The sequence below is a fragment of the Loxodonta africana genome, chromosome 1 (assembly GCF_030014295.1).
Source record: "Loxodonta africana isolate mLoxAfr1 chromosome 1, mLoxAfr1.hap2, whole genome shotgun sequence".
Lineage (NCBI taxonomy): Eukaryota > Metazoa > Chordata > Mammalia > Proboscidea > Elephantidae > Loxodonta > Loxodonta africana.
The window spans coordinates 84,830,290-84,902,378 of NC_087342.1; the positions used below are offsets into that span (position 1 = coordinate 84,830,290).

Below are 72,089 nucleotides of genomic sequence, written 5' to 3' on the forward strand. Positions count from 1 at the left end.
AGCATTTTTGGTTTCATTGTACTTTTCTTCTGAATGTTTTTTTCTCAGAGATTTCTTAGTGGTTCCCACATATATAACATTATACAACTTACTATTGCAACAATGTTCAATGTATGAACAACAGTTAACATAAAACCTTAACATAATAAATCTATTCCTGATATACTCCCCTCTCTGCCATTTCTCTTGGTGTGTCTCCAATAACATCAATATACAGCCTGTATTTGTTAAGTTTACTTTGTACTTATTTCTTACAAACTTGATGTACTGTTTGCAGGATTTAGTTTATTCCCTAAAAATATCCCTGGGATTGCCTGTGTAAATAACTCTGTCTTATTTATTTAATTGTTTTTCCCCATGTATAGATACAGGTATTTATTTAGTGCTCTTGCCTTTCCATTTGGAATACCCCATTGGGTAATATTTGCAAAGTTGACCTGGTAATGGAAAATTCCCAGAGCTTCTGTTTGTCTGGGAATGACTGATTTACCCATTGTTTTTGTATGACAACTTTGCTGGGTAAAGAATTATTTGTTGGTAATTGTTTTCAATCATGTATAAGTAGTTCCATTGTCTTCTGGTCTCAAGAGTTTCTGGGGGAGAAATCTACAGTGAGTCTTATGAAATACCCTTGGTATGTTCTCTCCTTGTCTTTGGTTTTCAAGATTTTTATTAGGCTATGTTTCAGAGTTGTTCTTTTTATGTTTCTTCTAATTGAAGTCCATGTGGCTTCCTGTATTTGCAGGCTTGGTTCTTTGTTCAGGTCTTGAAAATTCTCTCTGATTATCTCTTGGAAACTTGTTTCTATGCCTTCATCATTGTCATGGTGCTCTGGGATTTCTTAATTGTTAGATTTGTTAATTCAATCCCATATTTCCATTTGGGTTTGTTCACGTCTCTCTTGTTTCTCTTGAGACTTGATAAAGTTTGTTATTTTGTCTTCTAGTTCATTTATTCTCTTTTCAGTGAGTTCAACTCTATTGTTGAGTGTTTCTCTTACGTTTCCTAATTCAGTTGCTTTATTCTTCAGTTCTAGCAGTTCTTTTTTTGCTTTTTTGATGTTTTCAATTTCCTTGTTGAGTCTCTGGTTTTCCTCCCCCATTTGTTTCCTTATCTTTAATAGTTTGTTTTCTGTGTGCCTTTTCATTTCTTTGAATATATTTAGCACTGTAGTCTGAATATTTCAATTCCTTCCGTTAGTCTAGCCTTCATAGGAGAAATTGCCTCTTCTTCATATTCTGCTTGGTCCTTCTTCTCTTGTGATTTTGTTTGTTTTACTATTTTTTTGTTGAACCTGGGCGATTTTGTTATTATTATTATTATTTACTTTAAGTTTTGCATTCTGGTTTTTGTGGGAAAATTTTCTGATTGGATTCCCTGGTCTAGCAGTGGCCAAGTGTCAGTTGCCAACTGAAAGGCCAGGGCCTATGCACACAAGCCACTCCATGGGAGAAAGAGAAAGATGCTGCAGCAGGCCTCTGCAAATACTCATATGCCTGGAAACCTCACAGAACAGCTCCATTCTGCCACACAATGTCTCTGTGAGTCAGAATTGACCCAGCAGCTGTGGACCTGTTAACTTTTCCTGAGAACCGCTAGAGAACATTCTTATCCTTAGGTTTTTTCAGAGCTGATTGGGAGTTCTGGATGCCTGATCTCTGAAATTCAATATGTATGAGCAGACCAGGGGTGGTTTAGGTGGTTGCAGATGCTGGCGTATGCAGTGGTGCTTGATTTTCCTGTGGTGAAAGTGGGGTACTCTATGTCTTTCCCACACGGGTGCCCTGCACAAGCTCTTCTATGGTGTCTTGCTATGGGCATAATGTTAGCCTTTTCCCTCTGTACTGCTTATTAGTCTGAAGTATTCTTATCACTCTACTGCCCTTGTATTTCCTACTGGTCCTATTGCCCATCCTTCTTGGTCCTTAGCAAGATTCAACAGCACTGTCTTGTGGCTCCAGGATCTTGCTCTGCCCCCTCCCAATTGCACGACCCATGAGCTCCCATGGCCAATTTATGCCACCTTAAAAACTTGGACTACAGCTTCCTCAGATTAGCTCCTTTTCTGTATTCCCTGTTTGGGGGGTTGTCAAGCCCCATCCTAAAATGGCTATGATGAGTGAGTGCTCCAGGTGTTAGTGGATTGGTTTTCCCAGCTTCTGTGCTGTCCCCACTCCTTCTCTCCCATGCTTCAGGGATCACACCAAGTCTCTAATACTTTGGCTGTAGTCCAGAGATCTGAGATCTGTCTGTGCTTGTTTTTATCTGTTATTCAGTGGGTGAGTTGTACCAGGCTGTTTTGACTATTGTGACTGCATAATAGATGCTGAGATAAGGTAGTGTGAGGCCTCCTACTTTGTTCTTTTTCTTCAGTAATGCTTTGCTTATATGGGACCTCTTTACTTTCCATATAAAGTCAGTGATTAGTTTTTCCATCTTGATAAAGAGTACTTTTGGTATTTGGATCAAGATTGCATTATATCTGTAGATCGCTTTGGGTAGAATTGACATTTTCACAATTTTGAGTCTTCCTAGCCATGAACAAGGTATAATTTTCAACTTATGTAGGTCTCTTTTGGTTTCTTGCAGTAGTGTTTGGTAGTTTTCTTTGTATAGGTCTTTTGCATCCCTCGTTAAATTTATTCCTAAGTATTTTATCTTTTTAGGGGCTGTTATAAATGATATTGCTTTCCTGATTTCCTTTTCAAAGTTGTTTGTTGTTGTACAAGAATTCAACTGATTTTTGTATGCTGATCTTGTGTTTTGCTTTTCTGCTGAATCTTTCTATTAGTTTCAGTAGTTTGCCTGTGGAATCTTTGGGTTTCTCTATGTACAGCATCATGTCATCTGCAAACAGGGATAGTTTTACTTTTCGTTTCCAAGTAGGATGCACTATATTTCTTTTTTTCTTGCCTTATCGCTCTAGCTAGGACTCCCAGCAAAATGTTAAGTGGGAGTGGTAATAAATAACATCCTTGTTTTGTTCCCTTTCTCAGGGGGCAATATTTTCAGGCTCTCTCCCTTGGAAATGATATTGGCTCTTGGTTTTGTATAAATGTCCTTATTATCGCAGAGGAATTTGCCTGTGATTCCTATCTTATTGAGAGTTTTAACAGAAAAGGACATTGGACTTTATCAAATGCCTTTTCTGTGTCGATTGAGATGATTATGTTATTCTTTTCTTTTGTTCTATTTATGTGATGGATTGTGTTGATTGATTTTCTAATGATGAACCATCCTTGCATCCTTGAATGAGTCTTACTTGATCATAGTGTATTTTTTTATATGATGCTGAATTTTATTGTCTAGAATTTTGTTGAGAATTTTTGCATTTATATTCATGAAAGACATTGGTTTGTAATTTTTTTTTGTGGTGTCTTTGCCTGGCTCTGGTATCAGGATTACACTGACTTCATAAAATGAATTCAGGATTATTCCTTACTTTTCTATATTCTGAAATAATTTGAGTATCACTTGTGTGAGCTTTTCTCTGAGTGTTTGGTAGAATGCTCCAGTGAAGTTGTCTGTGCCAGGGCTTTTTTTGTGGTGGATTTTTTTTTTTTTACCTCTGCAATCTCTTCCCTTGTTATGAGTCTTTTCAGATTTTCACTCTCAGTTTATATTAGTTTAGGTAGGTATTGTGTTTCTAAAAATTTAGCCATTCCCCTAGTTTCTCACATTTGTAGGAGTTTAATTTTTCGTGTGTTCTGTTATGATCCTTTTTATTCCAGTTGGGTCTGTTGTAATGTCACCTGTCTCATTTCTTATTTGGGTTATTTGCTTCCTCTCTAGTTTTTCTTTTTTCATTTTGGCCAGTGGTTTGTTGATTTTGTTGACCTTTTCACAGAACCAACTTTTGGTCTTGATTCTTTGTATTGTTTTCATTTCTCTATTTCATTTATTTCTGCTATAATCTTTATAATTGCTTTCATCTGATGGCTGTGGGCTTCTTTCTTGTTCTCTTTGTATTTGTTCGAGTTTAGGACTAACATTTTGATTTTTGGCCCATTCTTCTTTTTTTGATGTGTGCATTTTTTTCTCTAAATTGACCTCTGAGCATTGTCTCTGCTGTGTCCCAAAGGCTTTGGTAAGATGTGTTTTCTTTCTCATTTGATTCTAAAAATTTTCTGATTCCCTCTTTAACTTCTATTATCCAGTTGTTTTTAAGCAAGGTGTTATTCAGTTTCCATAATTTTTTTTTCCCCTTGCTTTTCATGTTATTGATTTCTACTTTTATGGTGTGATCACTGAAGATGCTTTGTATTTTTTTAGATGGTTTGTGTTTTACTGAGAGTTGCTTTATGTCCTAAAATGTGGTCTATCCTGGAGAATGTTCTAGGTGTGTTGGAAAAGAACTTATAGTTTACTGTTGTTGGGTGAAGAGTTTCATATATATCTGTGAGGTCAAATTGGTTGATTTTGATCGTTAGATCTTCTGTATCTTTGTTCAATTTCTTTATAGACGTTCTGTATGTTACTGAGAGTGGTGTGTTGAAGTCTCCTACTCTTATTGTGGAACTATCGATTTCTCTTTTAGAGTTTGTTTTATGTATTTTGGAGGCTTGTCATTGAGTGCATAGATATTTATTAAGGTTATGTCTTTTTGGATGATTGTTCCTTTAATCATTATATAATGACCTTCCTTATCTTTTATAATTGATTTTTCCTTAAAGTCTATTTTATCTGAGACTTGTATTGAACTTTTGCCTTTATTTGGTTACTGTTTGCTTGATTTTTTTTTCATCCTTTCTTTTTTAATATATTTATTTCTTTATATAATAGGTGCATCTCTTTTAGACAGCATATTGATGGGTTATTATTTTTTTTCTATTCTACAACTCCTTGTCTCTTTACAGGCACATTTAAGTCATTTACATTCAATGTGATTATCGATAGATATGATGTTATTGCTGTCATACTGTTATGCTTTTTTTGTGGTGTTTACCTTTTCTTTGTTCCTCTTACCCTTCTGTGCTGAGTTTCTTTTGTTAGTGGATTTTCTTTTCTTTAATTTTCATAGATTTTATGCTTACTGAGAATTTATGTTTTTCTTCTTTTTTATTCTGATGAGTAGGTTTGTTAGTTTTTTTGTTGTTATCTTGAAATTTACCTTTACCTTCATAAGTTTGAGCCAGCCTTTTATTACTTGATATTGCTTTGACTTCCTCACCATTTGAAAGTTCTGTACCTCCACCATTTATTCCCCCTTTTATTGTTTCGACATTGTTGTCATTTACAGACAGAAGTCTCTGTTTCCCTGTTTTAAATCTTTTCGTTTTATTTTTTATTGAGAGCTATTTACCTAGGTTGGTATCTGGCTGATACTGTCCTAGGTCCTAGGCTCGGTTTGTTGTCTGATGTTGTGGTTCTCTAAACAAAGGACCCCCTTTAATATTTCTTGAACATTTGGTTTGATTTTTACAAGTTCCCTTAATTTCTGTTTATCTGGAAATGTTCTAATTTCACCATTGTATTTGAGAAAGAGTTTTGTAGGATATATTATTCTTGGGAAACCTCTGGTGATATAGTGGTTAAGTGCTATGGTTGCTAAGTAACAGTAGGCAGTTCAAATCCACCAGGCACTCCTTGGAAACTCTATGGGGTAGTTCTACTCTGCCCTTCAGAGTCACTATGAGTTGGAATCAGGTAATGGGTAATGGGCATTATTCTTAGTTGGCAGTTTTTTTTTCTTTCAATCTTTTGTGTATGTCATCCCATTGCATTCTTACCTGCATAGTTTCTTCTGAGTAATCAGAGTTTAGTTACATTGTTTCTCCTTTGTAAGTGACTGCATTTTTCTTGAGCTGCTGTGAGAATTCTTGGTCTTTGTTTTGGCAAGTGTGATTATGACATGTCTTGGATACTCTTTTTTGGGGGTATCCTATATGGGGTTCATTAAGCTTCTTAGATAGTCAGCTTTTCTTCTTTCATAATACCTGGGAAGTTTTCTGCCAGCAAACCTTCAAAAATCTTCCATGCATTTTTCATTTTCTCCCCCCTTTCTGGAGCTCCAATCACATGCAAATTTTTGCTCTAGATTGTATCACATAATTTTTAGGTTTTCTTCATTCTTTTCTCTGATTTTTCCTCAAACAAAGTTGTTGATAGGTGCCATTGAGTTGGTTCCAACTCAGCAAGCCTATGTAAAACAGAATGAAACAACACTGTCCAGTTCTGTGCCTTTCACTCTATTGTTATGCTTAAGTCCATTGTTGCAGACACTGTGTCAATCCATCGCATTGAGGGTCTTCCTCTTTTTCACTGACCCTCTACTTTACCAAGCATAGAGTCCTTCTCCAGGGACTGGTCCCTCCTGACAACATGTCCAAAGTATGTGAGATGTAGTCTTGCCATCCTTACTCCTAAGGAGCATTCTGGTTGTAATTCTTCCAAGACAGGTTTGTTAGTTCTTTTGGCAGTTCATGGTATTTTCAACATTCTTCCCCAATACCACAATTCAAAGGCATCAATTCTTCCTCAGTCTTCTTTATTCATCATCCAGCTTTCACATACACAGGAAAGTGGTAGAAAATACCATGGCTTGGGTAAGGCACATCTTAGACTCCAAGGTGACATCTTTGTTTCTCAACACTTTAAAAAGGTCTTTTGCAGCAGATGTACCCAATGCAATGCATATTTTAATTTCTTGGCTGCTGTTTCCATAGGTGTTGATTGTGGATCCAAGTAAAATGAAATCCTTGACAACTTCAACCTTTTCCCCATTTATCATGATGTTGCTTATTGGTCCAGTTGTGAGGATTTTTGTTTTCCTCCAATCTTGATGTCCTGTTCTTCATATAGTCAAGATTTTCAGATTATTTGCTCAGCGTATAGATTGAATTAGTGTGGTAAAAGGATACATCCTTGACACACATCTTTCCTGACTTTAAACCATGCAGTATTCTTTGTTCTGTTCAAATAACTGCCTTTGATCTACATACAGACTCCTCATGAGCACAATTAAGTGTTCTGGAATTCCCATTCTTTGCCATGTTATCCATAATTTGTTATGATCCACACAATCAAATGCCTTTGCATAGTCAATAAAACACAAGTTAACATCTTTCTGGTATTCTCTACTATCAGCCAGGACCCATCTGACATCAGCAATGATATTCTGGGTTCCATGCCCTCTTTTAATTCCAGATTGAATTTCTGGCAGTTCCCTATTAATATACTGCTTTGTTGCAACCCCTTTTGAATGCTCTTCAGCAAAATTTTACTTGTGTGTGATATTGTTCCAATAATTCTCACATTAGGTTGGATCACCTTTCTTCGGAATAGGTAAAAATATAGATCTTTTCCAGTCAGTTGGACAGGTAGCTGTCTTCCAAATTTCATGGCATAGACAAGTGAGTACTTCCGGGGTTGCATCCATTTGTTGAAACATCTCAAAAGGTATTTTATCAATGACTGTAGCCAATGCCTTCAGTGCAGCTTGGACTTCTTCCTTCAGTACCATTGGTTCCTGCTCATATGGTACCTCCTGAAATGATGGAATGTCCACCAATTCTTTTCAGTATAGTGACTCTGTGTATTCCCTCCATCTTCTTTTGGTGCTTCCTGTGTCATTTAATATCCTAAATACCACAATAATATGAAATACAGAGAGAAAGCAAACTAATTGCATGGTGAAAATTTTTATATACTTTTATGATTGTATGCTGATAAATTTATGAGTATATTACATATATATTCATGTATTTACAAGTATGCACTAAAACACTATGTAACAGAACTAAGTCAATACTACCAATTGTACCAACAAACAAAAACTGAGCCTAACTTTCCTATTAAAAAAATTTTTTTTTAGATTAGTTAATGAAGCAAAATCCAACTCCATGCTGTATTTCAGGGACACACCTAAAACAAAATGCCTTGTTGGGATTTTATTGTAAATTAAGCAGAGAAATGCTTGTGTTTGCCATGCATAAACTCATGTAGTTTATTTGCAAAGTAGACATGGCAAGGTACACAGATAAGACCCCAAAACATTCATTCAGATGCGGAGAATCAGAGTAGGGTAAAATTAGCCCAATAATTAAAGTCCAAATCTTCAACCTTCAGGCATTTGCCTTTAATGAGAGGTCCATGGAGGATGTGTTGACCAATGGCTAGTCCTCGGAGAAGGACCTTCATAGCTGGGTTTGATGTTGGTGGTAGTGGCAGGCAGAGTCTCCAGAAACATCTGTCTGAGTCTTGAGAGACTTCAGAGACTCCATTTATAGAGTCTTATGCCTCTACCTTTCTCTCATTGGAAGACAAAAGACCCGGGTTTTTATTTGGTTTAGTCCCTCTGGTCTTGCATGATAAGGGTCTATCAGTTTGCATTCCATTAGGACGATTTTTGTTAAAGGTTCATAATCAGAGGTGCACACTCAGCATATCTAATATAGGTGAACTTATCATTATATCACATCATATCACACTAAAGCACTTAAAACAAGATAATTGCTTACAATATTAGAAGTTGTTTAGGATGAAGTTCTTTGTCAATTTCAGGTTTGTTAACAACTTAGCTTAAATATTCAAGTTATACATCACATGTTTCACACATACGAGATTTAGGATCACTGCATTATAAAAAAAAAAAAAAGGCACTACTTAAAACAGTTGATATTTTACTATGGGGCAAATATATTTTAATACATTTTCGTGAACAGAGTGTCCGTGCTGGTGCATACTAGCTGAATATCAGCTTTGCCTATAACTATTATCAAATATAAACACAACATTACTATATGACTCCGCATTCATCTTCCACATAAAAAAAAAAAAAAAACTAGTGCCATCCAGTCGTTTCCGCATATACACCAGAAATAAATGAAGGCAGGAATGCGAACGTATACTTGTATATCAATCTTCGTTGCAGCACTATTCTGAATAGCCAAGGGTGAAAATAACCTAAATGCCCATCAACAGATGAATGGATTAAAAAAAAAAAAGTGTTGCAATTATGCAATGGAATATTACTCAGCCATAGAGAGAAATGAAGCCTTGATACATGATACAAATGGATGAACCTTGAAAAATTATGCTGAGTGAAATCGATCTGTCATAAAAGGACAAATATTGTATGCCAATATGAAATATCTACAATAGACAAATGCATAGAGATCAAAGAGCATTAGTGGTTACCAGGAGCAGGAGAGTGGGGAAAAAGGGGATCAACTACTTAGGAGACACTGAGTTTCTGTTAAGGGTGATGAAAAACTGGAAATGGAGAGTGGTGATGGCCGACAACATGATGAAAGCAATTAATGTCAAGTAAAAAATGTTGAAATGGAAAATGTCTTGCTACATATATTTTTACCACAAATTAAAAAAAAAAAAAAGAATGTCAGACACATGACACATTTTAAAAGAACATCACCTAACATGAAATTTTGGTAATTTTGAGATAAAACCCTGGTGGTGTAGTGGTTAAGTGCTATGGCTGCTAACCAAAGCGTAGGCAGTTCGAATCCCCCAGGTGCTCCTTGGTATCTCTATGAGGCGGTTCTACTCTGTCCTATAGGGTCACTATGAGTAGGAATTGACTCGGTGGAACCGGGTTTGGTGTTTTCATTTTATTTATATATATTTTTTGGTTTATGAGATAAAACTGAATTATTAGGAAAATTTTGTATAAACCTTCTCTAATTGTTAAATACCTTCATTTGATGTCCACCGTCTTTCACTTGGAACTGAAAATCCTTCTAGTCAGGCTACCTAATGCCCCCTTCACATCTTTATTCCTAAGGGTGTAGATGAAGGGGTTGAGTGTAGGTGTCACCACTCCATAGAAGAGAGCCATGAACTTGGGCTGGTCCCTAGTGATGGAAGAGGGGGGCTGAAGGTACATGCTAATGCCTGGGCCATAAAATAATAAAACCACTATGAGATGGGAAGAACATGTCCCAAAGGCCTTTTTCCTTCCCTCAGAAGACTTAATCTTCAGCATAGCACGCCCAATACAAGCATAGGAAGCAAGAATTAGACAGAGTGGAACAGCTAGCATAAAAATACAGATCACGAAGAGTGTGAGCTCATTAACACTCTTTTCACCACAGGCAATCTTTATCAGAACAGGAATCTCACACACCAAGTGATCCAGTTTGTTGAGACCACAGAGTGGCAACTGTAATGTAACAGTTGCTTCTGAGACAGCATAGGTCATTCCACTCAGCCACACAATGGATACTAGGAGGACACAGATTTGCTGATTCATGATGAGGGTGTAGTGAAGAGGCTTGCAGATGGCCACATAGCGATCCAAGGACATGAGAGCCAGGAGTAGACATTCTGTGCTGCCCATCATGTGGAAGAAATAAAGCTGAACTGCACAGCCCAAGTAGCTGATTGTCTTTTTAGAGCTTCCCAGGTTAAATAACATCTGAGGGACAATGCTTGTGGTATAACACATGTCCAAAAAGGAGAGGTTGGTGAGGAAGAAATACATGGGGCTGTGGAGACGGGGATCTAATTTGGACACCAGTATGATAGTGATGTTTCCCATCACGGCCATAGGGTATGTTATCAGAAGAATGACAAAGAGAGGAAGCTCCAGCCAAGGACGGTCAGCAAAGCCTAATAGGATAAATTCTTCAGGGTGGCTTTCATTAGTTAGTGCCATTATCTTCAGTTTATTTAATCTATAACAGGAAAATGGTAAGCAAGACAGAATGAGTTATGAAATAATAAAACGTGATTATGCATTGGTCATATATTCATACAATATGGGGTACAGTAGCTTGAAGACAATATGTAAGGGTAACATTATTTCCCTTCATGACACCACAAATGAAAGGCAGTCACTTTAAGCATTCTTAAACTCAATTTCTTCCTGTGTATACATGATGCCAATAACTATCTCCTTGGGTTGTGGTATCCAAAGAAAAATAGATATGGAAGTATTTTGGAAACTTCAATGTAGTGATTTTCAACACTTGGTTTACATAGTAATTGACTGAGGAGGCTGTTAAAAATGTAGGCTATTGGTTCCTATATCCGGGTGTCTGATAGAGTTGATCTGGTATGGGGTCCAGGAATCACATGGGTCATTTAGAGAAACACTGCTGCAAAGCAGTGTCAGAAAAAGTAAAGATATTGAGGAATCCACTGGATGGTACCCAACAACAACATAGTTGAAGAAGGAGGCAAAACCCTGAAAATGTAAGAATCATCAAGATAGTCTTGCCCAGCCCACGTATTTCGTTGAATAATTAAGCCATCTGTATGTGGAATAGAGCAAGAAAAGAAAGCAGTTTTAGCTTCAATTTCTTTAATTATAAATTGAGTTTGTTTTGTGTGCATTCTTTCTTGTAAAACTATTGAGATTAAACTTCATGTATTTGATCTTTCATGAAAAATTTTAGCTAGTTTGTGCATGTCATAGACATTTTCATTGTGGAGTGGCTTATGAACCTGTTTTATGTAAGAGTTTGGACAGTTGTCAGTGACTCACTGATTGTTCATAGTTACAAAACATATTTGTTACTCCAGTGAACTGCTCTCAGGAGAAAAGTCTACATCCCATTTTAGACTCAGAGACATGTTCCAGTCCAGAAATTATTTTACTTTTTTTTTTAAGTTAAAAGATACGTTGACACAACAAAATTAGCTGAGTGAATTAGTACTTTGATATAAATTAATTTGGTAATGAGTACTTCCTAAAAGTACAGTTTTCATAATCTCTTTTGCATTAAATCTCAAAGCCATCCTGCTAGAAATCACACAAAGCTATTTAGAGCTAAGATGTGAATGATGCCCTTTGCTGACACACTATCCTAGGTTTTAAGTGGTGAAGTGTGTTTCATGAAATCCCTATTTCTTCAAATGAAGTATATTCAGATGGGAAGGAAAGATATTGCATGAGGCAACAAAATTCTGAGTTATTCATTCAGTCAATTAGTGGTTTAGTGTTGCAGATTACCTTCTGTCTTAGTTACCTAGTGCTGCTATAATAAATGCCACAAGTGGATGGTTTTAAGAAAGAGAAATTTATTCTCTCACAGTCTAGTAGGTTACAAGTGAAAATTCAGGGCATCAGCTCCAGGGGAAGGCCTTCTCTGTTGGCTCTGGAAGAAGGTCCTTGTTTGTCATCAATCTCTCCCTGGTGTAGGATATTCTCCTCACAGGAACACTGGGTCCAAAGGACACGATCTGCTCCCGGTGCTGCTTTCATGGTGGTATGAAGTCTCTCTGTCACTCTGCTTGCTCTCTTCTCTCTTTTATATCTCAAAAGAGATTGGCTTAAGACACTATCCAATCTTGAGGATCCCATCAATATAACTGCCACTAATCCATCTCATTAACATCATAGTGATAGGATTTACAACACATAGCAAAATGGCAGAAAATCAAAAAATGCTGGACAATCACACAATACTGGAAATATTTACCTAGCCAAATTAATAAATATATTTTTTGGGGACACAATTCAATCTCTGATACCTTCCTAGACCTACCTTCCTAAAAGTACAGTTTTCATAATCTCTTTTGCATTAAATCTCGAAGCCATCCTGCTAGGAATCATACAGAGCTATTTAGAGCTAAGATGTGATTGATGCCCATTGCTGACACGCTATCCTAGGCTAGGAGTGTACAATAACAGTAACAAAACAAGAACAATAATTCCGTCTAATCCTTAACGATCCTTTATGTGCCAAACATTGCAATACACTTTTTATATGCATCAACTCATTTTTTTCTCCATACTTCAGGATATTGTTAATCATTGATTCCTATAGCTAATAAGTAGGGAAGTTCTAAAGATGAAAAAGCAATCAATGTTCTAAATGAGTAGTGAGGTAATGAGCCTAAATTTAGAATTTCAAGAGTCCAGAGAAAACATCTGTACTCCAGGGATGTTTCATGAATGAATGCTGTTCCTTACATATTAATTTGACCTTGACATTACTAAAAATGTTATATGAACACATTGAATTTAAAAGCATATCTTGGACTAAGTTATTTATTAGGTGAAAATTCTATGTCTTAGGTGGGATATGTAAAAAAAAAAAAACATGAATTTATTTCTTAAAATAATCATTCTAAGAATTCCAATTTACCCACATTATTAAGTAATTGCACTATAAGTCACCTACTGACTACCCCTTTAACAACTTTATATTTTTCTATCTTGAATTGTTCTTCAATGTTTTAAGGGTTAATTTTACATTTGATAGTTCATGAATTCTCTTATAATCAATTCCATCTAACTCTAATGACAATATTCATTCATGTATACTTTTAGAAATTTTATTGTTTGTATTAGTTAGCAATTTGTTCTTATTACTTCGCTTATTAAATATAGTTCTGTGTGTGAATGGTGACTACCTCAAATCCTCCTTTATTTCACTGAACTAGTTCCATAAATGGGGAATTTCTCTGGATATTTCCTTAAAAACAAACACAGCAAGAGATGGACCTAACCAATATAATTTACTCCTGAAGTACATTTAAGCCCTGTAATTCTATCCCTAAATCTCTAATCTTTTCTGTGGTATTCTTATGATGTTTCATTAATTTTAACTTTTGAATCTTTCACTTTCAGTGATTTTCCGTCATAATTTTGCTACGTGGGGAGACATTTACCCACAGCTATTTAAGGTCACATTAATAAATTGCCATGACTGTGTTGCTTTTGACACCTATTTTGCATCTCCACTCACTTTTTTGTTCTAGTATACTTAACACATCTGTTTTTCATCACAAACAGTATTTTATTCATGTTTACAGCATTTTTTAGCTTTGCATATTGCAAAGGGCCATTACAAGAAACAGAAGTTACATCTATCTGACACCAAGAAATCTGAATAAAACACATGGATAATCAAGCCATCAAATTTTGATCATACATAAAAAAAGTTCACATGATAAAATAAGGACTTCATACTTCATTTGGGTATTTGACATCTGTCAGATATACTGTTTATTAATATTGTAGTAATTTTAAGTTTGGTTTATGTCAGAGAGAAAGACGGAGAGAGGCTAATTTATTACAGCAAGAAAGTTGCTTCCTAACCAATGAACTAGGTATTCCCAATGTTGAGGAAAAGGTCACTGAAATGAAATGCTCTCTGCTTTTTATATTTGTGTTGGGCATTAAGACCTACAAATATCCAACCTTCCCTAAGAATACATGACATTGTAAGAAAAGTGTCTTTTTACTCACCTTAATTTTCAGACATAACACTCAATGAAGAGCAATTGTGAAGAAATGTATATGAATTTTTGAAAGTTCATAGAAGGAAAACTGTAGTACACAGATAAACATCTAAGAATTAGTTTCAGAATGTGAGTTTTTCAGTTGATACAAGGGCACCAAGGAAAAAAACATGGTTTAGGAAGATAATAGTGGAAATATCAGTGAAGCCTTCCTGATACGTTATTTGTATTTTATTCTTAGGCCTTTAGGGAATTGTTTTCAAACAAGCCTTTTATTCTTATCCCAGATGGATTAGCAGAGAACGTTCCTTGGGACACGGCTCTCTGAAGAACTGTTTCTTATGTCCAAATAGCTGCCTACTGCATTGAGACTAAGTCCCTTTGAGTGTTATGATTGTTTTGAAATAAACCCAGTCAGTTTTCTAGGACAAATGATCACTAGTCTTAAAAAGGATGGAATTAGAGCAGAGTTTATTTGAACAAATCATCTACGGAACTTAAATAAGAGTTCCTTCAATGTCTTCAGCCATTTTTAGGCTATCTCATAAGATTCAGTTATTTTTATTCATCTCAATAAAGGAGCACAAAGATGAGAAATCTATGTGGTAGAGATTAAGGTTACAGAATATGTACTCTGATAATGTAGATACAACCATCAAAAAATGCAGGAGACCATTTCCGATGGGTGTCATGAATTGAATTGTGTCCCTCAAAAATATCTGTCAACTTGGTAGGTTCTGATTTTCAGTATAGTGTGATAGTCTACTATTTTGTCAACTGATGTGATTTCCCTATGTGTTGTAAATCCTATCACTATGATATTAATGAGATGGATTAACTTAGCAGCAGTTGTATTGATGAGATTTACAAGGTTACATGGTGTATTAAACCCATATCTTTTGAGATATAAAAGAGAGAAACAAGCAGAGAGACAGGGCGACATCACACCACCAAGAAAGCAGCACCGGGAGCAGAGTGCATCCTTTGGATCTGAGGTTCCTGCTTGGAGAAGCTCCTAGTCCAGGGGAAGATTGATGACAATGACCTTCCTCTAGAGATGAGAGGGAAGAGAAAGATTTCCCCTGGAGCCAATGCCTTGAATTTGGACTTGTAGCCTACTAGACTGTTAGAGAATAAATTTCTCTTTGTTAAAGCCATTCACTTGTGATATTTCTCTTATAGCAGCCGTAGATGACCAAGACACTGTGAATGCAGATGGGTACAGCTGTTGTGGAAAACAGAAGAGCATTTCCTCAAAAAACTAAAAGAGAACTACCACCATGACCGAGCAATTCCGCTCTTATATACACAAAAGGCTTAAAAGCAGAGAGGGAAACAGAGACTTTTACACCAACATTCATTGCAGTGCTTTTCACAAAAGCCAAAAAGTGGAAACAACCTAAATGACCATCAACAGATGAATGAATAAACAAAATGTGGTACATACAATGAAATACTACTCCACAATTAGGAGAAATGAAGTCTTGATACATTCTAGACTATGGCTGGAGCTTGAATTATGCCGAGTGAAATAAGTCAACAACAAAACAACCTATATTTTATAAACACATTGTTGTTGAATCAATTCCGACTCATAGTGACCCTATAGGACAAAGTAGAGCTGCCCTGTAGGGTTTCTAAGGAGTACTTGGTGGTTTCAAACTGTTGACCTTTTGGTTAACAGTCAAGCTCTTAACCAGTATGCTACCAGGGCTCCAAATATTGTATGACCCCACCTGTATATATATTAAAAAAACAAACATAAAACAAAAAAAAAAGCAAATGTATAGAGATCAAAGTTTATTAGTGGTTACCGGGGGTGTGAGGGAAAATGAATCCGGGGTGGTCATTGCTTATAGAGTATTCAGCTTCACTTTATGGTAATGGAAAAATCACATTGGTTAAGGGGAGGGTTGTACAGCTGATTATTTTAAGTGCTATCAATAAGCTGTACACCTCTAAAAAGTTGAATTGGCTAAAGTTATGTGAAAGACATATTTGTAACAGTGACAAAAAAAAATAAGTAGCTGCTGAGCCTGCTTATGTACAACTAAACGCCTTATAGGATTTGGTTTTTTGGTTAGGAGGTTTAGGATCATGGTTTCATGGAACATCCTAGTTAATAGGCCTAATAACATGTGTAGTGCTTCTGTTCTACCTCCTGGTTCATTGCATAGTGCCTGGGGCCTTAAAAGCTTGCAAGCAGCCATCCAAGGCACAACAACGGGTCTCTATTCACCTGGAATGACTGGGGAAGAAAGAGAGTCAGGAATAGAAGGAGGGAATGGGATGTGTGATTAATTGCATCCATGTACATGATGGTGCCTGGTTACCATTATGAAACATTTTGATCAAAGAGTCTATAGAAGAATCCTGATCAAATGGGGGAAATACAGAACAGAATTTCAAATTCTCCTGGACTCCAGAATTTTTGGAGCCATGAAAGCTGGATGAACCCCAGAAACAATTGTGCTGATATAATCTTTGAAACTTAAGCTAAAAATATTCCCTGAAATCTTAAAACAAACTATAGATTAGCTTAACTAGTCAAGAATGTCTGCCTTGAGCATTATGCTCTTTTAAGATCTATCTACATGGGATCACAGTGATAATAGCAATTTAAAAGATCTGTTAAGAAACTTAGGGGGCAGTGAGTTTATGTTAATGGAGGAGGAATAATTCAGAAAAGGAGGGTAAGAATGGTTGTATAACTTGAAGAATGAAATTAATGTCACTGAATTGAACATGTAGATATTGTTATATTGGTGTACATTTTGCTGTGCATATTCTCAACAGTGACAACAACGAAATAAATAAAATTTAAAATAACAAAAAGAAGAAAGTTTTATCATAGGAAGAATTGAATAGATATTTCCATGTCTGTAGAGAGTTGCTATGAGAAGTAAATTACATAATACATGTTAATTGTTTTATACATCCTAGTACATAAATAAATATTTGTAAGCACTAAAAAAAAAAAAAAAGAAGAAGAAGAAGGTGAAGAAGCAGGAGAAAGGAGAGGGAATATATGGGAAGAAGAAGAAAATTTCCCTACACGTTAACAAAGTTCAAAAGGAAATCATTTTGAAATGAATGAAGAAGAATGGGATGAAAAGAGATTATTTATTAATTTCAGTAGCTCTCATATTAGAAAACCAATAATAATGTCTATAAAAGGTATTGATATAAAAGTAACCACAAGAGCAGTAAGTTCAAATCTCCTAAATAGTGCAATGATACCAAATATAGAGAGAAAGCAAACTGATCGCATAGTGAAAATTTTAATATACTTTGAAAGTATATACTGATAAATTTATTAATACATTACATATATATTCACACATTTATAAATATGTACTAAAACACCATGTGACAGAACTAAGTCAACACTACCAATTATACCAACAAACAAAAACTAGACCTAAATTACCTATTAAAAAAAGATTTTTAGATTAGTTAATAAAGCAAAATCCATCTCCATGCTGTATTTCAGGGACACATCTAAATCAAATTGTCTTGTTAGGATCTTATTGTAAATTATGTAGAGAAATTCTCACTTTTGCCATGCACAAACTCATGTAGTTTATTTGCAAGGTATTCAAGGCAAAGCACACAAGTAAGACCTGAAGACATTCATTCAGAAGTGGAGAATCAGGGTAGGGTAAAGTTAGCCCATAATTAAAGTCCAAATCTTCAACCTTCAGGCATTTGCCTTTAATGAGACTAGGAAAGTATGACCAACGACTGGTAGTCCCTGGAGGAGGACCCTCTTAGCTGGGGTTTGAGGTTGGTGGCAGTGGCAGGCAGTCTCCAGTGGCATATGTCTCAATCTTGGGACACATCAGAGACTCCATTTATAGAATCGTTATGCATCTACCGTGCTCTCACTTGAAGATAAAGCCTTGGGGTTTTTATGTGGTTTAGTCTCTCTGGTCTTGCATGACAAGGGTCTATGAGAGGATGCCCAGTTCACATTGCATCAGCATGATTTATGTCAAAGGTTCATAATCTGAGGTGCATACTCAGAGTGTCTAACGCAAATAAACTAAGTGTTATATCGCATCATATCACATAGCAAAGCACTTACAACAGGACGGTTTTTTGCTTATAATATTAGAAGTTGTTTATGATGAAGTTGTATGTCAATTTTAAGTTTGTTAACAACTTAGCTTAAATGTTCAAGTTAACTCACTCCATGTTTCACACTTATGAGATTTGAGATCACTACATATTAGCATACATCACACTACTTAAAACAGTTATTTTCCTATGGGCCAAATATATTTTAATATGTTTTCACAAACAGAGTATCTATACTGGTGCATGCTAGCTGAGAATCAGCACGCTTAAATCCATCATCAAAAATACACACAAAATTACCATATGACTCCACAATTCCACTCCTAGATATATATCAAAAAGAAATGAAATCAGAATTGCAAACATAATTCTAACCAATGTTCATTGAAGAACTATTCAGAATAGCCAAAAGGTGAAAACAACCTAAATGCCCATCAACAGATGAATGGATAAAAAGGTATGTGTTGCATTTATACAATGGAATATTACTCAGCCACAGAGAGAAATGAAGCCTTGCTGCATGTTACAAATGGATGAACCTTGAAAATATTATGCTGGGTGAAACCAATCTGTCCCAAAAGGACAAATATTTTATGATCCCACCTATATGAAATACCTAAAATAGACAAATGCATAGAGACCTAAGTACATTGGTGGTTACTAGGGGCAGGAGAGTGGGGAAAAAGAGGAGCAGCTACTTACGGAACACTGAGTTTCTGTTAAGGGCGGTGAAAAATTGGAAATAGAGAGTGGTGATGGCTGACAACATGATGAAAGCAAACAATGTCAAGTAAAAAATGTTGAAATGGGCAGAGCCAAGAAGGCAAAAGAGACAGATGCTTCCAGCGAGCACTGTTTACAACAACGGTCCCAAAAAAACAATGAACTAAGGGGCAGGGGGAGGAAGAGACCATTCAGAAGTGGAGAGGAGTTACCAGACCTGAATCACGGGGAGACCTCACGCACCATTCCCTGAGCAGCGGCGGTGGCGGACTGGTACTAGTGTTTGGCTGCAGTTTCCTCAGGCAGAAGCAGCCAGCTGCACAGCCTACTCGCACCTCTAGAACCTGAGGAGAAGAGCACCCTTGGCAAAAACTAAGCACTTGCATATATTTTACCATGTCCCCGAAAACCTAGCCAGCTTCAGTGACTGAATCCCTGGGTCTGAGATAGGCCCTGTTGAGGACCTAGAGTCATCCTCCTAGCTTTGGGGAAGGAAAAAAAATTGCAATTGAGGGGAAAAGATATCTGCTAGCTCCATTAACCAGGGGAGCTCAGGACAGAAGCAGCTCATGTCCATGGACCTTGAGCACCTTTCCCTTCTTCATGGACCTGTGTGGGTCTATTTCAGGAGAATAGGCCCTTGCTGGCAGACTCCAACCATTTCAACTGTATGGTGGAGAGGTGGGTGTTTCATGTTTTACATTGCTTTGCCTATTAAACAAGGTCCTCACCTACCCATATCAGAGACCTAAGGACTGGGAGCTCCACTCAGGTCTCCCAGCTACCCACGACAGGGGTCCAAGGATAACTGGTACCTCCCAGTCCTTACAAACAAAACCTTTGGGTGCCCATGGTCCATCTGCAGAACCCGCCCACATGCATGCTTAGGGAACAGGGACACATTTTCCTCAGAGACACATGGGGGTTGGTTCTCAGCCCCCTGCCTTGTTCAGAGCATGACCCCCTGCTGCAATCAGATACAGGTATATACGCCAATCACCCCTGCCCCTCTAAGACTGTAGAGCAGAGCCTGTACCACAGACTTGATGATCAGCTACCTGGAAACCTGAGCTGAGTTCATACAAGAAAACTGAATGGACTCCTAAACTGATATACCTTATAACAGCTCTAGCCAGCTAGGGACAGGACATCAGAGCTCCAACGGCAAAAATAATCAAGCTAGCTCACTCAAGCAGCCCAGAGGGGTATACCAAAACAAAACAAAGCAAGCAGCTACAACAAAGTAAGCAAGCATAAGCTGATACAATAACTTATAGATGGCTCAGAGACAACAGTCAATATCAAGTCACATAAGAAACAGACCATGATCACTTCAACAGGCTCTCAAAACAAAGAATCCAGGTATCTTCTAGATGAAAGGGTATTCCTGGAATTAACAGATGCGGAATAGAAAAGTTTAATACACAGAACCCTTCAAGACATCAGGAAGGGAATGAGGCAATACACAGAACAAGCCAAAGAACACACAGATAAAGCAATTGAAGAAATTGGAAAGATTATTCAGGAATATAATGAAAAGTTTAATAAGCTGGAAAAATCCATAGACAGCAATGAGAAATTCAGAAGATTAACAATAAAATTACTGAATTAGACAACTCAGTAGAAAGTCAGAGGAGCAGAATTGAGCAAGTAGAAGCTAGAATTTCTGAACTCAAAGATAAATCACTTGGCACTAATACATTTGAAGAAAAGCCAGATAAAAGAATTAAAAAAAAATGAAGAAACCTTAAGAATCATGCAGGACTCTATCAAGAGAAATAACCTACGAGTGATTGGAGTACCAGAACAGGGAGGAGTAACAGAAAACACAGAGAGAATTGTTAAAGATTTGTTGGCAGAAAACTTCCCTGATATTGTGAAACTGAGAAGATATCTATCAGAGATGCTCATCGAACTCCACATAAGGTAGATGTTAAAAGAAAGTCACCAAGACATATTATAATCAAACTTGCCAAAACCAAAGATAAAGAGAGATTTATAAGTGCAGTGAGGGATAAACAAATAGTCACTTACAAAGGAGCACCAATAAGAATAAGCTCAGACTTACTCGGCAGAAACCATGCAGGCAAGAAGGCAATGGGATGACATATTTAAAAAATTGAAGGAAAAAAATTGCCTGCCAAGAATCATATATCCATCAAAACTGCTGCTTAAATATGAAGTTGAAATTAAGACATTTCCAGATAAACACAAGTTTAGGGAATTTGTAAAAACCAAACCAAAACTGCAAGAAATACTAAAGGGAGTTCTTTGGTTAGAAAATCAATATTATCAGGTATCAACTCAAGACTAGAACACTTGGCAGAGAAACCAGAAGTCAACCCAGACAGGGAAATCCAAAAAAACAAAGCGAGATTATAAAAAAAAAAAAAAAAAAGATCAAAACAGGGTAACAGCAATGTTATTATATAAAAGAAGACAACATTAAAATAATAAAGAGGGACTAAGAAATGTAATCATACACCTTCCATATGGAGAGGAAGATACGGTGATACAAAGAAATAAAAGTTAGCTTTAAATTCAGAAAAGTTGGGGTAAATAATAAGGTAACCACAAAGGAGACAAACAAACCTACTCATCAAAATAAAATACAAGGGAAAAATAGAGACTCGACAGAAGCAAAATCAACAACAACAAATATGCGGAAAGAACAATATATAAAGAAACTCTACTCGGCACATAAAATCAAGTGGGGAAAAGAAACTTTCAACAACACACACAAAAAGGTATCAAAATCATAGGATTAAAATCATACCTATCCATAATTTCCCTGAATGCAAATGGACTAAATGCACCAATAAAGAGACAGAGAGTGGCAGAATGGATTAAAAAACAAGAGCCGTCTATATGCTGCCTACAAGAGACACACCTTAGACTTAGAGACACAAATAAACTAAAACTCAAAGGATGGAAAAAAATATATCAAGCAAATAGAAATCAAAGAAGAGCAGGAGTAGCAATATTAATTTCTGACAAAATAGACTTTAAACTTAAATCCATCAGAAAGGATAAGGAAGGACACTATATAATGACTAAAGGGACCAAGAGGATATAACCATATTAAATATTTATGCACCCAATGACACGGCTGCAAGATACATAAAACAAACTCTATCGGCATTGAAAAGTGAGATAGACAGCTCCACAATAATAGTAGGAGACTTCAACACACCACTTTCCGTGAAGGACAGGACATCCAGAAAGAAGCTCAATAAAGACACGGAAGATCTAAATGCCACAATCAGCCAAACTGACATCATAGACATATACAGAGCACTCCACCCAACAGCAACCAAGTATACTTTCTTTTCTAGTGCACATGGAACGTTCTCTAGAATAGACCACATATTACGTCATAAAGCAAGCCTTAGCAGAATCGAAAACATTGAAAAGTTACAAAGCACCTTTTCTGACCATAAGGCCATAAAAGTGGGAATCAATAAAAGGAAAAGAAATCAAACACTTGGAAACTGAATAATACCCTGCTCAAAAAAGACTGGATTATAGAAGACATTAAGGAGGGAATAAAGAAATTCAGAGAATCCAATGAGAATGAAAACACTTCCTATCAGAACCTTTGGGACACAGCAAGAGCGGTGCTCAGAGGCCAATGTACGTCAATAAATGCACACATCGAAAAAGAAAAAAGGGCCAAAATCAAAGAACTATCCCTACAACTTGAACAAACAGAAAGAGACCAACAAAAGAAAACCTCTGGCACCAGAAGAAAACAAATAATAAAAATTAGAGAAGAACTAAATGAAATAGAAAACAGAAAAACAATGGAAAGAATTAACAAGACCAAAAGCTGATTCTTTGAAAAAATCAACAAAATTCATAAATCATTGGCCAAACTGACAAAAGAAAAACAGGAGAGGAAGCAAATAACCCAAATAGGAAATGACATGGGCGATATTACAACAGACCCAACTGAAATTAAAAGAATCACATCAGATTACTATGAAAAACTCTAGCCAAACAAATTTGAAAACCTAGAAGAAATGGATGAATTCCTAAAAACACACTACCTCCCTAAGCTAACACAAACAGAGGTAGAACAACTAAATAGGCCCATAACAAAAGGAGAGATTGAAAAGGTAATCAAAAAACTCCCAACAAAACAAAGCCCTGGTCCAGACTGCTTCACTGCAGAGTTCTACCAAACTTTCAGAGAAGAGTTAACACCACTACTACTAAAGGTGTTTCAGAGCATACAAAAGGAGGAAATACTACCAAACTCATTCCATGAAGCCACCATATCCCTGACACCAAAACCAGGTAAGGACACCACAAAGAAAATTATAGACCTATATCCCTCATGAACTTAGATGCAAAAATCCTCAACAAAATTCTAGCCAATAGAATTCAACAACATATCAAAAAAATAATTCACCATGACCAAGTGGATTCATACCAGGTATGCAGGGATGGTTCAACATTAGAAAAACCATTAATGTAATCCACCATATAAATAAAACAAAAGACAAGAATCACATGATTTTATCAACTGATGCAGAAAAGGCATTTGACAATGTTCAACACTCATTCATGATAAAACCTCTCAGCAAAATAGGAATAAAAGGAAAATTCCTCAACATAATAAAGGGCATTTATACAAAGCCAATAGCCAACATCACCTTAATGGAGAGAGCCTGAAAGCTTTCCCACTGAGATTGGGAACCAGACAAGGATGCCCTTTATCACCACTCTTATCCAACATTGTGTTGGAGGTCCTAGCCAGAGCAGTTAGGCTAGAAAAAGAAATAAAGGGCATCCAGACTGGCAAGGAAGGAGTAAAAGTATCTCTGTTTGCAGATGACCTGATCTTATACACAGAAAACCCTAAGGAATTCTCAAGAAAACTACTGAAACTAATAGAGGAGTTCAGCAGAGTATCGGGATACAAGATAAACATACAAAAATCAGCTGGATTCTGCTACACCAACAAAAAGAACATCAAACAGGAAATCACCAAATCAATGCCATTTACAGTAGCCCCCAAGAAGATAAAATACTTAGGAATAAATCTTACCAGAGATGTAAAAGACTTATACAAAGAAAACTACAGTACGGTTCTGCAAGAAACCAAAAGAGACATAAGTGGAAAAGCATACCTTGCTTGTGGATAGGAAGACTTAACATTATACAAATGACTATTCTACAAAAAGCTATCTATACATTTAATGCAATTCCGATCCAAGTCCCAACGACATTCTTTAATGAGATGGAGAAGCAAATCACCAACTTCATATGGAAGGGAAAGAGGCCCCAGATAAATAAAGCATTACTGAAAAAGAAGAAGAGAGTGGGAGGCCTTACTTTACCTGATTTTATTGTACCGCCACAGTAGTCAAAACAGCCTGGTACTGGTACAACAATAGATACATGGATCAATGGAACAGAATTGAGAATCCAGACATAAATCCATCCACATATGAGCAGTTGATATTTGACAAAGGCCCTAAAAGAGTTAAATGGGGAAAAGACAGTCTTTTTAACAAATGGTGCTGGCATAACTGGATATCCATCTGCAAAAAAAATGAAACAAGGCCCATACCTCACTCCATGCACAAAAACTAACTCAAAATGGATCAAAGACCTAAATATAAAACCTAAAACGATAAAGATCATGGAAGAGAAAAATAGTGACAACGTTAGGAGCCCTAATACATGGCATAGACAGTATACAAAACATTATTATGAATGCAGAAGAAAAACTAGATAAGTGAGAGTTCCTAAAAATAAAACGCCTATGCTCATCCAAAGACTTCACCAAAAGAGTAAAAAGACTACCTACAGCAGACTGGGAAAAAGTTTTTAGCTATGACATTTCTGATCAGCGCCTGATTTCTAGAATCCAGCAATCCCACTCCTTGGAATATACCCTAGAGAAATAAGGCCCTTTACATGAACAGATATATGCACACCCATGTTTATTGCAGCACTGTTTACAATAGCAAAAAGATGGAAGCAACCAAGGTGTCCATCAACAAAGGAATGGATAAATAAATTATGGTATATTCACACAATGAAATGCAATGCATCGATAAAGAACAATGAGGAATCTGAAACATTTCATAACATTATGCTGAGTGAAATTAGTCTGTTGTAAAAGGACAAATATTGTATAAGACCAGTATTATAAGAACTTGAGAAATAGTTTAAACTAAGAATAAAACATTCTTTTGTGGTTACGAGAGGGGGGAGGAAGGCAGGGTGGGAAAGGAGCATTCACTAATTACATAGCAGATAGAACTTCTTTCGGTGAAGGGAAAGACAGCACACAATAGAGGGATCAGCACAATTGGACTAAACCAAAAGCAAAGAAGTTTCCTGAATAAACTGAATGCTTCGAAGGCCAGCATAGCAGGGGCAGGAGCCTGGGGACCATGGTTTCAGGGGACATCTGAGTCAATTGACATAATAAAATCTATTAAGAAAACATTTTGCATCCCACTTAAAAGAGTGGCAGCTGGGGTCTTAAATGCTAGCAAGCAGCCATCTAAGATGCATCAATTGGACTCAACCAACCTGGATCAAAGGAGAATGAAGAACACCAAGGACACATGGCAATTACGAGCCCAAGAGACATAAAGGGCCACAAGAACCAGAGACTACATCATCCTGAGACCATAAGAACTAGATGGTGCCCAGCTACAACCCACGACTGCCATGACAGGGAACACAACAGAGAACCCCTGAGGGAGCAGAAGAGCAGTGGGATGCAGACCCCAAATTCTCATAAGACCAGGCTTAAAGGTCTGACTGAGACTAAAAGAACCCTGGTGCTCATGGTTCCCAGAACTTCTGTTGGCCCAGGACAAGAACCATTCCCAAAGCCAACTCTTCAGACATGGATTGGACTGGACAATGGGTTGGAGAGGGATGCTGTTAAGGAGTGAGCTTCTTGGATCAGGTGGACACTTGAGGCTATATTGGCATCTCCTGCCTGGAGGAGAGATGAGAGGGTAGAGGGGATTAGAAGCTGGTGAAACGGAGATGAAAAGAGAGAGTGGAAGGAGAGAGCGGGCTGTCTCATTAGGGGGAGAGTAATTGGGAGTGTGTAGCAAGGTGTATATGGGTTTTTGTGTGAGAGACTGACTTGATTTGTAGACTTTCACTTAAAGCACAATAAAAATTACAAAAAAAAATGTTGAGATGGGAATTGTTTTGCTATATGTATTTTCACCAAAATTTAAAAAAAGAATGTCGAAAACATGATACATTTTGCAAAAACATTATCTAACATGAAACTTTTGTAATTATGAGGCAAAACTGAATTATTGGTAAAATTTTATATACACCTTCTCTAATTGTTCATTTCATTTGATGTCCACCAACTTTCACCTGGAAGTGAAAATCTTCCTCACCAGGTTGCCTAATGCCCTCTTCACATCTTTATTCCTAAGCGTGTAGATGAAGGGGTTGAGTGTAGGTGTCACCACTCCATAGAAGAGAGCCATGAACTTGGGCTGGTCCCCTGTGATGGAAGAGGCGGGCTGAAGGTACATGCTAATGCCTGGGCCATAAAATAATAAAACTACTATGAGATGTGAAGAACATGTCCCAAAGGCCTTTTTCCTTCCCTCAGAAGACTTAATCTTCAGCATAGCATGCCCAATACAAGCATAGGAAGCAAAAATTAGGCAGAGTGGAAGAGCTAATATAAAAATGCACACCACAAAGAGTGTGAGCCCATTAGCACTCTTTTCACCACAGGCAATCTTTATCAGAACAGGAATCTCACACAGTAAGTGATCCAGTTTGTTGAGACCACAGAGTGGCAACTGTAATGTAACAGTGCCCTCTGAGACAGCATAGGTCATTCCACTCAGCCACACAATGGATACTAGGAGGACACAGATTTGCTGATTCATGATGAGGGTGTAGTGAAGAGGCTTGCAGATGGCCACATAGCGATCCAAGGACATGAGAGCCAGGAGTAGACATTCTGTGCTGCCCATCATGTGGAAGAAATAAAGCTGAACTGCACAGCCCAAGTAGCTGATTGTCTTTTTAGAGCTTCCCAGGTTAAATAACATCTGAGGGACAATGCTTGTGGTATAACACATGTCCAAAAAGGAGAGGTTGGTGAGGAAGAAGTACATGGGGCTGTGGAGACGGGGATCTAATTTGGACACCAGTATGATAGTGATGTTTCCCATCACGGCCATAGGGTATGTTATCAGAAGAATGACAAAGAGAGGAAGCTCCAGCCAAGGACGGTCAGCAAAGCCTAATAGGATAAATTCTTCAGGGCGGCTTTCATTAGTTAGTGCCATTATCTTCAGTTTATTTACTCTATAACAGGAAAATGGTAAGCAAGACACAATGAGTTATGAAATAATAAAACATGATTATGCATTGGTCATACATTCATACAATATGGGGTACAGTAACTTGAAGACAATATATAAGGGTAACATTATTTCCCTTCATGACAGCACAAATGAAGGGCAGTCACTTTAACCGTTCTTAAACTCAATTTCTTCCTGTGTATACAAGATGCCAATAACTATCTCCTTGGGTTGTGGTATCCAAAGAAAAATAGATATGGAAGTGTTTTTGAAACTTCAATGTAGTGATTTTCAACCTTTGGTTTACACAGTAATTGGCTGAGGAGGGTGTTAGAAATGTAGGTTATTGGTTCCTATATCCGGGTGTCTGATAGAGCTGATCTGGTATGGGGTCCAGGAATCACATGGGTCATTTAGAGAAACACTGCTGCAAAGCAGTGTCAGAAAAAGTAAAGGTATTAAGGAATCCACTGGACGGCGCCAACAACAACGTAGTTAAAGGAGGAGGAAAAATCCTGAAAATGTAAGAATCATCAAGACAGCCTTGTCCAGCCCCATGTATTTAGTTGAGTAATTAAGTCATCTGTATGTGGAATACAGCAAGAAAAGAAAGCAGTTTTAGCTTCAATTTTTTAATTATAAATTGAATTTGTTTTCTATGCATTCTTTCTTGCAAAACTATTGAGATTTAAAGTTCATGTATTTGATCTTCCATGAAAAATTTTAGCTAGTTTATGCATTTCGTAGAGATTTTCATTTGTGGAGTGGCTTATTAACCTGTATTATGTAAGAGTTTGGACTCTTGTCAGTGGCTTACTGATTGTTCATAGGTATAAAACATATTTGTAACTCCAGGAAACTGCTCTAAGGAGAAAAGTCTATATCCCACTTCAGACTCAGAGGTGTATTCCAGTCCAGAAATAATTTTAGTTTTTTTAAATTTTTTAGTTAAAAGACACATTGACAGAACAAAATTAACTAGCTGAGTGAAGTAATGGTTTGATATAGATTCATCTGGTAATGAGTTTTTTTGTTACAATATTCTTCCCTTTAAGTGGTGAAATGTGTTTCATGAAATCTCTATTTCTTCAAATGAAGTATATTTGGATGGGAAGTAAAGATATTGCATGAAGCAACAAAATTCTGAGTTGTCCTGTCAATCAATTAGTGTTTTAGGGTTACAGATTACCTTCTGTCTTTGTAATCTAGTGCTGCTGTAACAGAAGTACAACAAGTGGATGGCTTTAACACAGAGAAATTTATTCTCTCACAGAGTAGTAGGCTACAAGGGGGAAGGCTTTGTCTGTTGGCTCTGGAAGAAGATCCTTGTTTGTCGTCAATTTCTACCCAGGCTAGGAGTTTCTCTTCACAGCAACACTGGTTCCAAAGGACACTCTCTTCTCCTGGTGCTGCTTTCTTCATGGTATGATGTCCCTCTGTCTCTCTGCTTGTTATTTCTCTCTTTTATATCTCAAAAGAGATTAGCTTAAGACACTATCTAATCTTGTAGATCCCATCAATATTACTACCACTAATCCATCTCACTAACATCATAGTGATGGGATTTACAACACATAGCAAAATCTCAGAAAATCAAAAAATGGTGGACAATCACACAATACTGGAAATTGTGAACTAGCCAAATTGGTAAACATATTTTTTGGGGACACAATTCAATCTCTGATACCTTCCTAGACCTACCTTCCTAAAAGTACAGTTTTCATAATCTCTTTTGCATTAAATCTCAAAGCCATTCTGCTAGGAATCACACAAAGCTATTTAGAGCTAAGACGTGAATGATGCCCTTTGCTGACACACCATCCTAGGCTAGGAGTATGCAGTAACAGTAACAAAACAAGAACAATAATTCCGTCTAATCCTTAATGATCCTTTATGTTCCACACATTGCAATACACTTTTTATATGCATGAACTCATTTTTTTGGTATCCATATTTCAGGATATTGTTAATCATTGATTCCTATAGCTAATAAGTAGGGAAGCTCTAAACATGAAAAAACAATCAATGCTCTAAATGAGTAGTCAGGTAATGAGACGAAATTTAGAATTTCAAGAGTCCAGAGAAAACATCTGTACTCCAGGGATGTTTCACGAATGAATGCTGTTCCTTACGTATTAATTTGACCTTGACGTTATTAAAAATGTTATATGAACACATTGAATTTAAAAACGTGACTTGGGCTAAGTTATTTATCAGGTGAAAATTCTGTTTAGGTGGGACATGTAGTAAAACCATGAATTTATTTCATTGTTAAAATAATCAATCATTCTAAAAATTCCAATTTACCCACATTATTAAATAATTACAGTATAAGACATCTATTGCCTATTCCTTTTACAACTTTATATTTTTTCTATCATGGTTGTTCTTCAATGTTTTAGAGATTATTTTACATTTGATAGTCCATGAATTCTCTCATAATTAGTTCCATCTAACTCTAATGACAATATTCTTTCAAGTATGCTTTGTAGCTATTTTATTATTTGCATTAGTTGGCAATTTGTTTTATTACTTACCTTATTAAGTATAGTTTTGTTTGTGAATGGTGACCATCTCAAAGTATCCTTCATTTCACTGAAATATTTCCATAAATGGGAAATTTCTCTGAATGTTTCCTTAGAAACAAACACAGCAATAGGTCGGCTTAAACAATGTGATTTAGTCTTGAAGTACATCTAAGCTCTGCAGTTCTATCCCTAAATCTATAACCTTCTCCATGTTTTTCTTATGATGTTTCATTAATTTTAGCTCTTGGATCCCATGACTTTTGAATCTACCACTTCCCATGATTTTCCATCACTATTTTGCTACATGGGGATACATTTACCCATAGCTATTTAAGGTCATATTCATAAAGTACCATGACTCTGTTGCTTTTGACATCTTCTTTGCATCTCCACTCACTTTTTCATTCTAGTCTGTCTTATACATCTTTTTTCATCACACACAGTATTTTATTCATGTTTACAGCACTTTTTAGTTTTGTGTATTGTAAAGGGTCATTACAAGAAACAAAAGCTATGTCTGTGTGACACTAGAACATCTGTATAAAACACAGGGGTGGGTATCCGATCCATCAAATTTTGACCATACATAAAAAAATTCACATGATTAAATGAGAGCTTCATACTTCATTCACTAAATTTGACATCTGTCAAATATAGTGTTTATTAATAGTTCAATAATTGTAAGGTTGGTTTATATAAGAGGGAGGGACAGAGAAAGACTAATTTATCACAATGAGAAAGGGAGTTGCTTCCCAACCCTTCAACTAGGTATTCTCAAAGTTGAAAAAAAGTTCTCTGAAGTGAAATGCTCTTTGCTTTTTATATTTATATTAGGCATTAAGACCTACAAACATCCAAACTTCTTAATGCATTTTAAGAAAAATGTCTTTTTACTCACCTTATTTTGAGACATATCACTCAACAAAGAGCAATTATGAAGGAATGTATTTCAATTTTTGAAAGTTCATAGAAGGAAAATTGTAGTACACAGATAAACACCTAAGACAGTTTCAGAATGTGAGTTTTTAAGCTGATAAAAGGGCACCAAAGAAAAAACACAGTTTAGGAAGATAATAGCAGGTAACATCAAGGATGTCTTGCTGATTTGTTATTTGTATTTTTTTCCTGAGGCCTTTTGAGCATTGTTTTCAAACAAGCCATTTGTCCCTATCCCGGATGGATTAGCAGAGAAAGTTCCTTGGGACAGGGTCCTCTGAAGAAATGCTTCTTGTGTCCAATTAGCTGCCTACTCTCTTGAGGCTGGGAGTAAGTTCTTTTGAGTGTTAGGATTGTTTTGAAATAAACTCAGTCACTTTTCTAAAAAAAAATGATCACTAATTTTAAAAAAGATATAATTAGAGCAGAACGTATTTGAATGAATCATCCAGGGAACTTAAATACAAGCTTCTTCAATATCTTCAGTCATTCTTAGAATATCTCATATAAGATTCAGTTATTTTTATTCATCTTAATAAAATTGCACAAAGATGAGTTGAAAAGGGGAAGAAAAAAATCAGTCAAAGTTAGATCTCTAGAATGAGAGGGTAAGTGGTAGAGATAAGGGATACAGAATAAGTACTTGGTATATACTCTGATGTAGATACAACCACCAAAAAAAGGCAGGAGACTATTGCTGGTGGGAATGCAAATTGGTACAGCCGTTGTAGAAAATAGTGCGGCAGTCCCTCAAAAAACTGAAAATAGAACTACCACATGACCTAGCAAATACACTCCTATATACCCAAAAGACTTGAAAGCAGAGACTCACAGACTTGAACACCAAAGATCATTGCAGCACTTTTCACAAAAGCCAAAAGGTGGAAACAGCCTAAATGACCATCAACAAATGAATGAATAAACAAAATGTGGTACATACATACAATGGAATACTAATCAGCAAGTAGGAGAAACGAAGTCTCGATACATTCTAGAATATGGTTGGAGCTTGAATTAGTCTGAGATAAGTCAACCACAAAAGGACAAATATTGTATAAACCCATTCCTGTCAAATTGATTCAGACTCATAGCAACCCTATGGGACAAAGCAGAATTGCTTCATAGGGTTTCCAAAGAGCAACTGGTGGATTAGAACTGCTGACCTTCTGGTTAGCAGCCAAGCTCTTAACCAATGCACTACCAGGGTTCCAAATATTGTATGACCATACAAGAAAAGGCAAACATATAGAAATCAAAGTTTATTAATGGTTACAAGGGGTGTTTATAGAAAACTGAGTTTCAGTTTACAGTGATGGAAAAATCACAGCCAATTATTGTTAAGTGATGTCGGTAAGTTGTACACCTGTAAAAAGTTGAAATGGCAAAAGTTGTGTGGAAGACATATTTGTAACAATGACAAAAAATGTAGATGGTGAGGCTGCTTACGTGCAACCAAACACTTCATGGGATTTGGTTTCTTGTTTAGGGTCATGGTTTCATGGGACATCCTGTTAATTGTCTTAATAACATGTTTAGTGCTTCTGTTTTACCTCCCAGTTGTTTGCATAATGCCTGGGGTCTTAAAAGCATGAAAGCACTCATCCAAGGCACAACGATGGGTCTGTATTCACCTGGAACAACTGAGGAAGAAGGAGAGTCAGGAATAGAAGGAGGGAATGGACATGTGACTAATTGCCACCGTGTACACCTGCCTTCTTTGCCATGAGACCAGAAGAACTGCAACCATTACTGAACATCTTGATCAAAGATTCTATAGAAAAACCTTGATCAGAAGAGAAAAATACGGGACAGAATTTCAAATTCTAATGGACTCCAGACTTTCTGAAACCTTGGAGGCTGGATGAACCCCTGAAACTATTGCGCTGATATAGTCTTTGAAATGTAAGACAAAAATATTCCATGAAGTCTTAAAACCAAACTATAAAAAAAAATAGCTTAGCTTAACTAGTCAATAATGTCTGCCTTGAGCTTTATGCTCTTTTAAGATCTATCTATATGGGATCAAAGTGACCATAGGAATTCAAAAGATTTGATAGGCAACTTAGGGGGCAGTGAGCTTATGTTAATGGAGGAGGAAAAACTCAGAAAAGGCAGGTGAGAATGGTTGCATAACTTGAAGAATGAAATCAATGTCACTAAATAACACATGTAGAAAATGTTGACTTGGTGTATGTTTTGTTGTGTATATTCTCAATAACACCACCCAAATAAATAAAATTTAATATAAGAAAAAAGGTTTATCATAGGAGGAGTTGAACAGATATTTCCACGTCTTAGGGGAGTTGTTATAAGGAAAAAAATTAGATAATACTTGTGAAATGCTTTACACATCCTAGTACATAAATAAATATTTGTAAGTACTAAAAAAAAAATGAAGAAGAAGCAGGAGAAAGGAAAGGAAGTATATGGGAAGAAGAAAAATCTTTCCCTGAGTAAGTATTAACAAAGCTTAAAATGAAATTATTTTGAAATGAATGCAAGAGAGTGGGGGGGAAGATATTATTCATTAATTTCAATAGTGCTCATATTAGAAAACCAATAATAATGCCCATAAAAGGTACTGGTATAAAAGTAACCACAAGAGCAATAAGTTCAAATCTCCAAATACCACAATGATACCAAATACAGAGAAAAAGCAAACTGACTGCATAATGTAAATTTTTAGATACATTTATGAGTATATACTAAATTTATGAATATATTACACCTATATTCACATATTTATAAATATGTACTAAAATACCACGTGAAAGAACTAAGTCAAAAGTATCTACTGTGTCAACAAACAAAAACTGGACCTAACTTATCTATCTAAAAAAAAAATTTTTTTAGATTATTTAATGAAGCAAAATCCAACTCCATGCTATATCCCAGGTACACACCTAAAACAAAATGTCTTGTTGGGATCTTATTATAAATTAAGTAGAGAAATGCTCAGGTTTGCGGAGCATAAACTCATGTAGTTTATTTCCAAAGTAATCATGGCAAGGCACACAGATAAGACCCACAGACATTCATTCAGATGTGGAGAATCAGGGTAGGGTAAAGTCAGTCCAAAAATTGAAGTCCAAATCTTCAGCCTTCAAGCATTTGTCTTTAATGAGAGGTCCCTGGAAGAACACTTTACCAATGACTTGTCCTTGGAGGAGGTTTCTCATAACTGGGGTTTGAGGTTGGTGGCAGTGGCACTGGCAGGCAGAGTCTCCAGTAGCATCTGTCTCAGTCTTGCGAGATGTCAAAGACTCGATTTATAGAGTCGTTATGCCTATACCTTGCTCTCAGGAGATAAAAGCCTGGGGCTTTTAGTGGGTTAGTTCCTCTGGTCATGCATGATAAGGATCTATCAGAGGATGGCCAGTTCACATTGCATCAGCTTGATTTATGACAAAGGTTCATAATCAGAGGTGCGCACTCTAGGTGTCTAAAATAGATAAACTAAGAGTTATATCACATCATATCACAGTAATGCAGTTTACAACAAGGTAGTTGCTATAATATTAGAAGTTGTTTATGATGAAATTGTCAATGTTAGATTTGTTAACAACTTAGCTTAAATGTTCAAGTTACACATCCCATGTTTCACACATAAGAGATTTGGGATCACTACATTATAAGCATACATCACACTACTTAAAAAAAAAAAAAAGCAGTTGATATTTTACTGTGGGCCAAATATATTTTAATTTATTTTGACAGAGCATCCATGCTGGTGCATACTAGCTGAGTATCAGCCTTGCCTCTAACCATCATCAAAAATAAACACAAAATTACCATATGACTCTACAATTCCACTTCTAGATATATACACACCAAAAAGAAATGAAACCAGGAATGCAAACGGATATTTGTACAACAATGCAATAACGCATTGCAGCATTATTCACAATAGCCAAAGGGCAAAAATAACTCAAATGCCCATCAACAGATGAATGGATTAAAAAAAATTGTGTTGCATTTGTACAATGGAATATTACTCAGACATAGAGAGAAATAAAGTCTTGATACATGTTACAAATGGATGAACCTTGAAAAAATTATGCTGAGTGAAATCAATCGGTCACAAAAAGACAAATATTATGTGATCCTACTTATATGAAACATCTACAACAGACAAATGCATAGAACCAAAGCACATTAGTGGTTACTGGGGGCAGGAGGGCAACAAAAATGGTAGCAACTACTTAGGGGACACTGAGTTTCTGTTAAGGGTGATGAAAATTGGAAATGGAGAGCACTGATGGCTGACAACATGATGAAAACAAATAATGCCAAGTAAAATTTCTTGAAATGGAAAATGTTTTGCTATATATATTTTTACCACAATTAAAAAAAGAAAAAGAATATCACAAATAGGACACATTTTGCAAGAACATCATCTAACATGAAATTTTGGGAATTATGAGACAAAACTGAATTATTAAAGAAAATTTTATATAAACCTACTGTAGTTGTTAAACAATTTCATTTGAAGCCCACCATCTTTCACTTGGACTGAAAATCCTTCTCCTCAGGTTACCTAATGCCCCCTTCACATCCTTATTCCTAAGGGTGTAGATGAAGGGGTTGAGTGCAGGTGTCACCACTCCATAGAAGAGAGCCATGAACTTGGGCTGGTCCCTAGTGATGGAAGAGGAGGGCTGAAGGTACATGCTAATGGCTGGACCATAAAACAAGAAAACTACAATGAGGTGGGAAGAACATGTCCCAAAGGCCTTTCTCCTTCCCTCAGAAGACTTAATCTTCAGCATAGCATGTCCAATACAAGCATAGGAAGCAAGAATTAAGCAGAGTGGAACAGCTAACATAAAAATGCATACAACAGAGAGTGTAAGCTCATTAGCACTCTTTTCACCACAGGCAATCTTTATCAGAACAGGAATCTCACACAGTAAGTGATCCAGTTGGTTGAGACCACAGAGTGGCAACTGTAATGTAACAGTGGCCTCTGAGACAGCATAGGTCATTCCACTCAACCACACAATGGATACTAGGAGGACACAGATTTGCTGATTCATGATGAGGGTGTAGTGAAGAGGCTTGCAGATGGCCACATAACGATCCAAGGACATGAGAGCCAAGAGCAGACATTCTGTGCCACCCATCATGTGGAAGAAATAAAGCTGAACTGCACAGCCCAAGTAGCTGATTGTCTTTTTAGAGCTTCCCAGGTTAAACAACATCTGAGGGACAATGCTTGTGGTATAACACATGTCCAAAAAGGAGAGGTTGGTGAGGAAGAAATACATGGGGCTGTGGAGACGGGGATCTAACTTTGACACCAGAATGATGGCGATGTTTCCCATCATGGCCATAGGGTATGTTATCAGAAGCATAACAAAGAGAGGAAGCTCCATCCAAGGGCGGTCAGTGAACCCTAGTAGAATAAATTCTTCAGAGTGGCTTCCGTTAATTAGTGCCATTATCATCAATTTATTTCATCTGCAGTAGGAAGTGGTAGGGAAGATAAAAAGAGTCATGACCAATGAGCAAACATAATTATGCATTGGTCGTCCATTCATAGAAGATGGTGTACTGTAACTTAGGTGGAAATATCATAAAGCATCTGGTACCAGTTGACTAATTTCTTTTCCTGACCCTGTAAAGGCAGCCACTTTAAACACACAGCCTAAACATTCTCAAAAGAAATTTCTGCCTTTGTAATAAGATGCCAATAACTATCTCCTTAGGTTGTGTTGAGGATTAAAGGAAAAACATACATAAATGTGTTTTGGAATTTCTAAAGCAATGGTTTTCAACTTTGCTTACATAAAATCAACCAAGAAGGGCTGGTCAAATACAGATTATTGTTTCCTCTTTCAGGTGTCTGATAGAGTAGATGTGGCATGAGGCAAAGGAAACAGATGGCTCATTTTCAGAAACTGCTGCAAAGCAGTTTCAAGAAGAGTATAAAGATATTGAGGTAGCAATAGTAGAGGGAGGAGGAGAAATTCTGGAACTATAAAATCATCAAAATAGACTTGTCCAGCCCTACCTACTTTGGAAACCCTGGTGGCGTACTGGTTAAGAGCTATGGCTGCTAACCAAAAGTTCAGCAGTTTGAATCCAGCAACCGCTCCTTGGAAACTCTATGGGGCAGTTCTACTTTGTCTCATAGGGTCACTATGAGTCAGAATCGACTTGACAGCAGCAGGTTACCTAGTTAGTTGAAAAATTTTGCCATCTGTATAGAAGGTAAAGGAGTCCTTGGGTCATGGAATTGGTTAACACGCTTAGCTACTAAACAAAAGTTGGAGGTCTGAGTCTCCCCAGAGGCACCTTGGAAAAAGGGCTAGTGATCTATTTCTAACAAAAACAGTCACTGAGGGCAAGGGCGAAGGTGGGGCGGCAGCGAGTTGGGGGCGCGGAGGAGACAGCATCCAGAGCAATTTTTGAATAACAGAAAAAATTGTGAAAAAAGTACAGCTGTGGAGTTTACACTAACTTTACTCAAAAGAATTTGGTCGGGGGCAGAGCCAAGATGGCAGACTAGGCAGACGCTACCTCGGATCCCTCTTACAACAAAGACACGGAAAAACAAGTGAATCGATCACATACATAACAATCTACGAACCCTGAACAACAAACACAGATTTAGAGACGGAGAACGAACTAATACGGGGAAGCAGCGATTGTTTCCAGAGCCTGGAGCCAGCGTACCAATCAGGTACGGCAAAAGCACAGAGAGCTGCTCCACCCCCCTAAACTAACCCCGGGAGGGAGACCAGCCGGTTCCGCGGGCGGTGTGGGACGCAGCCGGTAGGAGAAGTCCCTGGGAGGCAGTGACTGGTCTTGGAGCAGGAAGAGCAGCGTCCCAGCCAGGGAACCGTCGCGCCGGGATTTGGACTGGACGCAGGTACGGCATAAACACGGAGAGCTGCTCCACCCCCCCGAACTAACCCCGGGAAGGGGCCCAGCCGGGTCGTGCGGGCGGCATGGGACACAGCCGATAGGAGAAGTCCCCGGGAGGCAGCGACTGGTATTGGAGCGGGGAGAACAGCGTCCCAGCCGGGACACTCGGTCACGGCACGAGCACGGGGAGCTGCTCCACCCATCTGAACTAACCCCGGGAGGGGGCCCACTTGGTTCACGGGGGCAGCACGGCCACGCGGCTGGAGGGAAGAGAAGTCCCCGGGAGGCAGTGACTGATTTTGGAGTCGAGAGTGCACCGTCCCAGTAGGGGAGCCTTGACGCTGGGCGTGGGGCTGGAAGTGGAGGATCTGACCGTGACTCCAGCGGGCCAGACACCCCGGGGGCAATCTCCACACAGCCAGCACACATAGGCGACACGCCCGCGGGAATCTCAGATATAATAGTCATTCCAAGCAAGACAAGCAACTCTGGGTATATTCTGACGTGCTACTCTCCTATCTCTCTGTTCCCTCCCCCACCCTCCCCAGGCGGCTTCATTAACATCCGAATAGCCTGAGCCAGAGGGAGAACTCTGATAGGGGTCTGACTGCATTTTTTTTTAGCGGATTTTCTGGAAAAACTAGTTTCCCAGTGATGGCTCGGAGACAACAATCCATATCAAACCACTTAAAGAAGCAGACCATGACAGCTTCTCCAACCCCCCAAACAAAAGAATCAAAATCTTTCCCAAATGAAGATACAATCCTGGAATTATCAGATACAGAATATAAAAAACTAATTTACAGAATGCTTAAAGATATCACAAATGAAATTAGGATAACTGCAGAAAAAGCCAAGGAACACACCGATAAAACTGTTGAAGAACTCAAAAGGATTATTCAAGAACATAGTGGAAAAATTAATAAGTTGCAAGAATCCATAGAGAGACAACATGTAGAAATCCAAAAGATTAACAATAAAATAACAGAATTAGACAATGCAATAGGAAGTCAGAGGAGCAGAATTGAGCAATTCGAATGCAGACTGGGACATCTGGAGGACCAGGGAATCAACACCAACATAGCTGAAAAACAATCAGATAAAAGAATTAAAAAAAATGAAGAAACCCTAAGAATCATGTGGGACTCTATCAAGAAGGATAACCTGCAGATGATTGGAGTCCCAGAACAGGGAGGGGGGACAGAAAACACAGAGAAAATAGTTGAAGAACTCCTGACACAAAACTTCCCTGACATCATGAAAGACGAAAGGATATCTATCCAGGATGCTCATCGAACCCCATTTAAGATTGATCCCAAAAGAAAAACACAAAGACATATTATCATCAAACTCACCAAAACCAAAGATAAAGAGAAAATTTTAAAAGCAGCCAGGGAGAAAAGAAAGGTTTCCTTCAAGGGAGGATCAATAAGAATAAGTTCAGACTACTCAGCAGAAACCATGCAGGCAAGAAGGGAATGGGATGACATATACAGAACACTGAAGGAGAAAAACTGCCAGCCAAGGATCATATATCCAGCAAAACTCTCTCTGAAATATGAAGGCAAAATTAAGATATTTACAGACAAACACAAGTTTAGAGAATTTGCAAAAACCAAACCAAAGCTACAAGAAATACTAAAGGATATTGTTTGGTTGGAAAACCAATAATATCAGATACCAGCACAACACAAGGTCACAAAACAGAATGTACTGATATCAACTCAAATAGGGAAATCACAAAAACAAACAAATTAAGATTAATTAAAAAAAAAAATACACATAACAGGGAATCATGGAAGTCAATAGATAAAAGATCACAATAATCAAAAAGAGGGACTAAATACAGGAGGCATTGAACTGCCATATGGAGAGTGATACAAGGCGATATAGAACAATACAAGTTAGGTTTTTACTTAGAAAAATAGGGGTAAATAATAAGGTAACCACAAAAAGGTATAACAAGTCTATAACTCAAGATAAAAACCAAGAAAAACATAACGACTCAACTAACATAAAGCCAAACACTATGAAAATGAGGATCTCACAATTTACTAAGAAAAACGCCTCAGCACAAAAAAGTATGTGGAAAAATGAAATTGTCAACAACACACATAAAAAGGCATGAAAATGACAGCACTAAAAACGTATTTATCTATAATTACCCTGAATGTAAATGGACTAAATGCACCAATAAAGAGACAGAGAGTCACAGACTGGATAAAGAATCACGATCCATCTATATGCTGCCTACAAGAGACACACCTTACACTTAGAGACGCAAACAAACTAAAACTCAAAGGATGGAAAAAAGTATATCAAGCAAACAATAAGCAAAAAAGAAGAGGAGTAGCAATATTAATTTCTGACAAAATAGACTTTAGACTTAAATCTACCACAAAGAATAAAGAAGGACGCTATATAATGATAAAAGGGACAATTGATCAGGAAGACATAACCATATTAAATATTTATGCACCCAATGACAGGGCTGCAAGATACATAAATCAAATTTTAACAGAATTGAAAAGTGAGATAGATACCTCCACAATTATAGTAGGAGACTTCAACACACCACTTTCGGAGAAGGACAGGACATCTAGTAAGAAGCTCAATAGAGACACGGAAGATCTAATTACGACACTCAACCAACTTGACCTCATTGACTTATACAGAACTCACCACCCAACTGCTGCAAAATATACTTTATTTTCTAGCGCACATGGAACATTCTCTAGAATAGACCACATATTAGGTCATAAAACAAACCTCTGCAGAGTCCAAAACATCGAAATATTACAAAGCATCTTCTCAGACCACAAGGCAATAAAATTAGAGATCAATAACAGAAAAACTAGGGAAAAGAAATCAAATACTTGGAAAATGAACAATACCCTCCTGAAAAAAGACTGGGTTATAGAAGACATCAAGGAGGGAATAAGGAAATTCTTAGAAAGCAACGAGAATGAAAATACTTCCTATCAAAACCTCTGGGACACAGCAAAAGCAGTGCTCAGAGGCCAATTTATATCGATAAATGCACACATACAAAAAGAAGAAAGGGCCAAAATCAGAGAACTGTCCCAACAACTTGAACAAATAGAAACTGAGCAACAAAAGAATCCATCAGGCACCAGAAGAAAACAAATAATAAAAATTAGAGCTGAACTAAATGAATTAGAGAACAGAAAAACAATTGAAAGAATTAACAAAGCCAAAAGCTGGTTCTTTGAAAAAATTAACAAAATTGATAAACCATTGGCTAGACTGACTAAAGAAATACAGGAAAGGAAACGAATAACCCGAATAAGAAATGAGAAGGACCACATCACAACAGAACCAAATGAAATTAAAAGAATCATTTCAGATTATTATGAAAAATTGTACTCTAACAAATTTGAAAACCTAGAAAAAATGGATGAATTCCTGGAAAAACACTACCTACCTAAACTAACACATTCAGAAGTAGAACAACTAAATAGACCCATAACAAAATAAGAGATTGAAACGGTAATCAAAAAACTCCCAACAAAAAAAAAGCCCTGGCCCAGACGGCTTCACTGCAGAGTTCTACCAAACTTTCAGAGAAGAGTTAACACCACTACTTCTGAAGGTATTCCAAAGCATAGAAAATGACGGAATACTACCCAACTCATTCTATGAAGCCACCATCTCCCTGATACCAAAACCAGGTAAAGACATTACAAAAAAAAGAAAAATTTAGACCTATATCCCTCATGAACATAGATGCAAAAATCCTCAACAAAATTCTAGCCAATAGAATCCAACAACACATGAAAAAAATAATTCACCCTGATCAAGTGGGATTTATACCAGGGATGCAAGGCTGGTTTAATATCAGAAAAACCATTAATGTAATCCACCACATAAATAAAACAAAAGACAAAAACCACATGATCTTATCAATTGATGCAGAAAAGGCATTTGACAAAGTCCAACACCCATTTATGATAAAAACTCTTACCAAAATAGGAATTGAAGGAAAATTCCTCAACATAATAAAGGGCATCTATGCAAAGCCAACAGCCAATATCACTCTAAATGGAGAGAACCTGAAAGCATTTCCCTTGAGAACGGGAACCAGACAAGAATGCCCTTTATCACCGCTCTTATTCAACATCGTGCTAGAAGTCCTAGCCAGGGCAATTAGGCTAGACAAAGAAATAAAAGGTATCTGGATTGGCAAGGAAGAAGTAAAGTTATCACTATTTGCAGATGACATGATTATATACACAGAAAACCCTAAGGAATCCTCCAGAAAACTACTGAAACTAATAGAAGAGTTTGGCAGAGTCTCAGGTTATAAAATAAACACACAAAAATCACTTGGATTCCTCTACATCAACAAAAAGAACACCGAAGAGGAAATAACCAAATCAATACCATTCACTGTAGCCCCCAAGAAGATAAGATATTAGGAATAAATCTCACCAAGGATGTAAAAGACCTATACAAAGAAAACTACAAAGCTCTACTACAAGAAATTCAAAAGGACATACTTAAGTGGAAAAACATACCTTGCTCATGGATAGGAAGACTTAACATAGTCAAAATGTCTATTCTACCAAAAGCCATCTATACATACAATGCACTTCCGATCCAAATTCCAATGTCATATTTTAAGGGGATAGAGAAACAAATCACCAATTTCATATGAAAGGGAAAGAAGCCCCGGATAAGCAAAGAACTACTGAAAAAGAAGAAGAAAGTGGGAGGCCTCACTTTACCTGACTTCAGAACCTATTACACAGCCACAGTAGTCAAAACAGCCTGGTACAGGTACAACAACATGCACATAGACCAATGGAACAGAATTGAGAACCCAGACATAGATCCATCCACGTGTGAGCAGCTGATATTTGACAAAGGACCAGTGTCAATTAATTGGGGAAAAAATAGCCTTTTTAACAAATGGTTCTGGCATAACTGGATATCCATTTGCAAAAAAATGAAACAGGACCCATACCTCACACCATGCACAAAAACTAACTCCAAGTGGATCAAAGACCTAAACATAAAGACTAAAACGATAAAGATCATGGAAGAAAAAATAGGGACAACCCTAGGAGCCCTAATACAAGGTATAAACAGAATACAAAACATTACCAAAAATGATGAAGAGAAACCCGATAACTGGGAGCTCCTAAAAGTCAAACATCTATGCTCACCTAAAGACTTCTCCAAAAGAGTAAAAAGACCACCTACAGACTGGGAAAGAATTTTCAGCTATGACATCTCCGACCAGCACCTGATCTCTAAAATCTACATGATTCTGTCAAAACTCAACCACAAAAAGACAAACAACCCAATCAAGAAGTGGGCAAAGGATATGAACACACATTTCACTAAAGAAGATATTCAGGCAGCTAACAGATACATGAGAAAATGCTCTCGATCATTAGCCATTAGAGAAATGCAAATTAAAACTACGATGAGATTCCATCTCACACCAAAAAGGCTGGCAAAAAACACAAAATAATAAATGTTGGAGAGGCTGCGGAGAGATTGGAACTCTTATACACTGCTGGTGGGAATGTAAAATGGTACAACCACTTTGGAAATCTATCTGGCGTTATCTTAAACAGTTAGAAACAGAACTACCATACAACCCAGAAATCCCACTCCTGGGAATATACCCTAGAGATACAAGAGCCTTCATACAAACAGATATATGCACACCCATGTTTATTGCAGCTCTGTATACAAAAGCAAAAAGTTGGAAGCAACCAAGGTGTCCATCAACGGATGAATGGGTAAATAAATTGTGGTATATTCACACAATGGAATACTACGCATCGATAAAGAACAGTGACGAATCTGTGAAACATTTCATAACATGGAGGAACCTGGAAGGCATTATGCTGCGCGAAATGAGTCAGAGGCAAAAGGACAAATATTGTATAAGACCACTATTATAAGATCTTGAGAAATAGTAAACCTGAGAAGAACACATACTTTTGTGGTTACAAGGGGGGGAGGGAGGGAGGGTGGGAGAGGGTTTTTTATTGATTAATCAGTAGATAAGAACTGCTTTAGGTGAAGGGAAAGACAACACTCAATACATGGAAGGTCAGCTCAATTGGACTGGACCAAAAGCAAGGAAGTTTCCGGGATAAAATGAATGCTTCAAAGGTCAGCGGAGCAAGGGCGGGGGTCTGGGGAACATGGTTTGCGGGGACTTCTAAGTCAATTGGCAAAATAATTCTATTATGAAATCATTCTGCATTCCACTTTGAAATGTGGCGTCTGGGGTCTTAAACGCTAACAAGCGGCCATCTAAGATGCAGCAATTGGTCTCAACCCCCCTGGAGCAAAGGAAAATGAAGAACACCAAGGCCACACGACAACTAAGAGCCCAAGAGACAGAAAGGGCCACATGAACCAGAGACCTACATCATCCTGAGACCAGAAGAACTAGTTGGTGCCCGGCCACAATCGATGACTGCCCTGACAGGGAGCACAGCAGAGGACCCCTGAGGGAGCAGGAGATCAGTGGGATACAGACCCCAAATTCTCATAAAAAGACCAAACTTAATGGTCTGACTGAGACTGGAGGAACCCCGGCGGCCATGCTCCCCAGACCTTCAGTTGACACAGGACAGGAACCATCCCCGAAGACAACTCATCAGAAATGAAAGGGACTGGTCAGCGGGTGGGAGAGAGACGCTGATGAAGAGTGAGCTAATTATATCAGGTGGACACTTGAGATTGTGTTGGCAACTCTTGTCTGGAGGGGGGATGGTAGGATAGAGAGAGAGGGAAGCCGGCAAAAGTGTCAAGAAAGGAGAGACTGAAAGGGCTGACTCAAGAGGGGGAGAGCAAGTGGGAGTAGGGAGTGAGATGTATGTAAACTTATATGTGACAGACTGATTGAATTTGTAAACGTTCACTTGAAGCTTAATAAAAGTTATTTAAAAAAAAAAAAAAAAGTTGGAAGCAACCAAGGTGTCCATCAACGGATGAATGGGTAAATAAATTGTGGTATATTCACACAATGGAATACTACGCATCGATAAAGAACAGTGACGAATCTCTGAAACATTTCATAACATGGAGGAACCTGGAAGGCATTATGCTGCGTGAAATGAGTCGGAGGCAAAAGGACAAATATTGTATAAGACCACTATTATAAGATCTTGAGAAATAGTAAACCTGAGAAGAACACATACTTTTGTGGTTATGAGGGGGGGAGGGAGGGAGGGTGGGAGAGGGTTTTTTTATTGATTAATCAGTAGATAAGAACTGCTTTAGGTGAAGGGAAAGACAACACTCAATACATGGAAGGTCAGCTCAATTGGACTGGACCAAAAGCAGAGAAGTTTCCGGGATAAAATGAATGCTTCAAAGGTCAGCGGAGCAAGGGCGGGGGTCTGGGGAACATGGTTTGCGGGGACTTCTAAGTCAATTGGCAAAATAATTCTATTATGAAATCATTCTGCATCCCACTTTGAAATGTGGCGTCTGGGGTCTTAAATGCTAACAAGCGGCCATCTAAGATGCATCAATTGGTCTCAATCCCCCTGGAGCAAAGGAAAATGAAGAACACCAAGGTCACACGATAACTAAGAGCCCAAGAGACAGAAAGGGCCACAGGAACCAGAGACCTACATCATCCTGAGACCAGAAGAACTAGTTGGTGCCCGGCCACAATCGATGACTGCCCTGACAGGGAGCACAGCAGAGGACCCCTGAAGGAACAGGAGATCAGTGGGATACAGACCCCAAATTCTCATAAAAAGACCAAACTTAATGGTCTGACTGAGACTAGAGGAATCCCGGCGGCCATGGTCCCCAGACCTTCTGTTGGCACAGGACAGGAACCATCCCCGAAGACAACTCATCAGACATGAAAGGGACTGGTCAGCGGGTGGGAGAGAGACGCTGATGAAGAGTGAGCTAATTATATCAGGTGGACACTTGAGATTGTGTTGGCAACTCTTGTCTGGAGGGGGGATGGGAGGATAGAGAGAGAGGGAAGCCGGCAAAATTGTCAAGAAAGGAGAGACTGAAAGGGCTGACTCAAGAGGGGGAGAGCAAGTGGGAGTAGGGAGTGAGATGTATGTAAACTTATATGTGACAGACTGATTGAATTTGTAAACGTTCACTTGAAGCTTAATAAAAGTTATTAAAAAAAAAAAAAAAACAGTCACTGAAAACCAATGGAGAGCAGCTGTAATCTGACACAAATGGGATCACCTTGAGGTGGAGTCAACTGGAAGGTAACTTTTATTATTTATTTTAAATAGAGAGTAAGAAGGCTTGTTTAAAACACAATTTGTCTTAGGTATGTGGACCTGGAACAAGAAACTGAAACACTTTTCGTTTCAGTTTCCTCAAGAACATATTAAGAGAGTTGAGCAAGTTCAAGAATTTGTTTTTGTGTGTTTTTCTTGCACGCCTATTGAGTTCAACCTATGGGCATTTGATTTTTTGTGTTAAAATTTTGCTAGTTATCCATTTTATAGAGATATTCATTTATGGAGTCATCTCATGATCCTGTTTTATGTAAGAGTTTGGATGGTTATCAGTGACCCACTGTTCATAGTGAACTGTTGTCAGGGGAGAAGTTGATATCCCATCTTAGGCTCTGAGACGTATTCCAGTCCAGAAATTATTTCACTTTTTTTTAGTTAAAAGACACATTGACAACAAGAAAATTAGCTAGTTGAGTGAAGTAACATTTTGAGAAAGATTGATTAGGTAATGAGGTTTTTTTTCCTTAAATGGTAAAGTATGTATTGAAATTCACAATCTTTCCTAAAATGGGGGTATATTCAGATGGAAAGTAAAATAGTGTACCCCAGTGACAAAACTCTGAGATACTCTGGCAGTCAATTAGTGGTTTAAGGGTTACAGATCATATTTGTAAGGTTACAAAGTAAGTTTTCAAATACTCTATTTCATTAAATCTCAAAGTCATCCTGTATGGGGCCACACAAAGCTACTGAGGGCTAAGATGTGTATGCTGCCTTTGCTTACATGCTATCCTAGGCTAGTAGTGTGCACTAATAATAATAAAGCAAAAACAATAATTCCAGCTAATCCTTAATAACCCTTTGTGTCAGACACCGCAATACCATTTTTACACACGTTAACTCATTTAGTATCCACCATCAAACCCCATGACACAGGAATCCTTAGTATTTATATTTTAGGATATTGTTAATCATTGATTTCTGTAGTCTGCTAATAAGTAGGGAGACTCTAAAGATGAAAAAGAAATCAATTCCTTAAGTGAAGCATTGAGGTAAGAGACTGTAAATTCAGAGTTTCAAGATTCCAGAGAAAGCAACTGTACTCCAGAGATGTTACCTCAATAGATGTTGCCTCTTATACCCTAATTTGACCTTGGCATTATTCAAGATGTTATAGGAACACAATGAATTTAAAAACGTGCCTTAGGCTAAGTTATTTTTCAGGTGAAAATTCTATAGCATAGATGAGCTGTAAAACAAAACTAGAGCATGAATTGACTTGATTTTTTAAAAAATTCTTATCTACAAAAATCACTAAGTAATTGCACTCTAAGACACCTATTTCCTATTCAGTAAAAACTTTATATTCATCTTTATGTTTTTCTATGATGCACTGTTCAATTTTTGAAGGATGACTTTAGATTTGATCTTTCATTAAGTCTTCCATAATTAATTCTATATAATTCTAGTGACAATATTCATTCAAGTATGTTTCAGCAATTTAATAAATTTGTATTAGTTGGGAATTTGTTCATATTATTCACCTTATTAAGTATAGCTTTGTTTGCTAATGGTGACTACCACGGAGCCTCCTACATTACATTGAAATCTTTCCATAAATAGAGAATTTCTCTGGAAACACCAAAACAGGTGGACCTAACCAACGTGGTTTACACTTGAAGTACATTTAAGCTCCTTAATTCTATCCCTAGATCTCTAACTTTTTCTACGTCATTCTCATGATATCTCATTACTTCTAGCTCTTGACTTCCATGATTTTTGGATCTGCCATTTCCAGTGATTGTCCATCACTATTTTGCACCATAGAGATACATTTATCCACAGTGGTTAAAATCACTTTAGTAAAATGCCATGACTCCATTCCTTTTGACATTTTCTTCTTTGCACCTCCACTCATAATTTCATTCTAGTGTGTCTTATTCATATACCTTTTTTCATTAAACACAGCAGATTTTAGCTTTATATATAATAAAAGGTCATAAAAAAAACCAAAACTTATGTCTGACACCATAACATCTGTATAAAACACGTAGAAAAGTCAATCCAGCAAATTTTGACTACACATTTAAGAAGTTCAGATGATTGAATAAGGCTTCATACTTCATTCAGATGGTTGACATCTGTCAGCATAGCGTTTATTGAAATGTAAATGCTTTTAAGGTTGGTTTAAGTGAGTGAGAGATATTAGTTTATTACAAAAAGAAAGCTAGTTGCTTCCTAGCCACCAACTAGACAGTCCCAAAGTTTAGGAAAAGTTCCGTGGGATGAAATATTCTTTGTTCTTTTTATGCATGTTAGGCACTGTGACTGACACACATTCCAACCTTCCCTAGGAATGCATGATATCTTAAGAAAAGTCTCTTTCACTCACCTTATTTTGAGAAGTACCATTTAGTGAAAAGTTATCAGGAAGGGATAAATTCGAGTTGTTTTTTAAGTTCATAGAAAGAGAGACTGCAGTACCCAGATGACTATCTAAGAATTAGCTTCAGACTGTGACTTTTTCAGTTGACGGAAGGACCCCAAAGACAGAGAAGCATGAGTTAGGAAGATAATTTAGGTAATATCGGGGATGCCCAGCTAACGTGTTATTTGTATACTATTTGTGAGGTCTCTTGAGCATTGTTTTCAAACAAGTCATTTATCCTTTGCCCAGATGGGTTAATGGAGAAAGTTCCTTGGGGCAGGGCTCTCTGAAGAAATGCTGTGTATGTTCAATTAGTTACCCACTGCACTGAGGTTGACAGCAAGTCCTTTCAATTGTTAGACTTGTTCTGAAATAAACCCGGTGATTAAAAACAAAACAAAACTAAAACTGGCACTAATTTCGAAAAAGATACAATTAGAGCAGAACTTATTTGAATAAATCATGGGAAACTTAAACATGAGTTCTTGGAATATCTTATTTCATTCATGCTTGGAATATCTCACATAAGATTCAATAATTTCTATTCATCTCAATAAACGGGCACAAAGATGAGCTGGAAAAGGAAGAAAAAAAATCAACCAAAGTTTGATCTCTACAATGAGAAGTCTAAATGGTGGAGATAAGGGGTACGGAATAAGTACTTGGAATATGCTCTGATAATGTAGATACATCTGTCAAAGACAAAACAAAAGGATGAGAAATGAGGGAGTATATAGGAAAAACAAAAATCTCACTGATCAAGTATTAATTAGGGTTAAAAGAATATCTCATCACTCATCCCTCAGTTTGTTGCACTGTGGTGGCTTGTGTGTTGCTGTGGTGCTGGAATCCATGCTGATGTTATTTCAAATACCAGCAGGGTCACCTATGGTGGGTAGGTTTCAGCAGATCTTCCAAACTAAGACAGACTAGGAAGAAAGAGTTGGCAAGCTATTCCTGAAAATTAAAATTAGCCGATGAAAATTCTATGGATCATGACAGAATATTGTCCGAGATAGTGCTGGAAGGGGAGCTCCCAGGTTGGAAGGCACTCAAAATATGATGGGAGAAGGGCTGCCTTCTCTAAGTAGAGTCGACCTTAACGAACTGGATGGTATAAAGCCTTCATGACCTTCATTGGGCTGATGGGGCAGGCACAGCAACAAACATCCATTAGTAATCAGAACGTGGAATAACATACCAACAGTCATGAAGATGGCAGGACTGAGCAACATTTTGTTCTGTTATACATAATGTCACCATGAGTAGCCATTTTGAAGTGGATGCTGACAAAATGGAGGGAAAAAGAGTTTATTAACAAATTTCAATAGTGCTCATACTATAAAAAGTCTATAAAAGGAATTGATATGAAAGTAGCCACAAGAAAAAAAAGTTCAGATCTCCTAAATACCACAATAATACCAAATGAAGACAGCTGAAAAGAAAACTGACCTCATAGTGAAAGATTTTATATACTTTTTATGATTATATATTCACAATTGATGAATATATTATGTTTTCACATATTTATAAATATATACTAAAACACCATAAGTCAAAACTTATCAACTGAATCAATAAGTGAAAATAGACCCAACTTACCTTTTCAAAGAAAAGATGTTTTTCATTTTAGCTAATAAAGCGAAATTCAACTCCATGCTATATTTAAAGAACACACCTAAAACAAACAAAACCAAAAACAAATATAAAATGAAGGGCAAAGATTTACAAAGCACATTCAATAAAGAGAAATTAAGGATCATGTTCTTGATATTAAACAAAAAGGAATTAAGTCCAATAAGTCTTAAAGGGAACTAAGAAAGACTCTTTATAATGCTAAAGATTAAAATGCTAAATATAGGTTAAATGATTATTAATACCTATGCCCTGTTAGCACATAGATAACCTTCAAAAACTGAGATGAATGGTTATACCAGGTGGCATAGACAGCAATATGCTAAAAGTAGTTTGTTTTTGTTGTTGTCAGGTGCCCTCAACTCGGTTCTGACTCATAGCGACCCTATGTACAACAGAACGAAAAACTGTCCCGTCCTGCGCCATTTACACAATCATTATTATGCTTGATCCCATTGTTGCAGCCACTGTGTCAATCCACCTTGTTGAGGGTCTTCCTCTCTTTCACTGACCCTTTACTTTACCAAGCATGACGTCCTTCTCCAGGGACAGATTCCTCCTGATAAACTGCCCAAAGTATGTGAGACGAAGTCTGACATCCTTGTTTCTAAGGAGCATTCTGGCTGTACTTCTTCCAAGACAGGTTTGTTCTTTCTTTTGCCGTCCATGATATATTCAATATACTTCACAAGCACCGTAATTCAAAAGCATCAATTTTTCTTCTATCTTCATGATTCATTGTCCAGCTTTCACATGCGTACGAGATGATTGAAAACACCATTGCTTTTGTCAGGTGTACCTTAGTCCTTAAAACTGACCTCTTTGCTTTTTAACACTTTAAAGAAATCTTTTGCAGTAGATTTGTCTAGTGCAGTACGTCCTTTGATTTCTGGGCTGCTGCTTCTATGGGTGTTGATTGTGGATCCGAGTAAAATGAAATCCTTGGCAACTTCAGTCTTTTCACTGGTTATCATGATGTTTCTTATTGGTCCAGTTGTGACAATTTTTGTTTTCTTTATGTTGAGGTTTAATTCATACTGAAGGTTGTGGTCTTTGATCTTCATCAGTCAGTGCTTCAAGTCCTCTTCACTTTCAGCAAGCAAGGTTGTGTCATCTGTGTAACACAGGTTGTTAATGAGTCTGATGCTGATGCCACGTTCTTCTTCATATAATCCTACTTCTTGGACTATTTACTCAGCATACAGATTGAATAGGTATGGTGAAAGGATACAACCTTCACACACAGCGTTCCTGACTTTAAGCCATTCAATATTCCCTTGTTCTTTTCCAATGACTGCCTCTGTCTGGATCTATGAACGGGTTCCTGATGAGCACAATTAAGTGTTCTGGAATTCCCACTCTTAGCAATGTTATCCATAATTTGTTATGATTCACACAGTCCAATACCTTTGCATAAACATCTTTCTAGTATTCTCTGCTTTCAGCCAGGATCCATCTGACATCGGCAGTGATATTCCTCATTTTATATCCTCTTCTGAATCTGGCTTGAATTTCTGGCAGTTCCCTGTCTATATACTGCTGCAGCCACTTTTGAATGATCTTCAGCAAAATTTTACTTGTGTGTGATATTAATGATATTGTTCAATAATTTCCACATTTGGTTGGATCACTTTTCTCTGAAACAGGCATAAATATGGATCTCTTCCAGTCGGTTGACCAGGTAGGTGTCTTCCAATTTCTTGGCATAGAGGAGCACTTCTAGTGCTGCGCCTCTATGTTGAAACATTTCAATTAATATTCCATCAATTTCTGGGTTTTGTTTTTCACCAGTGTCTTCACTGCAGCTTGGGCCTCTTCCTTCGGTACCATCGGTAACTGATCATAGCTACTTTCTGAAACTTACAAACATGTACCAACTCTTTTTGGTACAGTGACTGTGTATTTCTTCCATCTTCTTTAAATGCCTCCCAAATTGTTTAATATTTTCCTCATAGAATCCTTCGATATTGCAACTGAAGGCTGGAATTTTTTTCTTCAGTTCTTCCCACTTGAGAAATGCAAGCGTGTTCTTCTCTTTTGGTTTTCTAACTCCAGGTCTTTGTACGTGTCATTAAAATGCTTTACTTTGTCTTCTCAAGCTGACCTTTGAAATCTTCTGTTCAGCTCTTTTACTTCCTCATTTCTTTCATTTGCTTTAGCTACTCAAAGTTCAAGAGCAAGTTTCAGAGTCTCTTCTAACATCTAGTTTGGTCTTTTCTTTCTTTCCTGTCTTTTTAATGACCTCTTGCTTTCTTCATGTCTGATGTCCTTGATGTCATTCCACAACTTGTCTGGTCCTCGGTTGTTAGTGTTCAATGCGTCAGCTCTATTCTTGAGATGGTCTCTAAATTCAGGTGGGATATATACTCAAGTTGTACTTTGACTCTTGTCTACTTATTCTAATTTTCTTCATCTTCACCTTGAACTTGCATATGAGCAGCTGATGGTCTGTTCCAAAGTCAGCCCCTGGCCTTGTTCTGACTGATGGTATTGAGCTTTTCTATTGTCTCTTTTCACAGATGTGGTCAGTTTGATTCCTGTGTATTCCATCTGGCTAGGCCCACATATATAGTCATCGTTTATGTTGGTGAAAAAAGGTACTTGCAATGAAGAAGTCATCAGTCTTGCAAAATTCTTTCATTTGACCTCTGGCACCATTTCTATCACCAAGACAATATTTTCTAACTACCGATCTTTCTTCTTTGTTTACAGCTTTTGCATTCCAATCAATTATCAATGCATCCCAACAGAATGTTCAAACAATTTCAGACTGCAGAAGTTGGTAAATACCTTCAATTTCTTCATCTTTGGCCTTAGTGGTTGGTGCGTAAATTTAAATAATAGTTGTATTAACTGATCTTCCTTGTAGGCATATGAATATTATCCTATCACTGGCAGCGTTGTACTCGAGAATATATCTTGAAATGTTCTTTTTGATGATGAGTGCAACACTATTCCTCTTCAAGTTGTCATTCCCAGCATAGTAGACCATATGATTGTCATATTCAAAATGGATAATATCAGTCCATTTCAGCTCACTAATGCCTAGGTTATCAACATTTATGGGTTCCATTTCATTTTGACAATTTCCAATTTTCCTACATTTGTACATTGTGCATTCCATATTCTGATTTTTAATGGATGTTTGCAGCTGTTTTTTCTCTTTTTGAGTTGTGCCACCTCAGCAAATGAAGGTCCCAAAAGCTTGACTTCATCTATGTCAATTAAGGTCAACACTACTTTGAGGAAGCGGCTATTCCCCAGTTGTCTTTTGAGTGCCTTCCACCCTGAGGGGCCCATCTTCCAGCACCATATCAGACAATGTTCTGCTGCTATTCATAAGGTTTTCACTGGCTATTTCAGAAGTAGACTGTTGGGTCTTTCTTCCAAGGCTGTCTTAGTCTGGAAACTCTGAAATCTGTCTGCCCTGGGTGACCCTGCTGGCATTTGAATACCAGTGGCATAGCTTCCAGCATCACAGCAACACACAAGACCCCACAGTAGGACAAACCGACAGACTTGTGGGGGCAAATAGGGTAGGAACTAGTAAGTATGTAAATCCAATAAGTTTATATGTGACCAGGTCTTACTTTAGAAGGCAGATGATGGGATTATTTTTCATATGCCCTTCTAATTCCATCTATTCCTGTGGCCATTATGTTTAACATTTATCCAGACAAGATAAGAACAGCTTCCTCAAGCACCTCAGTAGCTCTCTGCCTTGTCTTACCTTAAGCTCAGTGGTGTCATCATATTTTACAATGTTGCTCTGTGTTCTCACTCTTGGAGTGTGTAGTTTCTCTGGCAGCGTATGAAGGTGAAAAGAAGGAAATTCTATCCAGTAATGAATAAACATCAATTCTCAAAACTCAGCAATAACCGAAGCTCCGTTTATGATGATTTCTTTGGTTATAATCTCCTCTAATTCACATTTCTTTCAAACAAAATACCTACTTACTGGAAGTCTACAGAGAAGAGTTAATGTCCCTTAGACACAGTGGCTGTAACAATGAGCTCAAGCAGAACGATTATAAGGATGGCTCAGGACCAGGCAGTGTTTCGTTGTGTTGTGCATAGGGTCCCTATGAGTCGGAGCCGACTCAACAGCACCTAACAACAACAACAGACTTGACTTGTTTCTTATGGTCTATGATAATCTTACAATTAAGATGCATTACAGTGGTTTTATATCTGAAAATTGCCAAAAGCCAGAGTCAGTATTTCTTCTATCAATACCCTGAAAGTAACATATTTTCAGTGTGTTTTATCTCTGAAGCATGTTAGGGAAAAAATAAAGCAGAGGGCTGCTGCTTTACAAACACCTAGCTATAATTAAATCTTGGTGGTTCATCCATGTTTTCCCAACAACAAGTACAATATTACACCTTTAGATTTTAATGCATGCTAGCACCTGACAGATTGACCTGACAGATTGACCGACAGATTGACACAGGCTAAGCATTCTTCAAGTCTAGTGACTGTAGCATGAAGCATATTGGAAGTGGGTACAATCTGCTATAGCTCAGGTTGGCAGACATTCCCCAGGTTTTAATTACTGAGTGAACCCTGCTACCAACCATAGATTCCAATATCACTGGTTAAATTCTTTCTCAATAAAATGGAAAATTTAAATCTATGTATATTTATATATGGGAAACCTATTATGCCAGGTATGTAAATCCTAGAAATTTGGACACATTGAAAATTTCTCTTGATTGTTCAAGGGTTGTTACATTTTAAATTTGGGTTGATAAGTTAACAATAATGAGAACATGACATTCTCACCCCTGCACTTGGGATGCTACCTAAAATAAAACAGAAATGGGTTCCCGAGAGGAGGAACCTTTGTTTAAATTTGTTTTGAAAATTAGGCTTACTGGGCCTCATAAGATAATACTTACATTAAGAAAACATTGACTGTTGATGGAGGCATGTAAGTTCTCAACTGCTTAGATTCTCAAACGACAATCCCTGAATAGGGCATGTGTAAAAAGACTTTGATACTCCCAAACTTTGCGGTTGCTAGGCAAGGTCTAGGATGGACAGAGTCACTTCATCTAGTCTCTTTTGGCCAAGAGCAGTCTTGTAAATTTCTACTATAGATGAGTAATGATATGAAAATATTTGGAAAGCACTGTCTATCCTTCCCCATCACCACCCCCACTCAAGGTCTCTCTTGGTTGCCAAGTGCTGGTCTAAGTTCTAAACGGAACACTCCCTTGTTTGTTGTGGGATAAGAGGACCTGGCTACTGAGACTAATATTGTACTACGGAGAACTTGCTGGGTGCTCTGAAGTTTTACTTTACTCAAGTTCTGGAGGAACTGAGTCCAGGTTAATTATGCCAGGAAACATGAGACTCACTCAAGATCACTATAGATTAATATGGGAGAAGGTGGTAAGTACAGCTATATTTTGATTTTTTAATAGTTTAAAGCCAACCTTACATAAATAAAGAAAAATTTGTCCAGAAGAGTTTCTGCTCTAGTTGAAGAAAAATATAAAATTTTCGATAAAGTTAGTTCTATTAAAAAAAAAAAAAAAGAATCCTTAGAGTCACTCTTTTAAATTGTGCAGTAGGTGACAGTTTGCCGAGCAAATTAGTTTCCCTTTCTGTATTTTGTACATAAAATGTTTCATGACCTTGGTTTCATTCCCTATGGTGTGTCAGCACTCTCCCTATTTAAGCCCTGGTTTCCCCATTTTCTTTCATCCTAATTATCTGTCCCTTCCTGCCATCTCATCTTATACTTGATTGTTCTAAGTAGTTCGTTCCTCTCAGGTATTATTTTTTATTTTACGTGCTTGTCTATCATTTGGATGGAAGGTGATCTCCAGGAAGGCCTTCATTTCCAGGTCAGAAGGGTGTTTTAGGAACATAGTCTCAGGGGTTTCCAGTCTCTGTCAGACCAGCAAGCCTGGACTTTTTTGTGAATTTTATTTTTTTGTTCTACAATTTTCTCCTGCTCTGTCCAGAGCCCTCTGTTGTGATTTCAGTCAGAACAGTGTGTATTGGTAGCCGAGCACCATCTAGTTCTAGTTCTAGTTCTTTTCGGGGTCATGTAGGCTGTGGTTCACATGGTCCATTAGTCCTTTGGACTAATTGCTCCCTTGAGTCTTTGGTCTCCTTCACTCTCCCTCACTCCTGATGGGAAGTGACCAATAGTTGTATCTTAGATGGCCACCCCAACCATCTAAAATACAAATATTGTGTGCTCTCTCTATATATTTTTTTCTATATATAATTTTTTATTTTATTATATGAGCCGTACCTACAGTCATGGATGTAGTAGTATCTAGCACCAAGCCTATATTTGCCAGTGGGTGTGTTCCCTTACATCTTCCTGCACCTCTTGGTATATTTATCTACCTATTTGTCCACTCATAAATTATTATTTGTCAATACTATTGCTACAGGATTGTCTAAGGTATAGTAGTTACAGTAGTTGCCCTTTATCTTATCTTTCTCTAAGCATCCTCTCTTGCCTTGGTCATGTTGTACTGGCTTCCCCTATGTAATTTATTGCCTTTCCACTCACCAATATTAACTCATGCCTTCTATCTAATAAGCAAATTTTCCTTCTCCCTCCCAACCCTGATAACCATCAAAGAATTTTTTTTCCCTTCTTTTCTTCCCTGTGTGTAAATCTTTTGTTGTTATTTTATAGTAGTGGTCTCATACAGTATTTGTCCTTTGTGATTCACTTATTTCACTCAGCATAATGTCCTCCACCTTCATCCATGTTGTGAGATGTTTCTCAGATTTGTCATTATTCTTTAAGTTGTGAAGTATTCCATTGTGTGTATGTACCAGCTTGTTAAACCATTCATCTGTTGCTGGGCATTTAGGTTGATTCCACCTTTTTGCTATTGTGGATAGTGCTGCAAAGAACATGGGTGTGCCTGTCTATTTGTGTCACAGCTTTTATTTCTTTAGGGTATATACCTAGGAGTGGGATTCCTGGATCATATGGTATTTCTATATCTAGATTTTTGAGGAAGCGCCATAACGTTTTCCAAAGTAGTTGTACCATTTTACATTCCCACCAGCAGTGTATGAGTTCCAATCTCCCACAAGATCACCTATGTTTTTTCTTTTCTGTTTTTTTTGCTGAGTTCCAGTAGTGTCAGAGTGAGACGGTACCTCGTTTTAATTTTCACCTGACTAATAGCTAATAATCAAAAAGGCAAGCATTTCTTCGTGTGTTTGTTAGCTGCCTGGATGTCTTCTTTGGTGAAGTGTCCATTCATATCCTTTGTCCATTTTTTCATTGGATTGTTTGTCTCTTTATTGTTGAGATGTTGACATTTTCTATAAATTTTAGAGATTAGTCTCCCGTCAAATATGCTGTAGCTAAAAATTTTTTCCCAGTCTGCAGGCTCTCTTTTGACTCTTGGAGAAGTCTTTTGTAGAGAATAAATGTTTAATTTTTAGGAAGTTCTATTTTTCTAGCTCATCTTGTGCTGTGTGCACATTTTTACTTATGTTTGGTACTCTATTTATGCCACATATTAGGGCCTTTAGCACTGTTTTTTTTTCCTCCATGAGGTTTATAGTTTTAGGTTTTATATTTAGGCCTTTGATCAACTTTGAGTTAATTTTTATATATGGTGTGAGGTATGGATCCATTTGTTTTTTTTTTTTACAGATGAACGTCCATTTTTGCCAGCACCATTTATTGAAGAGACTGCCTCTTCCCCATGTAACTGCCTCTGGCCCTCTGATGAAGATCAGTTAACCATAGGTAGATGGATTTACTTCTGGGTTCTCAATTCTGGTCCATTGGTCTGCATCTGTCAGTGTTCCAGTACTAGGCTGTTTTGACTACCGTGGCTGTAGAAGAGATTCTGAGATCAGGTAATGTGAGGCCTCCTATTTTGTTCTTCTTCTTCAATATTGTTTTACTTATACAGGGCCTCTTTCTTTTCTGTATAAAGTTGGTGATTTGTTTTTCCATCTCCATAAAGAACGTTGCTGGAATTTGGGTTGAGATTGTATTATATCTGTAGGTCCCTTTGGTTAGTAAATCTTTTCACAATGTTGAGCTTTCCTAACCATGAGCATGGCATGTTTTTCCATTTATGTAGTTCTTTTTTTGTTTCTTGCAATAGTGTTTTGTAGTTTTCTTTGTATAGATCTTTTATTTACCTGGCTAAGTTTATTCCTAACTACTTTATCTTATGGGGGATTATTGTAAATGGTATTGTTTTCTTGACTTCCTTTTCAAAGTTCTCTTTGTTTTTGTGTAGAAATCCAATAGATTTTTTTATGTTGATCTTGTATCCTGCTACTCTTCTGAATCCTTCTATTAGTTCTAGTAGTTTTCTTGTGGGATCTTTGGGATTTTCTATGTATAGGATTATATCATCTGAGAATAGGGATAGTTTTACTTCATTCTTACCAATTTGTATGCCTTTTATTTCGTTTTCTTACCTTATTGCTCTGGATAGGAATTCCAGTACAATGTTGAATAAAAGTGATGATAAAGGGCATCCTTGTCTGGTTCCTGGAAACCCCGGTGGTATAGTGGTGAAGTGCTATAGCTGCTAACCAAAGGGTTGGCAGTTCTAATGCACCCGGCGCTCCTTGGAAACTCTATGGGGCAGTTCTACTCTGTCCTATACGGTCACTATGAGTCGGAATCAACTCGACAGCACTGGACTTTTTGGTGGGTTTTGTCTGGTTCCTATTCTCAAGGGGAATGCTTGCAGTCTGTCTCCATTGAGAATAATGTTGGTTGTTGGCTTTGTATAACTGTCCTTTATTATGTTGAGGAATTTCCCTTCTATTCCTAATTTGCTGAGGGTTTTTAATAGGAATGGGTTTTGGACTTTATCAAATGCCTTTTCTGCATAGATTGAGATGATCATATGGTTCTTTTGTTTTACTTATGTAGTGGTTTATGTTGATTGATTTTCTAATGTTGAATCATACTTGTAAAACTGGTATGAATCCTACTTGGTCACGATGTATTATTATCATTATCATTATTTTTGATACATTGAATTCAATTTAGAATTTTGTTGAGATTTTTTTTGTCTATGTCCATGAGGAATATTGGTCTGTAATTTTCTTTTTCTGTGGCATCTTTATTAGACTTTGGTATCAGGATTATGCTGACTTCATAGAATGAATTCAGGATATTCCTTTCTTTTCTATGGCCTGAAATAGCTTTAGTAGTATTGATGTGAGTTCCTCTATGAATGGTAGAATTCTCCAGTGAAGCATTCCGGGCCAGGGCTCTTTTTTGTTTTGGAATTTTTTTTCCCTTAACTCTGCAATTTCTTCTTTTATTGTGGGTCTATTCAGGTTTTCTATTTCAGTTTGTGTTAGTTTAGGTGGATGGTGTTTTCCTAGAAATTTGTCCATTTTCCCTAGGTTTTCAGGTTTCTTGGAGCATAATTTTTCATAGTATTCTGTTATGATCCTTTTTTATTTCAGTTGGTTCCATTGTAATGTCACCTATCTCATTTCTTATGCAGGTTACTTGGTTCCTCCCCTGGTTTTCTTTTGTCAGTTTGGCCAGTGGTTTGTCAATTTCACTGATCCTTTCAAGGAACCAACATCTGGTCTTGTTGATTCTTTCTGTTCTCTAATTCATTTATTTCTGCTGGTAACTGTGGGCTTCTTTTTTGCTCACTTTCTCTTTGTTCCAGTTGTAGGGTTAATGTTTTGATTTTGGCCCTTTTTTTTTGATGTGTCTGCTGCTCTAAATTGTCCTTTGAGAACTGCATTTGCTGTGTCCCAAAGGTTTTGGAAAGACACATATTCATTCTCATTTGATCCTAAGAATTTTTTTTTTTACTCAAATTCCATTTATTTGATTTTAAAATAATGGGAAATTCCAACATCTCTTACATTAAAAACTATTTTTTATTGTACTTTAGATGAAGGTTTACAGAGAAAATTAATTTCTCATCAAACAATTAATATACCTATTGTTTTCTGACATTGGTTGCCAACCCCAGGACATGTCAGTACTCTCCCCGTGTCAGTTTTGGTTCCCATTACCAGCTTTCCTATCCCATCCTGCCTTTCAGTCCCTGCCCTTGGGTTGGTGTGCCCACTTAGTCTCATTTTATTTTATGGGCCTATCTAATCTTTGGATGAAAGGTGAACCTCAGGAGTGACTTCAGTACTGAGTTAAAAGGGTGTCTGGAAACCATACTCTAGGAGTTTCTCCAGCCTATGTCAGACCAGTAATTCTGGTCTTTTGTGTGTGTGTGAGTTAGAATTTTGTTCTACATTTTCTCCACCTCTGTCCAGGAACCTCTATTGCGATCCCTGTCAGGGCAGTCAGTGGTAGTAGCTGGGCACCATCTAGTTGTGCTGGACTCAGTCTGATGGAGGTTGTGGTAGTTATGGTCCATTAGTCTTTTGAACAAATCTTTCCCTTCTGTCTTTGGTTTTCTTCATTCTCCCTTGCTCCAGATGGGGAGAGACAAGTGGGATATTTTAGATGGCCTCTCACAAGCTTTTAAGACCCCAGACTGCTACTCACCAAAGTAGGATGTAGAACATTTTCTTTATAAACTGTTATGCCAATTGAGCTAAATGTTCCCTGAGACCATGGTCCTGAGGCCTCATGCCAGTAATTTGTTTCCTCAGGGAGTTTGGATGTGTCTATGGAGCTTCCATGACCTTGCCTTGGTCAAGTTATGCTGGCTTCGCCAGTACTGTGTACTGTCTACCCTTCACCAAAGTTACAACTTACCTATAGTCTATTTAGTGTTTTTTCCTCCCCAACACTCCTCTCTCTCATAACCACCAAAGATTTTTTCCTTTTGTGTGTAAACCTTTTCAGATTCATCCATATTGTGAGATGCTTCACAGATTCATCATTTTTCTTTGTCATTGGGTAGTATTCCATTGTGTGTATGTACCATAGTTTTTTTATCCATTCATCTGTTGATGGGCACTTAGGTTGTTCTATCTTTGTGCTCTTGTGAATAATGCTGCAATGAACATGGGTGTGCATATGTCTATTTGTGTGACACCTCTTATTTCTCTAGGATATATTTCTAGGAGTGGGATTGCTGGATCTTATGGTATTTCTATTTCTAGCTTTTTAAGGAAGCACCATACCATTATCCAAAATGGTTGTACCATTTTGCATTCCCACCAACAGAGCATAGGAGTTCCAATCTCCTGCAGCCTCTCCAACATTTGTTACTTTCTGTTTTTTTGAATTGTGCCAGTAATGTTGGAGTGAGATGGCATCTCATTGTGGTTTTGATTTGCATTTCTCTGATGGCTACTGATCATGAGTATTTCCTCATGTGTCTGTTAGCCACCTGAAAGTCTTCTTTGGTAAAGTGTTTGTTCATATCCTTTGCCCATTTTTTAATTGAATTATTTGATTTTTTGTTGTGGTGGTGTGGAATTTTCCTGTAGATTTTAAAGTTTAGGCCTTTGTTACATTTGTCATAGCCCAATTTTTTTCTTCCCCTTCTGTAGATTTTCTTTTTACTCTTTTGGTAAAGTCTTTTGATGAGCATAAGTGTTTGATTTTTAGAAGTTCCAGTTACCTAGCTTATCTTCTAGTATTTGTGTATTGTTAATTATCATTTGTATCCTGTTAACATTGTGTATTACAGCCTGTAGCGCTCACCCTATTTTTTCTTCTATGATCTTTATAGTTTTTGTTTTATATTTAGGTCTTTGATCCACTTTGAATTAGTTTTTGTGTATGGTATGAGGTATGGGTCCTGTATCATTTTTTTGCAGACGCATATCCAGTTTTGCCAGCACAATTTGTTAAAAAGACCATCTTCTCAGAATCAACAAAACCAAAAGTTGGTTCTTTGAAAGGATCAGCAAAGTCATCAAATCACTGGCCAAATTGACAAAAGAAAAACAAGAGAGAACACATATAGTCCAAATAAGAAATGAAATGGGGGACAACACAAGACCCAGCTGAAATAAAAAGGATCATAACAGAATATTATGAAAAACTGTGCTCCAACAAATTTGAAAACCTAAGGAAATGGACAAATTTCTGGAAACACACTATCTACCCAAACTAACACAAAATGATGTTGAAAATCTGAACAGGCTCATAACAAGAGAAGAGATTGAAAAGATAATAAAAAACTGCCCACCCACCAAAAAAAAAAAAAAAGCCCTAGCCCAGATGGCTTCACTGATTAGTGTTTCCATCTCTTTGAATGATGTTGTTATTATTTGGATTGGGATTGCACTGTATTTGTACATTACTTTGAGTAGAATTCACATTTTCACAATGTTGAGTCTACCTAACTCTAAGCATTGTATGTTTTTCCGCTTATGTAGGTCTTCTTTGGTTTCTTGCAGTAATGCCTTGTAGTTTTCTTTGTATAGGTCTTTTATATACCTGGTTAGATTTACTTCTAAGTATTACAATTTTTTAGGGGCTGTTATAAATGGTATTGTTTTCCTGATTCCCTTTTCTTCATTCTCTTTATTAGCATACAGGAATCTAACTGATTTTTGTGTGTTTATCTTGTATCATGCTAATCTGCTGCACCTTTCTATTAGTTCCAGTAGTTTTCTCACGGAGCCTTTTGGGTTTTCTATGTATAGTATCATATCATCTGCAGATAGGGACAGTTTTACTTCTTCTTTATCAATATGGATGCCCTTTATTTCTTTTTCTTGCCTTATTGCTCTAGCTAGTGCTTCAGCACAATGTGAAATAGGAGTGGTTATAAAAGGCATCCTTGTCTTGTTCCTGTTCTCAAGGAGAATGTTTTCAGCCTCTCTCCCTTAAGAATGATGTCGGCTGTTGATTTTGTACAGATGCCCTTTATGATGTTGAGAAATTTCCCTTCTATACCTATTTTATTGAGAGTTTTTATAAGGAATGGGTGTTGGACTTTGCCGAATGCATTTTCTGGGCCAACTGAGATGATCATGTGATTCTTTTATTTATGTGGTGGATTACATTCACTGATTTTCTAATATTGAACCATCCATGACTAGTTCATATGAATCCCCCTTGGTCATGGTGTATTATTTTTTTGATGTGATGCTGAATTCTATTGGCTAGAATTTTGTTGAGAATTTTTGCATCTATATTCATGAGACATATTGTCTGTAATTTTCTTTTTTTTTTTTTTTATGGTGTCTTTGCCTGGTTTTGGTATCAGAGTTATGCTGGTTTCATTGAATGAATTCAGTGGTATCCCTTTCTTTTCTATGTACTGAAATAGTTTGAATAGTACTGGTATAAGCTCTTCTCTGAATGTTTAGTAGAAATCTCCAGTGAAGCCATCTGGGTCAAGGCTTTTTTTGGTTGGGAGTTTTTAAATTATCTTTTGAGTTTCTTTTCTTGTTATGAGTCTGTTCAGATTTTCAACATCATTTTGTGTTAGTTTGGGTAGATAGTGTGTTTCTAGAAATTTGTCCATTTCCTTAGGTTTTCATGTTTGCTGGAGTATTTTTTTTTTAATAGTCCTCTGTTATGATTCTTTTCATTTCAGTGGTAATGTCCCCAATTTCATTTCTTATTTGGGTTACTTGCACCCTTTCCTGTTTTCCTTTTGTCAGTTTGACCAGTGGTTTGTCAATTTTGTTGATCCTTTCAAAGAACGAACTTTTGGTTTTGTTGACTCCTTTGATTGTTTTTCTATTCTCTATTTCATTTATATCTGCTCTGATCTTTATTATTTCCTTTCTTCTGGTGGCTGTGGGCTTCTTTTGCTGTTCTCTTTCTACTTGTGAGTTGTGTAGCTAATATTTTGATTTTGTCCCTTCCTTTTTTTTTTTTTTTTTTTTGATGTGTGCATCTATTGCTATAAATTTTCTTTTTAAACTACGTTCTGCCAATTGAGCTAGATGTTCCCTGAGACCACTGTTCCTACAGCCCTCAGCCCAACAATTCGGTCCCTCGGGGAGTTTGGATGTGTCTATGGAGCTCCCATGACCTTGCCTTGTACAAGTTGTGCTGGCTTCCTCAGTATCGTGTACTGTCTCACCCTTCACCAAAGTTACCACTTATCTATTGTCTGTTTAGTGTTTTTCCAATATCACACCTCCCTTCCCTCATAACCATCAAAGACTGTTTCTTTTTGTATGTGAACCTTTTTATGAGTTTTTATAGTAGTGGCCTCATACAATATTTGTCCTTTTGTGATTGACTTATTTCACTCAGCATAATGCCCTCCAGATTCATCCATGTTATGAGATGCTTCACAGATTCATCGTTGTTCTTTAGCATTGTGCAATACTCCATTGTGCGTATGTACTACAGTTTATCCATTCATCAGTTGATGGGCATCTAGATTGTTTCCACCTTTTTGCTATTGTGAACAATGCTGCAATGAGCATGGGTGTGCATATGTCTATTCATGTGCCATCACTTATTTCTCTAGTCTATATTCCTAAGAGTGGGATTGCTGGATCATATGGTATTTCTATTTCTAGATTTCTAAGGAAGCACCATATCATCTTCCAAAATAGTTTTATCATTTTGCATTCCCACCACCAGTGGGTAAGAGTTCCAATCCCCCCACAGCCTCTCCAACATCTGTTGTTTTCTGTTTTATTGATTCATGCCAGTAATGCCAGGTATCTCATTTTGGTTTTGAATTGCATTTCTCTAATGCCTAGTGATTGTGAGCATTTCCTCATGTGTCTGTTGGCAGTTTGAATGTCTTCTTTGGTGCTGTGTCTGTTCATTTCCTTTGCCTATTTTTGAATTGGATTATTTGTCTTTTTGTTGTAGGTTTTGGATTTTCTTGTAGATTTTAGAGATTAGACCTTTGTCTGATTTGCTTAGTGCCAAATTTTTTTTTTTCCCAGTCTGTAGGTTCTCTTGTTATTCTTTTGGTGAAGTCTTTTGATGAACATAAGTGTTTAATTTTTAGAAGATCCCAGTTATCTAGCATATCTTCTTGAATTTGTGTGTTGTTGGTTGTGGTTTGTATCCTGTAATGCCATGTATTAAGGCCTCTATTTTTAATCCTATTTTTTCTTCTATGAACTTCATAGTTTTTGGTTTTATATTTAGGCCTTTGATTCATTTTGAATTAGTTTTTGTATATGGTGTGAGGTATGGGTCCTGTTTCATTTTTTTGCTGGTGGGCATCCAGTTTTGCCACCACCATTTGTTAAAAAGATCATCTTTTCTCCATTTGACGGACTTTGGGCCCCTGCTGAAGATCAGGTGACCATTAAAAAGATCAGGTGACCTTAGATGGATGGATTTACCTCTGGGTTCTCAATTCTGTTCCATTGGCCAATATATTTGTCATTGTACCAGTACGAGGCTGTTTTGACTACCATAGCTGTACAGTAGGTTCTGGGTCCTCCTACTTTATTCTTCTTCTTCAATAGTGCTTTACACTTTCCGGAGCCATCCTGCCTGTTTTTTTAAAATGTTTTGATATTGTCTGCTGTTTGGGGGAAATTCAAAAATTATTTTCTTTATTTATTGATTTTAGATTTGTTTCATTCCACTTTTTTTGTTTTATTTGGTTGTGCCTGGACAAGCAGGCTGAGTGTTCTCTGTCATTTGCTTGTCTGTGGGTGTGATACTTCTCATCACCTTGCCAGGTGGGCAGGGCCAGTCATTCAGCTGTGGTGCAGCAGGGCATGTCCAGTGGAGGGGGATGGGTGGGGAATGTGTCATTTTTGGTAGGTACTGGAGCTCGCAGGGCAGAGGCAGGTGGCAATGCAGTGTGGGGTCCAGTGGTCTATGCCTGTGCTCCTCAGGGGTATGGTGCTTAGCAAACAGTGTAGATAGGCAGGAGGTAAGGGGGAGGATGTGATGTGTGGGAAAGAAGACAGAGAAACAGAAGCAAAAAAAAAAAATGGTGAGGGAGCTTGCTTTTGGAATGGCTCAGACCCAGGGAAGCTTTGTGCTGGTGGCTTTTTAACCAGATGGTGTGGCACAGCCCATCAAGAAGGGACAGAGGTGGCACACATGGCTAGGTGGGCAAGAGAAAGGAAACAAAGTAAGGGGAGAGAAAGATAAGACACCAAAAAAAAGGAAAAAGGTGTACATGGTCAAGTGATCAGGATAAAGGAAAGGAAGTTAGAGATAGACAAGAAACTGATTTTAAAAAATGCCCTGAGGGAGCCCACCAGAGTGGAGGTGCTGACTGGGTCAGCCATGTGCTGGTAGCTCTCCAGCTGAGCGGTGTGACACTGCCCATCCAAAAATAGCAGAGATGGCACACATGGCCAGGTGTTTGGGACAAAGGAAAGGAAGGAAGGTAGAGCAAGACAAGAAACCAACAAAATAAATAAAAATGTCCTGGTGTGGCAGCATGGACTGGTGAAGTGGCTTCCTAGCTCAGTGACACAGCACAGCCTGTCAAAAAGGGCAGAAATGGCACACAGTTCCAGGTTGTCAAGAGAAAATAAAGGAAGTAAGGTACAGTGAGACAAGAAATTGAGAATAAAAAATCCCTTGAAAGAGCCCACCAGAGTGTTGGCGTGGACTGGAGAAGCAGCTCCACAGCCAAGCAGTGTAGCACAGCCTGTCAAGACAGAGAGGAGATGGCACAAGGCGTCAAGTGTTCAGGAGAGAGAAAAGGAAGAAGGTGAGAGAAGAAGCAAAAAGAAGCCAAAAAAGCAACAACAACATAAAAGATGGCACTGAAGGAGCTGGCTGGTGTGGCAGGGCAAATCCAAGTGGCAAGGAGGAGGTGTCTCCCCAGCACCTCCTGAGCTGAGGAACTGCCAGAAAGCAGCGCAGGCTGTGTAAAGGAAAGAAGGGTAGGAGGTCGGAAAGCATGTATCCCTGGTTACTGTGTACTTTGTCTCCTGCTGGGAGCTCCATGAAGTTGCCTTCCTGTTCTCCCTGTCTGCTGTTCTTTGTGGCCGAGTGGTCCAAGATGGCAAGCCTGTGCCGCATTAGCTCTTTGAGGACGTCCACTCTGTAGCTCTCCTTTTTCTCTGTTCTCTGTCAGTTCCTTAATCTATTTGGTGCTTGGTTGAATTCTTTATTCCTTCATGTGATGCTTACGGTTCCAGGATTGATGTTTGTATCTGTTTTACTTAGTTTTTCAGGTCTTTGTTGTAGAGGGATGGTGTGGTGCTTCTGTCTCTAGCACCATGTTGGCTCCACCTCTCCTGATTCTAGGAATTTTAAAATTTCGTCTTTGATTTCTTCCATTGCCCATTGATTTTTAAGTAAGGTGTTATTCATTTTCCATGTATTTGGTTTTTTCTCTTGCTCTTCCTGTTACTGATTTCAATTTTTATAGTGTTGCAATTAGAAAAAAAATATTTTTTATTATTTCAATGTTTTGGATTTGGTTAAGAATTTCTTTGTGGCCTAAAGTGTGGTCTATTCTGGAGAACAATCCATGTGCATTGGGAAAGACTGTGTACTTTGCTGCTGTTGGGTGGAGTATTCTGCATATGTCTGTGAAGTCAAGTTGGTTGATAGTGGCAATTAGGTCTTCTCTATCTTTGTTGGATTTATTTCTAGTTGTTCTGTCCTGCACTGAAAATGGTATGTTGAGGTCTCCTACTATTATTGTGGAGCTATTTCTCTTTTCAATGCTGTGTTTGTTTTGTTTTTTGACACCCTTTCCTTTGGTGCATATATGTTTATAATGATTATGTCCTCTTGGTGGATTGACACTTTAATCATTATATAATGTCCTTCCTTATCTTTTATGGTGGATTTTGCCTTAAAGTCTATTTTATCAAAAATTAATATTGTCACTTCTGCTCTTTTTTGGCAATTGTTTGCTTGATTTTTTTTTTCCTTCCTTTGCATTTTAGTTTGTTCATGTCTTTGTGTCTAAGGTGTGTGTGTCTTGTGGACAGTATATAGATGGAAGATGGACCGTTTTTTTTTTTATCCATCCTGCCACTCTCCGTCTTCTTAATGGTACATTTAGGCCATTTACATTCAGTGTAATTATTGGTAGATACGAGTTTTCTGGTGCCTTTTCGTGTGTGTGTGTGTGTGTGTGTGTGTGTGTGTGTGGTGTTGACGGTTTCTTCATTCTGCTTAATTTTCTGTGCTGAGTTATTTTTTATGTATTTTCTTTTTATCTCTCTCATTATTGTCGATTTTTTTGTTTACTGAGTCTTTGTTTTTCTTATTTTTTATTTTGATGAGTAGCTTTGTTAGCTTCCTGTATGATTACCTTAAAATTTACCTTTATTTTCCCAAGTTTAAGCCATTCTTTTACTCCTTGATATCACCTTGACTTCATCTCCATATGAAAGCTCCATAACTACACTTTTATTCCCCCTTTTGTCTTTGACATTGTCTTCATTTACAGATTGATGTCTCTGATTCTCTGTTTTCAGTCTTTTAAATTTGTTTTATTTTTCAGAATTCTATATCTGAGTCAGTATATAACAAAAACCAAACCAAACTCAGTGCTGTCAAGTTGATTCCTACTCATAGCTACACATAGGACAGAGTAGAACTGCCCCCATAGAGTTCCCAAGGAGCGTCTGGCGGAATTGAACTGCCGACACTTTGGTTCGCCGCCATAGCACTTAACCACTACGCCACCAGGGTTTCCAAGTCGATATATAGCAAAATTGTCTCTCAAATATGATGGCAAAATTAGGACATTTTCAGATAAACAAAAATTATGGGAATTTGTAAAAACCAGACAAAATTTATAAGAAGCAGTCGGTATATAGCTGACACTAACATATATCCTAATCTCAACTTATTGTCTGATATTGATGATCTTTTTTTCCGAAGAACTCCCTGTAATACTTCTTGTAAATTTTGTCTGGTTTTTACAAATTCCCTTAATTTCTGTTTATCTGAAAATGTCCTAATTTTGCCATCATATTTGAGAGACAATTTTGCTGTATATATAATTCTTAGTTGGCAGTTTTTTGTTTTAGTCTTTCAAAGTTTTATATATGTCATCCTATTGCCTTCTTGCTGGCATGGTTTCTGCCAGGTAATCAGAGCTTAGTCTTATTGGTTCCCCTTTGTAGATGACTTTTGGTTTTTCCTGAGCTGCTGTCAAGATTCTTTCATCATCTTTGGTTTTGGCAAATTTGGTTATGATATGTCTTGGTGACTTTCTTTTGTTGTCTATCCTATAAGGGGTTCACTGACTCTTAGATGCTTATCTTCTCATCTTTCATGATAAGAGGGAAATTTTCTTTCAACAAATCTTAGACAATTCTCTCTCTGTTTTCCATTGCCTCTCTCTGTTCCGGAACTCTGACTGTGCATATTTTTTTCCTTTTGATGGCATCCCACATAATTCTTAGTATTTCTTCATTTTTCTTCAATCTTGTTTCTGGTTTTTTCTCAAACAAGTCGGTGCTAAGGGATTTGTCTTCTTTTGCTAAGTTTGTCTTCCAGTAATTCAATTCTGCTTCTATATCCTTCTATTAAATTGTCACTTTCTGAGAATTTATTGTTAAATTTTGAATTTCTAGTTGCTCTTTTTGTATGGTTTCTAGTCGTCTATTTTTATCATTTTGTTCTTCTATTGTTTCCCTGAATTCTTCTATTGCCTTGTCTGTGTTTTCCTTGGTTTTATCTGTGTTTTTCTTGATCTGTTTCTTGATCTCCCACAGAATCCTGCATATTAGTCTTTTCAATTCCTTTTCAGGTAGTTCCATTACCATTTCTTCCTCTGGAAGGTTATCTGGTTCTTTATTTTGATCACTTGATGGAGCCATCTTGACCTGCTTCTTTATGTGAATTGATATTGTCTGTAATTTCTGAGGCATTAAGGCTATTATATTTATTGATTTACCATATGTTTGCTGTGACCTGTTTTTTTGTTTTCTTTTCTTTTGATGTACCTGAGTAGGTGGGGCATGTGTGCTACTCTGGTCACTAGTCTGGCTGCACTGCAGCTCTCACCACCTGACTCAGGGTATTGGGGAGCTAATGAGTGTGAGAGCTCAGTTCTCTGTTCAATGGTCTTGTGGGCAGCTGAGGATATTGCTGGTGTTTCTGGTGAGATGATGTGTCTGTGCATCCAATCAGCTGGAAGTGAGTGCAGGGAGTGTTTTCATTGGTCATGGGGTTGGGTATTGTGTATACTCACTGTTAGTTGCCAGATGTTCTAATCAAGGGTGTCCTAGTCATCAGCCACTGGGCAAGTGGCAAGGACTTCTCACCAATGATCCCTGGCAGGTTGGGTGAGTGGGGTGGTCAGAATGGCACAAGCCTCCAGTTATAGAGGGGGATGATGTGAGGGACAAGGTAGGAGAGATGTCACCAGCCCATGGGTGCCCAGTTGGAAGGTGTGCCCTGTCCTCTAGTGCACTGTGGGGAGGGTGAACCACTGGCCCTCAGGCCTCCAGTGTAGGTGGTTGGAGAAAGTAGAAGGCACCACTGGATCATGGCCCCAGCACTAGTGGCTTGGCGTAGGAGCATGCAGGCCCCTCACTTGCCAGATTACAGAATCAGGTCTGTCTGATGGTGCTTGGGTCACTCAGACTGGGAGAGGAGTGAGGTAGAGTCATTTTTTTAAATTTTGTTTTTGTTGTTGAGAATATATACAACAAAACATACACCAATTCAACCTTTCCTACATGTACAACTCAGCTACATTGAATACATTCTTTAAGTTGAGCAACCATTCTCACCCTCCTTTTATGAGTTGTTCCTCCTCCATTAACATAAGCTCACTGCCCCCTAAGTTTCCTATCTAATCTTTCAAGTTGCTGTAGTCACTTTGATCCCATACAGAAAGTTCTTAAAAGAGCATAATGCTCCAAGAAGACATTTTTTAGTAGGTAGGCAGAACAATTGTCTGGTTTTAACAAGGCTTCAAGGGACATTTTTGGTTTAAATTTTTTAAAAACTATCTCAGGGCAATTGTTTCAGGGGTTCATTCAGCCCCCTTGGGTCCAGTCTGCTGTCAATGATAATTTGAAATTCTGTTGTCATTTTTTCCCCTTTTGATCAGGATTCTTCTATAGAATCTTTGATTAAAATGTTCAGTAATGGTAGCTGGGCACCATCCAGTTCTTCTGGTCTCATGACAAAGGAGGCAGTTGTTCATGGAGGCAATTAGCCACAATTCCATATCCTCCTTCTCTTCCTGACTCTTTGTTTCCTTTGTTGCTCTAGGCAAATAGAGACTATTTGTTGTGACTTGGATGGCCACCTGCAAACTTTTAAGACCTCAGGCACTATGCAACAAACAAGGAGGTAGAACAGAAGCATGGCACATGTTATTAGGCTAATTAACTGTAATGTTCCATGAAACCATGACCCTAAAACTCCAAATCAAGGAACCAAATCCCATGAGGTTTTGACTATACACAAGCAGCCTCATGGGATTTTTTTTTTTACATTGTTGTAAATATATCTATCACACAACTTTTGCCAGTTCAACTTTTTACAGGTGTACAACTTTTTGACAGCAATTACAATAGTTGCTGTGCAACCCTATCCTTAATCAATGTTATTTTTTTTTAACCATTAACAGTCCTATTCCCCTCCCTCCAGCCCCTGGTAGCCAGTAATAAACTTTGGTCTCTATAACGCCAGCACTCTATACGTTTGCTTTTTCTTGTCTTTTTATATAAACGAGGTCATACAATATTTGTCCTTCTGTGACTGACTTATTTTACTCAATATAATATCTTCAAGCTGTATTCACATTGTAGCATGTATCATGACTTTCTTTCTTCTACTGCCTGGGTTGTGTTCCATTGTATGTATGTACCACATTTTGATTATTAATTCATCTGCCAATGGGCATTTAGGTTGTTTCCACCTTTTGACTATTGTGAATGGTGTTGCAGTAACTATTGGTGTACAAGTCTCTGAGTCTCTTCTTTCAAGTCTTTTCGTATCTGTGTACGGGTAGAATTGTTGGGTCATGTGGTAGTTCTTTTTAGATTTTTGGGGAACCACCACACTGTTTTCCACAATGGCTGTACCTTTTTACATTCCTACCAGCCTTGGATAAGGGGTCCAATTTCCCTGCATTCTTGCCAACATTTGTTATTATTTTATTTTTTTTTTTTACCTTAGCCATCCTAATGGGAGTGAAATGGTATCTCATGGTGGGTTTGATTTGCATCTCTCTGATGTCTAGTGATGCTGAGCATCTTTTCATGTGTTTGGTGGCCATTTGAATATTGTCTTTTGTGAAATGCCTATTCAAGTCTTTTGCCCAGCAAATGGGTTATTTGTCTTTTTGTTGTTAAGTTGTTTCAGTTTTATGTACATTTTGTTTATTAGATTCTTACCAGATATACGGTTTCTGAAGATATTCCCCCAGTTGGTAGATCATCTTTGAACAGTTTTGGA

At 37.6% G+C, this 72,089-nt stretch overlaps 3 protein-coding genes across 3 annotated transcripts; all 3 read right to left on the reverse strand.

Annotated features, from left to right (window-relative positions):
* Positions 1-9,676: 9,676 nt before the first annotated feature.
* On the reverse strand, positions 9,677-10,637 carry LOC135232979 (olfactory receptor 2B11-like). Its single transcript, XM_064295695.1, has one exon. The coding sequence runs from the start codon at positions 10,613-10,615 to the stop codon at positions 9,677-9,679; it is 939 nt and encodes a 312-aa protein (XP_064151765.1). The 5' UTR covers positions 10,616-10,637.
* A 15,681-nt stretch (positions 10,638-26,318) lies between these two features.
* On the reverse strand, positions 26,319-27,257 carry LOC100668047 (olfactory receptor 2B11-like). The gene has a single exon (XM_003423696.3). The coding sequence runs from the start codon at positions 27,255-27,257 to the stop codon at positions 26,319-26,321; it is 939 nt and encodes a 312-aa protein (XP_003423744.1).
* A 7,951-nt stretch (positions 27,258-35,208) lies between these two features.
* On the reverse strand, positions 35,209-36,177 carry LOC100667761 (olfactory receptor 2B11-like). The gene has a single exon (XM_003423695.3). It carries the CDS (start codon positions 36,175-36,177, stop codon positions 35,209-35,211), a length of 969 nt encoding a protein of 322 aa, XP_003423743.3.
* Positions 36,178-72,089: the final 35,912 nt, after the last annotated feature.

Coding starts and splice junctions, on each gene's coding strand:
- LOC135232979 (XM_064295695.1), bottom strand. CDS start 10,615: ATGGCACTAACTAATGAAAGCCACCCTGAAGAATTTATCCTATTAGGC.
- LOC100668047 (XM_003423696.3), bottom strand. CDS start 27,257: ATGGCACTAACTAATGAAAGCCGCCCTGAAGAATTTATCCTATTAGGC.
- LOC100667761 (XM_003423695.3), bottom strand. CDS start 36,177: ATGGCACTAATTAACGGAAGCCACTCTGAAGAATTTATTCTACTAGGG.